Raw genomic sequence first — 60948 nt, 5'->3', positions numbered from 1 at the left:
ACAACATAAAAACATTTATTTTATGTATCAACTGGGCATCAACTCCAGTTCTAAAGTGTAAGTGTATCTAAAAGTGCTCTAACCCAAACCAAACACACTTGAAAAAGCTTAATCATGGTGTTCAGAGTTAATTGCAAATTACAAATGAAAATCTTTGACAGACGCAGATAGTAAAATAAGCTCTCATTTATATATTCAAGATATCTGAAATATCTTGAGACTTCGACATGGACTGCAGGAAAAATTAGCTCAGATTAATTGATTAATTGTTCAGTTATGATGTTCTAAGCAAAAAAAAAAAAAAAAAGTAATAAAAAAATGTATATTCAAATATATATAAATATAATGTATATTCAAATTTTGTCAAAGCAAAACAGTTAAAAAACATTTTCATTAAATCATATCTTCAGATATATATTTTTTGGAATATTTGACAAATGTTGATATTAAAAGTTTACAGTTTGTACCTGAATCTTTGTTGTTTTTCATAGTGTGATTTTTGAGGAATTGTATTGAAACCAATGCGGGTCAATTTGACCCGGACCATAAGGGGAGTGCACAGAATTCCAACATAACACAAGGGTTTTTAATAGAAAGAGAGTTATATAATAATTTTGCTAATGAAGTTGCTAAACAACATGACAAGGACACAGACACTACAGTTGTATTAATACAATAACACACATACATTAATACACTAGGAAAGCTTCTAAAAAACATAGATTGTCTTTAAATATTTCTTCAGAATTTTACCACGCCCCGCCTTCGGGTGTCGCGTGGGCGACAGGACGATAGTGTTGGATGTCTCGCCCGATAACCATTCCCTCACTCCCCCCTTCCACCGCAGCCGGTGGAGTCCCCCCTGGAGCGTGCTGGTCCATCCGTAATAGTTGGACCAGCCGTTTCACCCGGGGCTCCCCCAGTGGACAGGATGCAGATTGCAGCACCGGAGGGTGAGCTGGCCTCTGGAGATGGACTCCACTGCATTGTCTTCTTCTGGGAGTGTAACGTTGCTTGAGCCGGATTCAGAACTGTCAGCTATGCTGATTTGGGCAGTCGGGCTCGAGTGGAACCCTCCACCATGTCCCGCTTAGTCTCGGTTGGATGATTGGTATCTCAGGCAGTGCTGGTTCTCCGCTCGCCGCCCCAGTGCCCTTCTTTCCCGAAGTGCATGGAGAGCTTTCTAGGTCGTGGATGGCACCTTTTACTGCCGAAAACTGCCTGAGTGGTTCTTCCCCCCTTGCTACCCTTGAGGCAGGAGCGGGGAAGGGTTATGAGGCTATCTCTCCAGTGGAGTGGTCTTTTGCTACAACACGTGCACCTGTGTCCAACGGCCGCTGCTTCTGGGGGATCCTTGTCTCCCCTCGCAGGCCTGTAAGTTCGCGTCAGGTTTGACCATCAGAGCTTATAGAGCTTGCGGACAAGCCGCCTCATCCTTGCATGGCATGGCATAGTTGTCGTCCCCCTGCGGCCGCCTCCGCTCCCGTCGGACCATCGCAGCAGCCTCCACCCAGGTCTCGATGTGGAGCTGGCCGTAGGAGGGCTGCCCAGCCTGTTCCTGGCCCTGCCAAGCCAGGTGGTAAGAGACAGCGGAAATGTTGAACCTGGATGGGCCACCCAGGAATGGAGAAGTTGCTCTTGGAGTGGCCACCGATCCACTCCCTCCAGCCGGTGGAGGGCCGGTTGGAGTTTTTTTGTTTTGTGTGGGTCTGTAAAAACGGGGCCAGCGGTACCCATATTCTCAGAAAAAGAGCAAACTTCTCTATTCCTGGGTCCCAAGAGGGCCAGTCTGGCGGTGTGTGACCCTACATAGCCTTACACCCCTCAGCCCCCTCTTGGTCGCCAGCTGGCAGCTTGGTGCGGTTTGAGGACCCGGTCATCCGCCTTTTCACTTATCCACTGCCGTCCAGTGGAGACAGGTAAGTGTTGCACTGCACACTCACATCACTGTCCTCCAACTCACTGCCCCACCTCGGGTACGTCTGTGGTCTTCTGGGCCTGGTTTGTAGAAGCAGAAAGAGCTTCCCAACCTGTCCTGACCAGACAATGACCATCAGACTTGGCTATGCGATTCATTATCGCTTGGCACCACTCAAGTTCAGTGATAATTATCACATTAGGTGTTGAGCAGAGATGCTCCTGAAAGTTCAGTGATATTCATCACACCTAGTGTTGAGCAGTGCTCCTGTCTTGTGTGCACATGTTGCTGTCCTACTGGCGAAGGATGCGATATAGCTGCTCCCTCCAGCCAGTATGAAGGCCAGTTTTATAAACTGTCACTTGAAACGGGCCCTTTCTACGAAAGCCTCTGTCCAAGTTGCTACACAGAGTGGCATTTTTCAGAATGCCCTGCCCCCAAGCTTGGTCTGCAGCGTTTGACCTGAAAGACATGTAATTTAGATCTCTAGCCTTCCGCACCACAGGCCATCCTGCGTGTTGCGTTTGAGCGTTTGAAGTATCAGTAGAGAGTCCTACCCTTTTGAGTGCTCCATAGCCAGTTGGGTCCTCAGGTCAACTGGGAGAGAGTAATCTCGCCCACAGGCTGAGTATCTCTTTTCCGGTATGGAGATGGACTCGTTCTAACATGCCTCTTCAAGAAGAGGGTGTGTCCGGTTGGTGCTATACAGAAGTGAGAAAGGGTCCAACTGAAAGTGAACTGAAATAGACTTTTCAGAGGCTCCTGGGGAATATGGCAGATGCAGCCGCATGGCTTCCTCCATATGAAGACTGCTTTAGCACTGGCTTAAGGTCGAGTCGCGAGGTGACGTTTCTCCGGACCAACCGCTCCTAGAACGAGGTCCACTAACACCGACTGAGGGGCCATGTACAAAGGGCATGCTTTAACGGAGGCCTAGACGACCACCGACTCTATTGGTATGCATTGGTATTGGTAGAGCACCCCCTAAGAGGAAATGTTGCTTTCGCTGAATGGAAGTGGTACCTATTCGTTGAGTGAGTCTTCTCTCCTCTCCGTGAGGAGATCCTGAAAGCGTTTTCATTTCAGAGCTCTCTTTCCTGCAAGATGGGTTGGAGTGAGGGCTGTATCCTCCACCCTCAAAATGATGTTACCTCTATTTTTCTTTGACGTACATCATTTGACGCAGTAGCTGGGAAGCACGTCCTGATCGCCAGGTTCCTGAGGGAGCAAGGTAACTAAAAGCCTTGCAGCCCTCTTTATCCTCTTGGGCCTTATCTCTGGTGCTACTGCACTGCAGAGACAGCCCCTGAACCACTGAAGGCAGTGAGTTAAAATTTCTGTTTTTAAAGAAACAGTTCTCCTGCTCGCATAGTCTATACTAGAGGGTAAGGACTTGCTCACTTTCGATCAAAGAGTTGTGCCTGGAATTTGGGCTGGCTAACTCTCACTAGCTGAGACCCCGGCCTGGATGTGTGCCCAAGGTTCCTACCTCTCCCTAAAAGGTGGGACCAGGTGGTGAACCTGCAAGCACTGCCCCGGAGGAGGCAGACCCAGCCCTGGCTTCTCTGTCCATCCGCTGCATTGCAGTTATATGTGCACAGAATGCAAGCCTTAGGACCTCAGACGAGCTTTTGTCTGTTAAGGAAATTAGCAGAAAGGGAAGGATGTTTCCAAGCGACATTGGCCCACTGATAAAGGTGGTTGCCTTCATCTTGATGTTAAATCCCGAGAATGCACATGTCCACTTACGTGGTGAGCTCCTCTGAAGTGAGTGGTACTCCCGCCTAGGCGTTGACACAGTGTCCTTCGCTGACAGATATTCTAGAGTTGGGCGCTGGGCGACACCTATGTTCGAACCGCTGCTTCTCGTGGGCTCCCTTCTCATGAAGCCAGTTTCACTTGAGCCTGGTTCAAAGTGTCGGCTTTCTGCGCCATTCCCCTCAAGACTGGATATGTGCGTAATTTTTGCTCCAGTTGAGTTCCCTTTAACCGAACCCTGTCAAGTTCCTCCATACCCTCCGGCGATGGATGCGGCGGAGCATCCGAAGCCAGTCCTACCACTCGTATGCACTAGTGGAACTTGTGCTAGGCTGGGTCCATATGTTGCTATCCCTACAGTGATCCCATATGTGTATTTTTCCACGATATGACTCCCTACGCCGAGCCCTTGTCTTCCCTTGGCAGAGTTTTCTGCCGTCACTGTCCGGTGAGTAGCAGCCTGTTACAGGCTGGAGCCTCCCCAGTGACATTCCATATGTTGTACTGCCCATCAATTCGCCCAGTCCATATGTGTATTCGCCACATGAATCTCCTTGTGAGCAGGATGTGGCTTCCGCAGCGTCCCTTCCTTCAATGTACAGGGACACCTTTCCCAGTGGTCCTGTAGGAACAGCAGTGACTAAAGCCCTGTCCCTTCTCCGCCTTAATTCGCGGGGGGATTAGGGGGTTTCTGTCTAGGCACTGGAATGTGGCAGTACTAGTGACGCTTTCAATAGATCCCCATTCAGTCGACATTGACTACATCTGATGTTTTCGACTGAAAGGGAACGTCCTGGTTGTGTATGCAACCCACCGTTCCCTGAAGGAGGGAATGGAGGACGTAGTCCCCTCGCCACTATTGCTGAACCACCGCTGACTACGGGGGCCACTCGGTTCCTCAGCAAAAAAGCAACTGGTGTGTGCGTCCACTTCCATGTTTATACCCGCGCTGTGGGTGGAGTGTGTAATCACGTAAGCCAATGTTGAATTGGCTTGATTAAATAGTAGTACGAAGAAGACAGGCTCCCTAAGCGTGATCCCCATTCAGTCTATGTCGACTACGTCCTCCGTTCCCTCCTTCAGGGAACAGTGGGTTGCATACGCAACCAGGACATTTGCACATATACCAGGATCACCACATATACATTTAGAACCAGAAAGGTTTGGAACCAGGATCACCACATATACATTTGGAACCAGAAAGGCCCTTATACTGCTTTAGAATCATAGACTGTAAAAAAAGATGGATGACGCCCCTTCGCTCTCTTCCATTGGTGATAAGTGAAGCCGCCAGTGTCCGAATATGGCGCTGACATCTTGGGACCTGAGTCTGCGCAGTAGCAATCTTGGGACCTGAGTCTGCACAGTAGCGATCTTGGGACCTGCATCTGCACTGTAGTGATCTCGGGACCTGAGTCTGCGCAGGACCTGAGTCTGCGCAGTAGCGATCTCGGGACCTGAGTCTGCACTGTAGCGATCTCGGGAACTGAGTCTGCGCAGTAGCGATCGTATGAAAAAAACAAAAATGACATCTGTGGCAAAGGGGGCCTGGTTCAATGGAGTCTGCAATGGGAGAATGAGTCAGGAGATGAGCGGTGAGTAAGTGGGTGAAGTACGAAATGAGTAACACCTGTTTCTGATTGCAGTAATTGGCGTGGAGAGGCAGTATAAAAGCACACTGGTCATCAGAGATGAGAGAGAGATCATGATGAACTCACATTTGTGTGTCTGTCTATCAGCTGGAGCTGGAAAAGACACAGACTGTCATTTTCTGGCTCCAGCTGATAGACAGACACACGTGAGTTCGCCGTGATCTCTCTATTGTCTCCGATAACCAGTGTGCTTTTATACCACAGACCATTTTATACCTTGCCACAGAATCAGATGTCTTTATTCACAAAAAAATAAATCTCCTAACACACATTCATGAGAGCACCATGAGCATGCGTGTTGTGTTGACGTGAGAGCAGACGTTCTCACCCGGAAACACTGCACTGTTTAAAACCAGGGGAAGAGGAATGCTGTATGCAAGCTTTGTTTATTAAATTATACATTTATGTTGCTTTAGGTCTTGGCTTGTTTTCTAAAATTGGTGATTCCAGGATGGGTGAGAACATCTGGTCTTGCGTCAACACAACACGCATGCGTATGCGTCATGGTGCTCTCGTGAACGTGAGTTGGGAGATTTTTTTTTTTTGTGAATAAAGAATTTTTTTTTCACAATGCATTTGCATCACTTCACAAAATTGAGGTTAAACCACTGGAGTCACATGGACATGGTCAATAGTTTAACTTCCTTTCTGGGCCTTGAAAAAAAAAAAAAAAGTAAAATAAAATAAAAGTGATAGTTGTGTAGCTGTCAATAGAGGGACCGAAATCTCGCACACAAAAAAAAAATATATATTTCCTGTTCTCTTGATAAAAGAGTGCAGGCCACCTCTCCCGAACCTCTACAATCGTTGGTTGCTCTTGGACCACTTCTTTTCTCCTGAGGTAAAATGCTAGTTTAATTTTTTCACTTATGGCTACTATGTTCCTTCTTGCCTTTTTTGTTCGTTCCACCAACAAAGTCTTTGGTGATGCAGCTGGTAGTGCTTCAGAAGGACATCTCCTCTTGAACTGCTGAATTTGCAGTTATTATACTGCATTAAGTCCTTGGATCATCCTGGAAAATAGAAAATTATCAGTTACCTTAAATTGTTAGAATCACAACCTTATATTAATTAAAATTAATATAAAAAATAAAGTTAAAATTCAATGCATTTAAGAACCATATTCTACACTTTTAGAACAAATGTTATCTTTATGTCCCCATATTTAAAAGCATATGATGTACAAAGAAATCGCTATGAATATTTATTTTTAAGAATTATCTGTTCTATACACACAATATAGCCTATACACGGATACATATGCGTGTGATAAATTTTAACGATGAAACTGCACATAGAAACAGCAATTATACATTTACATAATAGGTGGTCTATCCATACATTGTGTATGTGAGGCTTACACATTTACACATTAAACATTTACACATTACACGTTCTACCTCACCGGTTAAATGTTTCTCGTATCTCTCCACGGTCTTCTTTCTCTCTCACAAACGCGCGGAACAGATAAGTAACGCAATCTAACAGCGCCACCTTGAAACAAAAAGTGGGATAATATAACGAATTTGCGCTGGGATCCTAAACACAAAATTGAAAAGATTGAAATAAATGATCTAATTTACGATGATATGTGTTTAGAGAACTTTAAGGAGCTAACATTAATCTTTTTCTGACCAGTGAAATATTAGGCCACAAGTCGTTTTTTGTGGTTTTTGCTCAAACGTAAAATATTTTTGTTGATGGCATCAGTGCTTCAATGATATGTCTTTTGATGTATGATTATAATTACACTAACATATGAGTTAAGACTTAACATAGCTAAAACTATACATGTCCTCTGTTTAACATTTTTTGTTTTTAACCTTACACAATAATTATGTCTAAGGCCTCATTCGCGCCGCAGGAATTTTTTACGCGCGTAACGTGTCTTTGCATTGACTTAACATTGAAATCACTCGTGCCTGACGTGCTATTCGCATCCGGTGTGAACGCACCATAATAACACACCGCCATCTCAGGAATATGAAAATCATTGCATACATGATATTAAAAGTAATATTAATACTCGCCTACAGCCATATGGCAGATCCTCGAAGAATCATGATGTGCGAACTCCAACATGGCAGAGATAAGATGAGGAGCTAAAGCAAGTACATAATGGAGAAGGAAACCCTGTGCATTTGGCGTGATGTTCTTGCTCGCATGTACAAACTATTTAGATCTTACATGTTAGTTTAACATAAAAAAGTTTGTCCAGAAAACTTTGTTTAACATGTAGCTGTGACATTTTGGTGACGTGTATTTTTATGTAGATTCACAGTTATTCACAATTCCTAATCTATGTTTTCAAAAAGCACAGTATGCTGGACAAATGGTAATTTCAATTTTTACAGTGTAGTTATCATAAAAATAAACTTTGTCGAGTTTTCCTATAGAGTTTAACAGGCTTTTATCATGTATCCTGACTCAAATAATGTGTTTCTAACAGCAAACACTCAGAATAAAGTGAGATGCTCTGCTGATGATCCTGAATGGCTTGTTGAATGAGTGTTGATAGTCTGAGGCTCATCAATATTAACAGATCTGCTGAAAACACTCTTTATTTCATGACAATAGTTCCTGTTTTCACCTCATTTATTATGCTGATGTCTTCAGATCTCCTGTAAATTGACACTTAAAGCTCATTTCATTGGTGTCAGACTGAGGGTAATTGTTGGTTACTATGTAGGCTACATTTATTCTTTAGTCTTTATGCGTTGAACTGTTTTTCTTACCATTATTTATATTTGGAATAATTTAATTACATTATTTATATTCTATAAATAAGTATAAAAACAAACTCAGTAACTGATATATTTTTTTTAGTATGGACAGATCAGCTCTTCCCACTAAAATGTACCATAATTGAAGCCCCTCCCGTGTCAATCACATCATCAGGGAAGCTCCTCCCACTGTAATTCCCCAATAAATGCTGTAAATTCCCATCAGCTACAAGTGAAGACGAGCATCAGAGCATCAGGAAGAGCTGAAATCTGCAAAGACTGAGTTTATTAAAGAGGACAGTGAGAACATGAGTGATCCAGAACCCTGCAGAATGAAACACACTGAAGATACTGAAGAACAAAGAGGTTGGTGTTTATTCTTCATTCATTCATGATGCTGAATAACATTCATGTTAGAAACATTCAAGCACTTCATCACATTTAGATAAACAGTTAAACTATGAAATGGGTACAAAAGTTTTATTTTTGGCTTTCAAAAAATGGTCAGTAAAGCGAGGTTTGAGAAATGTTCATATTTATTGTCAACATCAGGTCAAACAAAATAATTTGAGCTTTTATTTAATTTAATATATATCTGGTTCACAAGTTTTTCAAAATCAACTAAGTATAAGGGTTGAGTGACACATGTAGGACACAGATAATTCTCAAAAATAGTTCATTTAAAACTAGTTAAAGCTGCGGTCAGTCTAGATTATTTTATAGCACGTCTACTTTAATGTCTCTGCGGTGTCTTTTACAAAGATAAATTCAATGTAGAAAATATAACAATAAATCCAAAATATAATAGTAATATACAATCTGCTCCACTGGACTGTAAAAAGCTTGTGTTCTTGTAATTAAATTAAGAGGCATACGTTTCTGTGGCAAGCAGAGTGAGAATTGAGTTCGCCAAACTCGAACTGGAACACAGGGGAACTCGCTTTATTTAACTTTATTTAATTAATCTATTAAAAAAATCAGCAAAATCTTAATATTTTATAGCAGTTTTCTACTTTAATGTTCTTTCTCTTAATTTTTTTATTTATTTTGATGAATAACAATATTTTTGTTTCACTTCAGACCAGATGGAAGTGAAGGAGGAGAGTGAAGAACTGAGTGAAGTGAAGGAGGAGAGCGAAGAACTGAGTGAAGTGAAGGAGGAGAGTGAAGAACTGAGTGAAGTGAAGGAGGAGAGAGAAGAACTGAGTGAAGTGAAGGAGGAACATCATGTCAAACCTGGAGAAAAACCTTTGAGTCGCTCAAAGACTAAACAGACATTTTTAAAGAAAAGAAGAGCCAAGAAATCTTTCACCTGCACTCAGTGTGGAAAGAGTTTCACAACCAAACAAAGTCTTGAGATTCACATTAGAATTCACACTGGAGAGAAGCCGTTCACATGTGATCATTGCGGGACGAGCTTTACACAAAAACAACATCTTAATACTCACATGAGGATCCACACTGGAGAGAAGCCTTGCGCATGCGATCAATGCGGGAAGAGTTTCGCACGAAAACAACATCTGACCAAACACAAGAGAATCCACTCTGGAGAAAAGTCACATATGTGTGTTCAGTGTGGAAACAGTTTCACAACCAAACAAAGTCTTGAGATTCACATTAGAATTCACACTGGAGAGAAGCCGTTCTCATGTGATCAATGCGGGACGAGTTTCACACAAAAACAATATCTTAATGTTCACATGAGGATCCACACTGGAGAGAAGCCATTCACGTGTGATCAGTGTGGAAAAACATTTCATTGTGGATCAACCCTGAAGAGACACCTGAGAGTTCATACGAAGGAGAAGCCGCATTCATGTTCTGTGTGTGGAAAGAGTTTTTTAATGCTGTGCAATTTAAAAGCACATGAGAAAATTCACACTGGTGTGAGAGAGTACATGTGCTTTGAGTGTGAGTCGACTTTTATTACAGCGGGCAGTTTAAAACTGCACCAGATTATTCACACTGGAGAACAACCTTACAAGTGTTCACACTGTGACAAGAGATTCAGTCGATCAGGACATCTGAAAGCACATGAGAGGATCCACAGCAGAGAGAAGCCGCACACGTGTGATCAGTGTGGAAAGAGTTTCTCTTTTAAAACTCACCTGAAGCGACACATGAAGATCCATACAGTGGAGAAACCACATCACCATGATCCATGTGGAGAGAGGTTCCTTCAGTTTTCTTCTTTACTCACTCAGTGATTTATAACACAAACATCTTCGTGACATTAAAATAGATCATAATCGTGCACAGCAGTTGTTGACCAGATTTGATGAGATTAAAGTGACTATTGAACTCCTCAGTGATCTTGAATTTGAGCTTCACTTTTCATTTCACATTTGTCTCTCATTTGAAATCTCACTTGATTTAATGCTTCTTTTAGATCTGATGGACGTGAACAAGAAAGGAAAAGCAGAAGCCAAAAAAAACTGTCTCCTATACATATAAATCAAGTCTGAAGATTCACATGAGAGTTCACACTGGGAAGAAGCGGCTCTGGCTTTCGCTCTGAAATCACTTCTGCTTCTCACTCTGAAGAAAGACCATTTAACTGTGATCAGTGCGGTAAACAGTTTTATTGGGCGTCAGTCCTGAAGATTCACACAAAGGAGAAGATTAATTAGTAATATTACAGCAGAAAAGACACGGTGGTGTGTGTTTCAGTGCTGAAGTTCTTTACTACAGAAGATGAACTGAAAGAGTGCCAGAAAATTCACACTGGAAAATAAAAACATTTGAAGGCAAAAGTTCAGGAGCTGAAGAAGAGGCCATAACACTTTTAAGAGAGACATGAATCTGATATTCATTTTTAACTCGTTCTTCATTGTTTTTCATCAGAACAAACATTGTTTCTCAACCACTTCTACTCTTCAATGGAAATGCAAGATACATTTTCATATATCTTTGAAACTGGACAGTTTTCTTCTCTTTTTCTCTTGAGATGCTTTGGCTCTTATAAGTCAGTAAAGAGAGAGATTTGTCTCATTCTCCTTCACTTTTACTTAATGTTTGTATTTGCTTAAAGTAATGATTTTACCAACACCACATTGTTATTGTATGTTTTTATTTTCTGATGATTCTGCTTGAATCAGGAATAATTTTATTAATAATTTCATTAAGTCATGAAGTAGCCTGATATGATTTTCTTTTTGAGCTTTCAATGTTTTAATTTTCTCAAAATAGCTTTTAAATGCTTAAATTATATTTCACCCACACATGACTGACACTGAATGAGACTGCTGTGTGTCTACATTATTATCCGTTTCACCCTTTTCTAGTTTGTTCTAGTCCAGTGGTTCTCAAAGTGTGGTACTCCGTCTAGTGGTACGCAGCGGAATCACTGAATTTCGCACGTAAGATCAAACCGGTGTGATCTTTTACTGTCTATTGTGTGATCAGTCTTGGCTGGTCCCTGGAGCGTACTATACGATTACACCGGTGTGAGTAGAACAGTCATTGCATCACTTGATCAACTGCTAAATTCAAATGCGCTTTCGCAGTTGGCTGGCGCTGAGCCAGAGCGCCACTCAGGCGCTGTCAAATATCACAATTATTCAGTGTTTTTAACCACATAATATTTATTTTAGGTTTCAGACATTTAAATTCACCCAAGTACTAAAAAAACACAATACATTTAGAATTTGTAAAATACACACTGATGTCTATGGAAGCGGAAATAATAATAATAATTTCCATTATAATTAGACGACACGTTGTATTCATATCAGATTGTGTAAGTTACACATTGTGTAAGTAACTTTAAAGTTAACTCTATTCTTCTCCCAGTTCACCGGCCACTTGCTTTCATGTATTTCGGGAGAAGTGGATGAATTCACGTGCTGTAAATCCAACAGATCCAATTCTCTGAACAGTGGCACAAACTAACATGACGGCGCTAAACTAACGCTATCGTTATAAAGGTGTTTAAACAACATAACACTTCCACTTGCATATATTTGACAATCGGAATATCAAATATTTCATGCCATAGCTAACAAATTTGTAAATATTTTGAATTAAAAAATGAAATAAAAGCAGATCATTAGTCATTCAGCGCTATTGTGGCTGCGGTGTGTCACGTGACAAGCAATGACGCGTTACCATGGAAACAATAAAGTGATCAGTTCTAAATAATGATCGCCTTAAAAAACTCACAGGGGTCAGCCAGAATATTTTAAATGTACGTTTAAAAGGGTTAAATATGAATACACAGCCTGATTTTTTTTAAATTAAGAACAGTACTTTTTTTTACTTAATATTTTAAGTACAGTAGGCTACAGTTTTTATTTCACTTTTACAGCACACTGCAGTATTAATGTTCAAACTGTGTTTTTACAATGTTTAAAGTGGTTGACAATAATAAATATTCTTATTAGAAATTAAGCTGCCTCATTTTTGAGCTGTATCTGAATAGTTAGGCCTACTATGCTACTGTATTTTCATATTGGTCATTATGGTGGTACTTGGAGAGCCAAATATTTTCTGAGGTGGTACTTGGTGTAAAAAGTTTGAGAACCACTGTTCTAGTCAGTTTGATGTTTCATTCACACCATGAGGCTTCATGAAGTCGGAAAAATCACACTGTAAAACAAAAAGTTGAGTAAACAAAAAAATAAAGCAACCAGCTTCAAAGCATTTTTGAGTTTACTCAACTTCAGTGGTCGAAGTTGTCCATCCATTCATCACCTTCCGCTTATACGGGCCTGGTCGCGGGGGCAGCAGTCTAAGCAGAGACGCCCAGACTTCCCTCTCCCTAGACATTTCCTCCAGCTCTTCCGGGGGAATACCGAGGTGTTCCCAGGCACCAGCCGGGAGGCATAATCCCTCCAGCGTGTCCTAGGGCTTCCCCGGGGTCTCCTCCCGGTGGGATGCGCCCGGAACACCTCCCCGGGAATGTGTCCAGGAGGCATCCGGAACAGATGCCCGAGGCACCTCAGCTGACCCCTCTCGATGTGGAGGAGCAGTGGCTCTACTCTGAGCTCCTCCCGAGTGGCCGAGCTCCTTACCCTATCTCTAAGGGAGTGCCCAGCCACCCTGTGGAGAAAGCTTATTTTGGCCGCCTGTATCCGGGATCTTGTCCTTTCGATCATGACCCACAGCTCATGACCATAGGTGAGAGTAGGAACGTAGATCGACGGGTAAATCGAGAGCTTCTCCTTGCAGCTCAGCTCCTTCTTCAACACGACCGACCGGTACAGCGACTGCATTACTGCAGAAGCTGCACCGATCCATCTGTCAATCTCCCGTTCCATCCTTCCCTCACTCGTGAACAAGACCCCAAGATACTTGAACCCCTCCACTTGAGGCAGAAACTCTCCACCAACCTGAAGTGGGCAAACCACCCTTTTCCGACTGAGGACCATGGCCTCGGACTTGGAGGTGCTGATTCTCATCCCAGCCGCTTCACACTCGGCTGCAAATCGTCCCAGTGCATGCTGAAGGTCCTGGTCTGAAGGGGCCAGCACGACAACATCATCCACAAAGAGCAGAGATAAAAACATGTGGTCCCCAAACCGGACCCTTTCCGGCCCCTGGCTGCGCCTCGAAATTCTGTCCATAAAAATTATGAACAGAACCGGCGACAAAGGGCAGCCCTGCCAGAGTCCAACGTACACTGGGAATAAGTCTGACTTACTGCCGGCAATGCAAACCAAGCTCCTGCTCCAGTTGTACAGGGACCCGGACCCAATACTCCCAGAGCACCCTTCACAGGACGCCACAAGGGACACAGTCGAATGCCTTCTCCAAATCCACAAAGCACATGTGGATTGGTTGGGCAAACTCCCATGAGCCCTTCAGCACCCTGTAGAGGGTGTAAAGTTGGTCCAGTGTTCCACGGCCAGGACGAAAACCACACTGTTCCTCCTGAATCCGAGGTTCGACTATCGGCTGAATTCTCCTTTCCAGTCCCCTGGCATAGACTTTCCCAGGGAGGCTGAGGAGTGTGATCCCCCTGTAGTGGGAACACACCCTCCAGTCCCCCTTCTTGAAAAGATAATTGTTTAAAGTTCACTAAACTTATTTGATTACCTAAACTATACCTGATTAAGTAAACTATACTAAACTCAGTTTATCTAACTACCAGTCCAACTCAAAGAAACAAGTAAGCACAACTACAGAGGTTCTGAAGTTCAGTAAACACAAAAAAGCTTTGCAGCTGGTTGCTTTATTTTTTAAGTTGATTTTCAACTACTTCAAATATCTCACCCAGATACATGTATAGCCTTCACATTAAGAAACCATACTGTAAATACAACACAATACAAAATACATTCCCATCATTATAGAAATTATTTACTGACAATTCTGCAAAACAGCACATTTTATGTCTGCGTGAGGTATAAGAAGGTGATGAAGTTCTATTCCACTCTTCATGATTTATATATAAATTATATATAAAAAGTATACTAAGTATAATTGAAGTTGTTCCACTTTAGCAGCAAACACTCAGAATAAAGTGAGATGATCTGCTGATGACCCTGAATGGCTTGTTGAATGAGTGTTGATAGTCTGAGGCTCATCAATATTAACAGATCTGCTGAAAACACTCTTTATTTCATCACAATAGTTCCTGTTTTCACCTCATTTATTATGCTGATGTCTTCAGATCTCCTGTAAATTGACACTTAAAGCTAATTTCATTGGTGTCAGCAGACTGAGGGGATTTGATGATTACTATATGAATGTTTATTTCTGTATTTTATGCTTTTATAAAATTTTCTTACAGGGCTTTACTACTTTTCTAGATATCTGCCATTATTTAATCGAAGAAACAGAATAATGTTAGTATTAGAAATGCAAATTGATTTATGATAGACAGACAGATATAAATGTTTAAATGTGCAAATTAGTATATGGTTAAATACAAAAGGGGTTTATATAGCAAAAACAACAAATACAATCTCTCTCTCTCTCTTTATTTTCAGTCATATTTAGAACAAGAATCATTTGATGACATATTCAAACACTGTATATTAGGATCATAGTGCAGCCCCACAATACTCATTCATTTTCATTTTAAGTCTTTGTACTTATTCTTCTCCCACTATCCTTCAAACCACTTTTTTTGTCAGCAAGAAGCTTTTAATCATTTAAAAAATAATGAAATTAAGTATTATCTCTTATTCTTGAACTCTTGGTCTCTTCAGAAAAAAAGTCTAAAAAATAATTATGTTGTTTCATTGTTACGCTGAATGATGATCCAACATTATTTCACCTATATTCTGACATTTTGTCTCCAAAAAAGTTATTTTAAACATTACACTTGCATTTACTGGGTTTTCTATATATACACAATAACTTTTGTAAATTTAATATCAATCTGACACTAAAATTAAACATCTGTTCTTTGACCCTATTAAAACAAACTCAGTAACTGACATTTTTTTGATTTTGGCAGATAAGCTCCTCCCACAACAATTGCATCACCAGTGAAGCCCCTCCTACACTAGTCACATGGTCAGTGAAGCTCCTCCCACTGCAATTATCCAATAAATGCTGTAAATTCCCATCAGCTACAAGTGAAGACGAGCATCAGAGCATCAGGAAGAGCTGAAATCTGCAAAGACTGAGTTTATTAAAGAGGACAGTGAGAACATGAGTGATCCAGAACCCTGCAGAATGAAACACACTGAAGATCCTGAAGAACAAAGAGGTTGGTGTTTATTCTTCATTCATTCATGATGCTGAAGAACATTCATGTTAGAAACATTCAAGCACTTCATCACATTTAGATAAACAGTTCAACTATGAAATGGTACAGATTTTCAACAAATGTTCAGTAGAGGGAGGTTTGAGAAACTTTTATATTGATTGTCAACATCAAATCAAGTATAATTTTAGCTGTGGTTTATATTTGGTTTGCAAGTTTTTGCAACCATGTTACATAAATGTTGTACAATTCTCAATATAGTTTACACTTTTTTTATTATATTTTTCAAGCAATAAACAGTAAAATGTATCAAGTAAATTACATTTCCAGAATGACTGACAGGGTTGTAAGTGTAACTTAAGCAATATCTTAAGTTGTATTTATAATGATATAAGTTCTACAGTTATAGAGATCATTCTTCTTACAGTAACTTTGGTAACAGGGTTGATGTATACAGTCAACGCTACAGTTTGTGTAAAAACTGAGACAATGGACTGAGATTTTTTTTCTTGTCCTCCCATCATGCATTAGAAAGAGTCCAGATGATGTCACTTCCTGAGTGTTTCACAATTTTAGAAATGCTCTGTTTTTAAAAGAGGAAAATCATGTCAGAAGTAACAGTTTAAGGCTGAAATAACATCAGATACTTTGATCTTCTTAAATACGGACAACACAAACACACACAGCTTCTGTTTCACAGCCCACAGCCGAAGATGCAGGAAAGCTTTTTCCCTCTGGTCCTTCCTTCTCATTTGTTCCTTCTCCCACTTCAGTCCTTTTACCCATTCTCCCCTTCACTCAGTTCACTCAGAGTGATCATAGCAGAGTATAATGTTTGCTGTCAATGTTAGTGAATTAACAGTCATGTTTGGTATCATTTGAAATGTCTCAGTGCGACTGGTACAATGCTCTCATTTCCAGAGAAACAGAACAAAATGAAATAGAAGAGAGTTTAGAGATGTTTTTTTTTCCTTTTCCATCCAAATGACCTCACCCAGCAAGCAATAGCCGTCATTTCAACGTCTCGGTTAAATATAGACCCGATATAGTCCGGCTATGTGTAACCCACTTTTAGCCCAAATAACATTTAATCTGGATAAATGTATTTTTTTCCAAAATAACTTGTGAGATGTATGATATTCCATCATGTAAGCAAAGTCAACTGTGATTACAAGTTGTTTGGTTTGCTTTATTTTACATGTTATATGTGTAGGCTGTGCGTAGCCACGATTTAGCTCGTATTCAGACTCGGCTATTGTAGCCCACTTTTAGTCAAAACTGATTAGTTGTAGTTTTTTTGCCAGGCAGTGCATGAAATGGTTGATATTTCATCACGTTCGCATTGGTAATGATATCTACAAGGTTCAATGTGCCATTTCACGACATGGTCGATCTGTAGTCACTATTTAGCTCCGAATTGGACGGGCTATATGCGGTCTGCTTTAGCCCACCTGACGAAATCAAAGCAATCTGGTCTACGTACGGCTTGGCTATAGCCCTGATTCAGACCAGCGAGCTAGTATAAGAATATTAGTCTTAAAAATATTTTCGCTCACACAGCTTCCCAGCCAGCACAGCCATGTGGGGCCCAAATGGGTTTGACCTGGGCTATCTAACTGGGACCCAGCCAGTTTTGTCCTCGGTTTCCATGTTGGCCCCACATGGGTTTGCCCAGATGAAATGAACACTGCTTAGTGTGCACACTACAGGCTGTTTAATGTAACACTGAATCAGTGTTGGAGGTAATGAGATAATTAAGTGATTGAATAATGATTAACCTGCTGTTAACAAGCAGAATCACTGAAGGAAAGAGAAACACAAGAACTAGGCCTACTTCCAGCCACTGCCTTGGATGAAATCAACTGAAGATAAAATACATTACATCTCTCAAGATCTGATTAAACAACTCCACAAACAGCATTACCAGCTTCATGTATTACTAACCAGACTGACTTTATTTCTGTCAGACGTCTACAGAAGTTCTTATTGAGAATTAACAGAGGTTTAGATGTTGATTACTTATTTGAAAGTAATAGTTTGATTTGATGTTACCATTGTGGCGATCAGTGTGTGCTTTAGTCAGGCTCTTGACTTTTTAAACATTAGTTTTTCTCAGGCAGCTGTGTCTGCTTGTTATGGTGAGAGAAAATATAATCAGATGCTGTAAGCTGATTGATGATAAGAATATAGTCATCGTCATGTAGTGGCTTAACTCACTGATATTATGTGTGAGGTTTATACAGGTAGTATGTCATTCATTTTGTTTTATTGTTGTGATTCTACAGCAAGAGATCCAGCACAGTTTAATCAGAACATCAAATGATTTTTAAAACCCCATTTACACGTTAGACTACCGAAAGTTCTACTTGCACACAGACATCAAGAATCAGCATATGAATCTCAACAATGGTGACATGCATTGACATGCCAGAATGCATTGCACCATGAAGCATGTCACCATTGTTGAGATTCATATGCTGATTCTTGATATCTGTGTGCAAGTAAATCTTACAGGAGCCCAAAATATGTAAATGGTGTGTTAAAAATCATTTGACGTTCTGATTAAATTCTATTATTCTCTTGCTGTAGAATCACAACAATAAAACAAAATGAATGACATACTACCTGTATAAACCTCACACATAATCAATGAGCTAAGCCACTACATGATGATTATACTCTTATCATCAATCAGCTTACAGCATCTGATTATATTTTCTCTTGCTGTTCTCGCCATAACAAACAGACACAGCTGCCTGAGAAAAACTAATGTTAAAAAGTCAAGAGCCTGACTAAAGCACACACTGATCGCCACAATGGTAACATCAAATCAAACTATTACTTTCAAATAAGTAATCAACATCTAAACCTCTGTTAATTCTCAATAAGAACTTCTGTAGACGTCTGACAGAAATAAAGTCAGTCTAGTTACTAATAAGTGAAGCTGGTAATGCTGTTTGTGAAGTTGTTTAATCAGATCTTGAGAGATGTAATGTATTTTATCTTCAGTTGATTTCATCGAAGGTTGTGGCTGGAAGTAGGCCTAGTTCTTGTGTTTCTCTTTCCTTCAGTGATTCTGCTTGTTAACAGCAGGTTAATCATTATTCAATCACTTAATTATCTCATTACCTCCAACACTGATTCAGTGTTACATTAAACAGCCTGTACTGTGCACACTAAGCAGTGTTCACTTCATCTGGGCAAACCCATGTGGGGCCTACATGGAAACCGAGGACAAAACTGGCTGGGTCCCAGTTAGATAGCCCAGGTCAAACCCATTTGGGCCCCACATGGCTGTGTTGGCTGGGTTAATAGTTGCTGTCACACATAAACATAGGCTATAACATATACACAATCTACGATATGACTGTCTATCATTTCAAATTAAATCAAATGCAATGGCATTTCTCATCCGCTAGATGGCACAATCGAAACACTACTGAGACATGACTACTGGGACTACTGGCATTGCGCGACTAGATCACTTTAGCCAGATCTCGCGATACACATTTCCTCCATTTTCAATTTTATTTTACACGAGGCTGCTGTCAGAGAGCAACGGGCGAGCAACACTCTGAAAACCTTCAAATTTCTACTTCGATCTTGTAAGTATGCGTGTTATTTTTGTTATGTTCATTGTTTAAATTAGTTAGTTGTTATAATGTGTAGAAACCGTGACATTTTAACATTACCATTGCAGAGTACTATGTTTCTCCAACAAGTTAATGTTACCTGCACGTGTTATTGCAACTGTGTGCCCTTAATCTAAAATGTATCTAAATTCAAGGTGGTAAGCATGAAACTATGAATATTATCATTACTAATTTTTATTATTATTAAAGATACCAATATATTTTTGTTTTTAGATTAGAGTAAGAAATAATAGTTTTTGATTTAATGCAAATTTTCAAAGTACTTTACATAAAACTTAACAGCAACATAGTGCAACATGAAAAGAAATTATAAAAGAATATTTTTTTCCTTTCCAATTAATAAAAGGTAGTGGCAAACAGTAAAGTTTTTCAACTTGATTTAAAAGAATTAAAATATGCAGCATACATTCAGTTTTCAGTGAATTTGTTTCAGATATGGTGCATAAAAACTGAATGCTGCTTCTCCATGTTTTGTTTTGACTTATAATTTTGACTTATAAATTTGATATAAAAGTAGCTGGCTACTGTCCCAGATGACCTGAGAGGTCTGCTCTGGATGGTTCATAATGCATCAGAAGATTAGAAATTTACTTTGGCCTTAAAATGTTAATTAATTTAATAACCAGCTGTAGTATTTTGATATGAATTCTTTGACAGACAGATAGCCAGTGTAAAAACCTCAGAACTGGAGTGATGTAATCCGCTTTATTTGATTTAAAGACACTGTTTATTGCAAATTATCCAGCAATCAGTCAACAAAGTACAGCAATTGAATATACAGAACACTTGTCACTGACTACCATTAAATGTCTTGTTACCAACATTCTTCAAAATATATATTTTTTGTGTGTGTTCAACAGAAGAAAGCCATACAGGTTTGGAACCAAGTGAAAGTGAGTAAATGCTTACATGATTTTTTTTTAAAGTGAACTACCCCTATAAGTGTCTTTTTATGTTCATTAGAGTTATATGAGTAAGTGATAAAGAATGATTTATAGGGATAGTTCACTTTGAAATTAAATTTTGGTATGTTTTAGCTTACCTTAAGGGAATCCAAGATGTAGGTGTCTTTGTTTCTGAAGTAGTTTAAATTTTGATATTTTTAAGTCAAACTGTTCTTGTCTGTCAGTCAGTCATATAATGCAGGTCTATATGGTCACTACCTGAAAGAGCACGATTGTTGTCACGATTTGTTATGATTTCTCTTACATTATGAGCGCGCTTTTTGACGTGCCTACATTTGTAATTAAAAAATTTTGGTCAGCAGTAAAAATTATCTAACGAACAGTTCTGTTTAAAAATCCGTACTGAAATCGAACCGAAAGCCTCGTACAGAATGGTTCAATACGTGTATCGTTACACCCCGAAAATATATGTATGTGTGTATATATATATATATATATATATATATATATATATATATATATATATATAATTAGTGCATCACCATTATGCAGGCAAAAATTTTCAATTATTGATATTAATTTATTAATAATATTGATATAAATTATTGTCTATATTGATCTAAATTATATAGTCTCAATCTATATTCCGTTAACTCTATATTGGCCAGCGCTAGTGTGCATCCTAGCAAAAGTGAATGACTGTAATTAGTTAACAATGATTGTCAACAATGCTTTTCTTGAGCAATAATTTTTTTCTTTTTCTCATTTGGCAGACGCAGTGATGACCAACTTTCCTTTGGCGACTGAATGGGAAATAAAAGATGCAATTTCTGGTCATTTTAAACAAGCACCAGGGAGAGCAGGGGGTGGTGGTTATGGATATAAAGCTAACAATTAATTCTTAAAAATTGTTTTACATATTTTCCAATATTTTATTTGTTCATTTTTATGTTTGAATGTTGTCTAAGTTGTTAATATAATTGTTCTAAATAAATCCCTTTATAATCAATTAGTTTGGATGGATTTTCATTTATGAGAACCTGTTATATTTGAGTGAAAAGAATCCTTATGCCTCATTTTGTTGTCTATTACATGTATATGTAGTGTAATTGATGACTAGTCTATTTTTGGGCTATGGTTAGACGTCTATTAGACGTATAAATATAGTCATTCAATAGCTGTCTAATTGTCTATTCTTGGGCTATGGTTAGACGTCTATTTGACGTATATATGTAGTCATTCAATAGCTGTCTATTCTTGGGCTATGTTTAGACGTCTATTAGATTTTCACTGACAGCCCAAAATTAGCCTTGTTTTAGCCTAGACGTCTGGGCTGTGTTTTGACGGCTATTAGACGTCTATTAGACGCAAAATTGCTTGCTGGGCATGTTCCTCAACAAGGTGTGAACTCCCCCAGTCTGTGATCCCAATCAATTCAAACTGTGCTTTATGTGTCTTTCAGATGTCAGGTATTTACGGCTTGCACTATTTGGGTAGAATAAATATAATTTTGATTTTTAGAAGAAACTGCAGCGCTTTTTCACACACACACACGGCAGAACATACACACTTCATATTTTATTAGCAGTCTTTTTGAGCTTTAATATTCACAGTCACTAGTCCGTATCTATATCCGATTATGGTAACACTTTATTTTGATAGTCCGTTTGTTGAGACTTTACTAGTTAGTAGCCATTCAGTAGCTTGTCAACAGTGCATCAGTTGACATTCAACAACACTGTTTCAACAGACAAGTAACATACGTTCAACTGACTGCCTATAGACTATAAGGTACAATTCAAGTGTTAATCTACAGATTTTACATAAAAGTGCCTGTTGACTGTCAATATTATTTTGCAACAGGTTATTAACCAATTGTCGACTAACTTCGATTGTCAACTAACTTTCTGTAGATTGAGTACCAACAACTCAAGATCAATCTGTCAGTTAAATGTCAACAGTCATGTCAGCATATGAAGTATATGATACTGTATATCCTACTGAAGGGGTCTCATGTGCATCAAATTAATGATTATTTTAGCTGATTTAAAACTGCTTTTAAAAAATTGTTAACCATTTGTAGATAATCTGTTGATAGTCAACTAAAGATTAGATCTGTTGCTTGTCAACAAATAAATTGTTTATGATCAGTAGACTTGTTACGCACTGCTCCGAGACACGAAGGTAGAGATCCAAATGCAGCTTTAATGAGGGGTAATCCAAAGACGAAATCCAATAAACAGGCAATGGTAGAAACACAGGTAAGCAGTCCAAACAAACAAATAAACAAACCAACAAAACAGGCAGGGACCAGAGGCAAGAGAGTAATCCAGGGAACAAGGCAAGATATCCAAAAAACCAAGAAACAAGAAAACCAGGGAAAAACGCTCAGAGATGCAGTGTAACACAAACAAAACTTCGCAGTGTGTGAATGAGTGAACATGGTATAAATAGGTTGAGACTAACAGGGTGATGAGACACAGGTGAAGAGACACAGGTGAATGCAATCAGAGATGATGAGTCCGGGCAGTGAGTTATGGGAAATGTAGTTAGTGAGTGAATAGGAGAGTCTGGTGTGGAGTGCCCTCTGGTGGTTCTCAAGGGCACTCCAGCTGGTGACCGTTACATAGCCCCCCCTTTAAGGAGCGGATTCCAGACGCTCAAAATTCTCCAGGAGGGAGGTGGAGCGGAGGCGGACCTGGGGGCGGGATGGCGGGCCAGGCCCGTGCAGCGGAAGAGGACCTGAAGACTCCGGCAGGGCGGAAGGCCAGGGCGGAGCAGGCTCTGCAGGCGACCAGGGCGGAGCAGGCTGTGCAGGCGACCAGGGCGGAGCAGGCTGTGCAGGCGACCAGGGCGGAGCAGGCTGTGCAGGCGACCAGGGCGGAGCAGGCTGTGCAGGCGACCAGGGCGGAGCAGGCTGTGCAGGCGACCAGGGCGGAGCAGGCTGTGCAGGCGACCAGGGTGGAGACGAGCCTTCAGGCGGCCAGGGAGGAGACGACCTTCCAGGCGACCATGGCACAGGAACAGACACCGGCTCAGGAACAGGAACAGACACAGGGACAGGAACAGACACTGGCTCAGGACCAGACACCAGCTCAGCGGAGACCATCTTGTCCGGAGACACTGGTTCGGCGGTGGCCAACTTGTCCGAAGGCACAGGCGTGGTTTCGGCCATCTTGTCCGAAGACACAGGCATGGTTTCGGCCATCTTGTCCGAAGACACAGGCGTGGAGTCGGCCATCTTGTCCGAAGACACAGGCGTGGAGTCGGCCATCTTGTCCGAAGACACAGGCGTGGAGTCGGCCATCTTGTCCGAAGACACAGGCGTGGAGTCGGCCATCTTGTCCGAAGACACAGGCGTGGAGTCGGCCATCTTGTCCGAAGACACAGGCGTGGAGTCGGCCATCTTGTCCGAAGACACCGGCGTAGAAAGAGGAAGAGGAACCGATTCAGGCTCAGGCTCAGGATCAGATTCAGGCTCAGGATTAGATTCAGGCTCAGGAACAGATTCAGTCTCGGCTGGACGAGACTCTGGATGGGCGGACGTGACGTGAAGCTCTGGCTCTGACTCGGCAGGACTGACGTGAAGCTCTGGCTCTGGCTCGGCAGGACTGACGTGAAGCTCTGGCTCTGGCTCGGCAGGACTGACGTGAAGCTCTGGCTCTGGCTCGGCAGGACTGACGTGAAGCTCTGGCTCTGGCTCGGCAGGACTGACGTGAAGCTCTGGCTCTGGCTCGGCAGGACTGACGTGAAGCTCTGGCTCGGCATAAGTGACGTGAACAGTCTCTGGATCAGGATCAGCACGCTCTGAGCTTGACGGGACCAGCAGCGAGGGCTTTGAGCTGGGTAGGACCAGCGGCGAAGAGGACTCTGAGCTGGTTAGGACCAGCGATGAAGAGGGCTTTGAACTGGACAGGACCAGCGATGAAGAAGGCTCTGAACTGGACGGAACCAGCGGCAAAGAGGGCTCTGAGCTGGGCAGGACCAGCGGCGAAGAGGGCTCTGAGCTGGACGGAACCAGCGATGAAGAGGGCTCTGTGCTGGACGGGACCAGCAGTGAAGAAGGCTCTGTGCTGGACGGGACCAGTGGTGAAGAGGGCTCTGTGCTGGACGAGACCAGTGGTGAAGGCTCTAGCTTGGCGGGCATGTCGCTTGCTGTCTCAGGCGCGGCGGGCATGACGCTCTCAGTCTCAGGGGCGGCGGGCATGACGCATACTGCCTTGGCTTCGGCAGATCTTGCGTGAAGTGCGGGCTCGGCTGGACTGGCGTGAAGTGCGGGCTCGGCTGGACTGGCGTGAAGTGCGGGCTCGGCTGGACTGGCGTGAAGTGCAGACGGTGACATGGCGTGCCACGGAAGGAAGCTCTCCAGACATCTGGAGAGTGCCTCTCTCCAATCCAGACCAGAGAGATCGGGGAGCTCCCTTGGGTCGACCTCCTTAGCCCCCAGCCGGTAGCACAACTTAATTGCCTCGTCACCTAGAGAGCAAGAGGCAGCGAGAGGAACAAACCCCCAGGTGTACTGGAACAGATCGAGGCTATCCAGGGCCAAGGCCGCGATCTGTTCAGCGAACTCCCGGCTCATGCTGGGAAGATCAGGAGAGATCCGTACTGCTGGATTGCTGGAGGTCATAGCTGCTGGATCTGGGTGTGGCGAAGTTTTCTGTTACGCACTGCTCCGAGACACGAAGGTAGAGATCCAAATGCAGCTTTAATGAGGGGTAATCCAAAGACGAAATCCAATAAACAGGCAATGGTAGAAACACAGGTAAGCAGTCCAAACAAACAAATAAACAAACCAACAAAACAGGCAGGGACCAGAGGCAAGAGAGTAATCCAGGGAACAAGGCAAGATATCCAAAAAACCAAGAAACAAGAAAACCAGGGAAAAACGCTCAGAGATGCAGTGTAACACAAACAAAACTTCGCAGTGTGTGAATGAGTGAACATGGTATAAATAGGTTGAGACTAACAGGGTGATGAGACACAGGTGAAGAGACACAGGTGAATGCAATCAGAGATGATGAGTCCGGGCAGTGAGTTATGGGAAATGTAGTTAGTGAGTGAATAGGAGAGTCTGGTGTGGAGTGCCCTCTGGTGGTTCTCAAGGGCACTCCAGCTGGTGACCGTTACAAGACTATTAATAGACATTATCCACTAAGTGTTAGCAGATACATTTTAGGACTATCTAATTAAAGTGAAAAACAGTTTATATCAGTAGAAAGTCTATAACCTATCAACAGATTGAAAACATACTTTTTTTGTACGTTTGGATAGATGCTGAAACGTATGATACAGACATGTCTGCAACGTAGAATTATTACAAATTCACAGCTACAAAACGTTTACGAATCTTAAAAGATATTTGTATCATTTCCCTTATACTGTTTTATAGATAAATGTAAGTTCCCTTAACCCTACTCCCAAACCTAAATATAAATTACTCATTTTATACAGAATATAAAAAGAATAAAACACTTCATGGACAGAGATGTGTAGGGAAATGCCAGTTTTATTAATAGCATTAAAATATATTTTGAGCCACTAACATTAATCCTACTCCTGCCCCTAAACCTACCCATAACCATTTCTTAAAACTATGCAGGCTAAAATTATGAAGAAAAACAACAGATGTGTAATCATAATAATTTATTGCGAAAATGTAAATCTGTACCAAAAGTCGCTCAAATGACGATGTGTTGCAGTCCTCTCTGGCAGTATGTAATAGTTTTGTATAAGGGACAGAGCAGAATTTAAGTTATTAATCCATGAAAATGTTAACCCAGCTTCCCTCTGCGTGAAGACGGCGCGCGTGCTTCTACATTTCAATGTTGAACTTGTTTCAACTGAAACACGGCATGCTGCAATCTGTGACGAAGCAGGCGAGAGCCAATGCGAGTTTGATATCACTGCCGTAGAACATGTCGTAACGCTTCTTGAGGGCGCAATTTTTGAATTTAAATTCATCTCGAGCGCGGGATTTGACATTTACGGTCGCTGCTGAGAATGGAGATGGAGTTCGCTGGATGTGTATGAAGGGCTGAATTTGGATCTGTTTCTTGCTTGCGTATGGATTATAAAGATTTGGATTACATCTAACGTTACGTTAGCTAATAAAAAATATGTATTTTGTTAATTTATATTGTGTTTTGGTGTATTATGGTTCTATAGGAGAAAACGCCTTTTGTGTCTCACCGTAACGTTACGTTAAATAAACTAAATGTTACAAAATGGTTAAACGATTAAAGGTATTGTTAAACTATAATCTTTTAAATCTTTATAATGGTTTAAACTATAGTCTTGTCTGTTAATCCTCCGAAGTGAGTTTGCAGCAGGAACAGAGATTATTTCTTAAATGAGTAACTGTTATAACGTTAAACTGCATTTAATAAATGCGATTTTCTGTAAAACTTACTGTCATGAAAGGCTAAATGTATTAATTAATAATTATTGTTATTTGTTGTTTATAACTTTGGATCTTGGCCTCGGCATTTGAAATGATGTAGACTATTGAGAGTTTTCTCAATTGGAATGGTCAATATATTTTTTTTTCACATAATCAGATGGTTCAGATGTGATTGTGATGTCCTAGTAAATAATGGGTTGTATTATTTTTTTATTTATTTAATAAAAGTGTTGTTTTTCCTCTGATGTGCTGGCCATAGTGTTTGTTCTACTTCAGTCAGGTTAGGTATGCAATCTGTTGATAGGTTATAGACTTTCTACTGATATCAACTGTCTTTCACTTTAATTAGATAGTTCTAAAAGATATCTAACACTTAGTGGATAATGTCTAGTAATAGTCAACTGATCATAAACAATATATTAATCTGTTGATAGGTTATAGACTTTCTACTGATATAAACTCTTTTTCACTTTAATTAGATAGTCCTAAAATATATCTACTAACGCTTAGTTGTGAATGTCTATTAATAGTCTACTGATCATAAACAATTTATTTGATGACAAGCAACAAATAAGCAACTACATGTAATCTTTAGTTGACTATCAACAGATTATCTACAAATGGTTAAACATTTTTAAAAACAGTTTTAAATCAGCTAAAATAATTATTAATTTGATGCACATGAGACCCCTTGAGTAGGATATACAGTATCATATACTTCATATGCTGATATGACTGTTGACATTTAACTGACAGATTGATCTTGAGTTGTTGGTACTCAATCTACAGAAAGTTAGTTGACAATTGAAAGTTAGTCGCCAATTGGTTAATAACCTGTTGCAAAATAATATTGACAGTCAACAGGCACTTTTATGTAAAATCTGTAGATTAACACTTGAATTGTACCTTATAGTCTATAGGCAGTCAGTTGAACGTATGCTACTTGTCTGTTGAAACAGTGTTGTTGAATGTCAACTGATGCACTGTTGACAAGCTACTGAATGGTTACTAATAACTAGTATAGTCTCAACGAACGGACTATCAAAATAAAGTGTTACCCTGATTATTTGTACAGACCTACTTTTGATTTATTCATCCCACAATTCTGTGACGTTCTGTTTTATACAGTAAGTTCCATTAGTGACTGGATTCTGTGATTCTGCATCTCGGGAATCAAATGCTCTACATGGTATTTGCAGTATTAAAGAGAGTTAGTTTTTGTGTTATTTATTGTTGTGTTATAAAGTTGTTACTATTAGTGTAAGAAGGATATGTATTTAATAGCGGCCCGCTCTCTACACACTCTACATAGCGCTCTTCATGGCCATTGAATAGAGTCTGCAACTGTTTCAGCAACGCACCGGTATGAGTTTATGAAAAATACATATCGTCTCGAAACTGAAACCGGTTTACCACCCAGTATTAGTCAAAACCTCAGACTAATAATCAGACTTATGAGTTTGTGACTGTGAGATCAGCATTATTGGCCGGGGTGAAACTCTAAGTGACACTGGAATCCAAATGAACCAGTAAAATATAATGTAAAGAGTTTAATAGAATAATCAAATGTCTATTTAAACTATGATATAAATTACTAATAATGAATTGGCGTTCCAACTTGAACTGGAATGCAGCGAAACTTGTGTTTCTGGTGTCCCACGTTCACATGCGAATGAATGGGAGTCATTGGAATTAAAAGTCTAGTGTGACTGGACTGTAATAATGAAATAGTTTTAAGTAAAATAAATTACATTTTACATTAGATAATTGTGTAATTGATCAAATATATTTAATAGTTCTTGCTACAGAAACATGGGATTTGTGTCTATAATGGTTTAAAAATAATTATACCATGGTCTGGGTAAATACTCGATTCTGATTGGCTGCAGGGTGTCCATTAAAAAGTGATAGAGGACACCTAGTAAATAAACTGTCAGGCATAACCAGGGAAACCAAGTTATTGTTTGTAAAAACTTTAGATTTCGATTGTAAAACTAATTAAAATATCAACTAATGTTTTAAAAATGTGTTATTTGGCAAGTGACCATGGTATAACCGGGTTAATGCCCTTCGAGGTGTCCATTGGCAGGTATTAATGGAGTTCGGCGTGATTAGTGCCTCTGCTGCGCGTCGGATGGTTCACGCCTCGCTGTCGTCCATTAAAACCTGCCAATGGACTCCTCGTCGGGCATTAACCCTTACTTATTATCAATGTACCTCATTAATGGAAAGTACTTTTTGTTATTACATCAGAGCTCTTTTTATGTGCTTTCACTTCATATTCCTCTCTTTGAATTATTTCTGTTGTACTGAAAATGAAATAACTTTTTCTCTTTGATTTCAGACCTGATGGAAGTGAAGGAAGAGAGTGAAGAACTGAGTGAAGTGAAGGAGGAGAGTGAAGAACTGAGTGAAGTGAAGGAGGAGAGAGAAGAACTGAGTGAAGTGAAGGAGGAGAGTGAAGAACTGAGTGAAGTGAAGGAGGAGAGAGAACAACTGAGTGAAGTGAAGGAGGAGAGTGAAGAACTGAGTGAAGTGAAGGAGGAGAGTGAAGAACTGAGTGAAGTGAAGGAGGAGAGTGAAGAACTGAGTGAAGTGAAGGAGGAGAGTGAAGAACTGAGTGAAGTGGAGGAGGAACATCATGTCAAACCTGAAGAAAAACCTTTGAGTCGCTCAAAGACTAAAAATTATTTTTTAAAGAAAAGAAGAGCCAAGAAATCTTTCACCTGCACTCAGTGTGGAAAGAGTTTCACATGCAAACAAAGTCTTCAGCATCACATGAGAGTTCACACTGGAGAAAAGCCGTTTAAGTGTGATCAATGTGGAAAGAGATTCAGATGCAAACAAAATCTTCAGATTCACATGAGAGTTCATACAGGCGAGAGACCGCACACGTGTGATCAGTGTGGAAAGAGCTTTAAACAAAAAGTACATCTTGATGTCCACATGAAGTTCCACACTGGAGAAAAGTCATATGCATGCAATCAGTGTGGAAAGAGTTTCACAACCAAAGTCTTGAGTGCCACATGAGATTACACACTGGAGCAAAGTCGTATGCATGTGATAAGTGCAAAAAGAGTTACTCAGAAAAACAGACTCTTGATCTCCACATGAGAATTCACACTGGAGAAAAAACATTCATGTGTGATCAGTGTGAAAAGAGATTCTCAAAGAAAAAATATCTTAAGCTTCACATGAGAGTTCACACCGGAGAGAGACCGGTCACGTGTGATCAGTGTGGAAAAAGCTTCACACATAAAAATAGCCTTAAGAGACACATGAAGATCCACACTGGAGAAAAGCCGTACGCATGTGATCATTGTGGAAAAAGTTTCGCACACTCATCATCCCTTAATCTTCACATGAGGATCCACATCGGAGAGAAGTCATTCACATGTGATCAATGTGGAAAAACATTTCTTAGGGCATCACACCTGAAGAAACACCTGATAGTTCATATGAAGGAGAAGCCACATTCATGTTCTGTGTGTGGAAAGAGTTTTTCACTGCTGTCATATTTACATGCACATCAGAAAATTCATACTGGTGTGAGAGAGTACGTGTGCTTTGAGTGTGAGAAGACTTTTATTACAGCGGACAGTTTAAAACTGCACCAGAGGATTCACACTGGAGAAAAACCTTACAAGTGTTCACACTGTGACAAGAGATTCAGTCAGTCAGGACATCTGAATACACATGAGGGGATCCACACTGGAGAAAAACCTTACAAGTGTTCACACTGTGACAAGAGATTCAGTCGGTCAGCATCTCTGAAAAGACATGAGAGGATCCACATCAGAGAGAAGCCGCACATGTGTGATCAGTGTGGAACAACTTTCTCTTTTAAAAGTCACCTGAAGCGACACATGAAGATCCATACAGTGGAGAAACCATGATCCATGTTCTTTACTTACTCAAATGGAAAACAATCACAGTCTGAGATCACAGTAAGTAGTTCATCTTTATGTGCTGAGCATTAAAGTCTCTCCTGTCTAAGTTAGTTTCCCAACAGCCATGATGAGCAACAGGACATCTTGGTGGTTGCTTGCATGCTGCTTCACATTTTTCACATTATTATGAGATATTGAGTTATAATTATGAGAAAGTATCTCATTACGAAAAATTCTCATTACAAGAAAGTATCTCATTATTATTAGAACATTTCTTATTATGTGATGTTTAGTCCTTATTATGAGAAAGCATCTCGTTATTATGCAATGTTGTTATTACGAGGAAGTTTCTAATTATTATGAGATATTAAGTCATCATTTTGAAAAGCTATCTCATTATTACAAAAAAATCATTATGAGATATCATGTCATTACTAGAAAGTTTCTCATTCCGAGATGTACATCATTATTGTCACCATTATGTTCTGTTATTAGACTTTTGTTTGAAACAGTTTGTTTTCATTTCTCACTTGTGTTTCCCTGTAGGGCTGGGGCGGTTACCGCATTACCACATGATGCCTACCGCGGGTCTGAGCTCGTCACCGTCATCACCGCAAAAAAAAAAAAAAAAAAAGCATTGGCCTGCACATGTTGTGCACGTTGTGTCTAATTACATTGATTCTAATGACATGGATTGTGTCTAATGACATTGTGTCTTACATAAGTTTTGTTTAGAAAACCTTGAATCCATCAAAAGATGGAGCACATCCGACCTTTCGCGAGTTGGGGAGCGCAATGTTCCATGACACATAATAACATTCCATTCGTATTGACTATTAGGCCTATATGCAAGAGTACCTACAGACATCCCAAGTCTCCCAGAAGTTCCGGGAGTCTCCCGCATATTAATAGCGGCTCCATGATGCCCGCAAATTAGTTAAAATCTCCCGGAATCTAGAGCGAGCGAGCAAGAGTGCGCATGCGAGACAGAGACTGTGTTCCAAACCGTGTAGCGCGCGCACGGCAGAGAGGGAGAGGGAGAGGGAGCGATTGAGAGCATCCTGATTGGCCCGTTTCGGTAAGTCAACCAATCAGTTGTCAGTGTGGGTGGGCTTTTATCTCTTCTTCTCTGACTGCGCGCGCGCCTCCCCAAGTGGACGAGGCGGCATTTTATGCTTGACGCGCTCGCCGTATACTATTCTTTGAAACGACAGCGGGCGACTCGTCCTCTAAACCATCAGGAATCAGCAGTGAGAAGAAGTAATAAGGTACACTCGTGAATGTTTATTTTAGAACAACACTTTAGTACACCAAACTACAAAATAATCGTGTAAGCAGTAAACCTCAACGGAGACCCAGTGATGTTGGCCTGTTCCTGGTTACTTTTACATATCCAACATTATTAATTAACAGGGGCGTAGCACAAGATCCCGGGCCCTATGCAGGCAGTCCTGATGGGCCCCCATGTTCTTCAAGATAAATGGGAAATGGTTTTCCTTCTATATCTTTAGGTGGCTTTTTGTTTGTTTTCTCTGTGCCTTTACTTGTCAGCCTGCGTACTATGGTGTCTCTCTGATCATTTGTTAATTTATCTGGCCATAGTCCTGGATCCTCTGGCAAAAACTGGTCTGAATTGCTCCGCCTACTTTCCTGTTCCTCATCTCTCATTTCCACACTGTGCTCAGAGCAACACTCATGCTCCCTGCTCTCTTCACTTCCACCATCATCCTCAATCACATCTTCTCCATCATCTTTCTCTACATGAAGGATACATATTAACCTCTTATCCTAATTATAACCTAATATAATAAAACACACTATGATGTTAGTGTTACTTAACACCTTTCAGTCAAAATGGCTAAACATGGTTTGCTTTCATTTTGAACTAAATTAGCTCACCTTGTCTCAAATCCAAAGATGAGGATGAAGGGTCTGTTGCTACTCCTCCACTCCCTGATGTGACAGTTTCTGAAACTGAGGACCATGTGTTTCACAATGTTAAGATCTGCTTCTACTAAATCTGAGGAAAAATATAATGTTGACATGATATCTAGCAACCGATGAGCTACCAAGCTACCTATGACACTGATTAGCCTAGTATGGATACTTTTAGATATTATAGCCAATTCATTTAAAATTAAACATGTTTCAAATTAGGCTATTATAATGGTGTGTTGTATGCAAACAGCATTGATAGTGTACAGTTTATTTGTTTAGCCTTTACCTCAGATTACATGTATAACCAAATGGTAATCTGAAAGTGTATGTTCTGCTCTTTCAATGGGTTGTCTCAGTTCATTTTAACACTAGCAATCGTGGAGATATTCAAGCAGTTTAGCACTATAGATTTAGCCTGGCTAACGTCAGACCAAGTCTCATTTGAGACTTGGTCTGGGAACCACGTGTACATTTTCTCATATTTGAGGCGTGGTTTACGAATGCCCAGAGCCGTTTATTGGGCGCTATGAATGTCTATCAAATGCGCCTGTACGTAGCTCATAGCCAATCGCTTCAATTATACCATATGACGTATGTAGAGTGACAGAAATTCGACGAGGAAAAAGACGATGGGTCAAAGATTTATTTGTACACGATGGCGTTTAGCGAATATTACCGTTTGTGCAAGATAAACATGAGGGTAGAAGGTAACGTCGAGTCTGATGCCATGTTGGATCCATAGATATAAACAAACTGCTTCGGTGTCGTCATCGTCTTGCTGCTCCCTCCCCGTTCTGTGATTGGTTCCCTTTTTCAGGGGAAAATCTGGTCCATGGTGTCCAGACTGCCTAGCAGCGTGAATAAAACTGCGCTGCGAGCAAGGCAGTATGGGGAAACCCAGGCTACTATAGATTACCAATTTTTTCCCTTTATTTTGTTTTCTTTCCTTCTCCTGTCTTTCCTTTCTTTTTTGGTGGCCTGATTTAGCTTTCTTTAAGAAAGACATTTCTACCGCAGACGTTTGTGCTCCACCAGATACTCAACTAACTAACATACACAAAATGCGTGCAGATGGACTAAACCATTTGGCGCATTAGCAAGGGGTGTAGTCACTCAATCAACCAAGTTATTCAGCCAATACACTAACTTTACATTTCATCTGACTTTCATTAAGAAATTTAATTGGGAAATAAAAATATCCAGTAAAATAAAATATATTCCCAGACTTTTCAAGGGCCCTCTCTCCCCTTGGGGTTAATTAATATTATATATTAACGATTATAGCAGTTTTTATAGAAATGACCATGAATTGCAAAGTGTCCTCAGTCAAACTTTAAAAAGCTTTTGGTCCCAAGGAGAAAAAAATGTATGTGTATACTATATGTGTTCAAAAACTGTTTGCTACTGGTCCATTAATTAGTTGTGCAATACTCTACTATTTCTACTATAAAAAATAAATAATTTCTACTAAAAACTCCTAACATTAAAATGTTTCCCCGGACGAAGCAAAACATGTAACGTTAGAGTTAGGCACATGTAGATAGCGTTAAGCACTTTGTTACTTACATACTTTCATCATTATTTTGGGCGAACAAATAGATTAATAAATCAGAGCTAACATATAAAAGACAAATAAAAGAACAGAAAAATACTTTAAAAACTAAACTCAATATTATAATTCGTGAATTCACACAGCCTCAAGAGTTTTGACCCGCTCCCCGAGCACTTCCCGCCAACATCATTTCAAATATGTAGCGCTACGAACACGGTACAAGAGGCATTTATTTGAAAGTTATTTTATACTCATATGCCCATGGTCTAAACTGAATACATTTCTAGAAAATAAATGAGTAAAGGCAACATCTTGTATAAAAGATATTCAGTAACGTAGCTTGCCGCTAACCTGTAACTTTATGGCCAATCGCAAACGGTCGAGTAAATTAAAAAATTTGATTAATTACGACTCAAGTATATACTCTTAGTATTCATGTTCACAAACAACGTTAACTCTAAAACACACATTCACATGTTGAATTATCGAGTATATTAATTAAAAAAAAAATTCATCCAAGTGAGGAGAGAATATGATGGTTGAGCAGAAAGTTCAAAACTCTTGTGTGTTGTGACGTCAGAAAAGCGTCTGAATGAAATGAATGAAGCTGACCAAAAATCAACATTGATTCAACATTTGTCTTTTACAACACTGAAAATCGTTGAAATATCAAAATTGATCCAATATTATTTAGGATTTAATTTTCAACCTCAACCAAAATGATGATTCTGATGGAATTTCAACACTGAATCAATGTCACGTTGCTATCTGGGTGTTGTGCAGAGTCTGCAGACAAACAAACGTTGTTACATTTCATCTGATTGCATTTTCAGTAATATATTTGTAGACAAATTATATCAAAGAACCCAGAATTTCTGAGGAAATAAAATACATTTCATAAGACTCTATTATCTTATAATTATCTTAAATAATATAAAAAAAAGAATAATAAAAATAAGGTACGGTTTTATGAATTCAGTTGAGTAGACATGTTTGTTCAAATGGGAGATGTGCAGCTTTATTTTTCCTTTCTTATTTTTTCACAAGGTAGACTCGTACATCCATAAAAAGTTTTTTTTTTTTCATAAAAAAAAAATTGTTTTAATAAACCATATGTTCAACAAAAAAAACCTAGCTGTTTTCATTAATTTAAGGGTCATTGTAGCTGATGATAATAATGATAATAATAATAATAATAATAATAATAATTGTTTAACCCTTTAGAACCTGAAGCTAAAATAGGTGTTTTTCACATATTTAGATTTTTCGACTGTAAAATTCTATCTTTATGTGCAAGGTGTCATCTTTTTCAGAGAAAAATTAGCTTTCAACAAATTACAGTTATTGACCATTACTGTGTGTGGTGAGTTTGTAAATAGAATTTAAATAGACAAAAATTGAAAAAGCGAGAATAAATTTACTGATTTTTATTTAGAAAAAATACTTTACAACACTTTAAAGTTGAAAAATGAACTATAATACATATAAACAAGTCTTTTTTGTGACATTGGGTTGCACAGTATTCATTCAGGACACTTTATTTCATACACGCACACATAAACAAATGCATGCATACACAGGCACACATGCACACACCACATGCTAAAATGAAAGAGTAACGGCCATCCCCCTCCCAAGTTCATTAAAAATCATCCCAATCCCCTCTTCTGCTGTCAAAGTATTTCGCCAAGTATTGTTGGCTTCGGCGGCGGATCAGCGGAATTGAGCATTAAGGCTTGCATTGTGAACGTAACCTAATTGTGGTGAACTTTGAATCATCATGCGGATTTCTTTTTACCATCTGTATTATTATGGTGGTTGTCAGTATATTACAGAGGTATATAACAGATTTTAGTACTTTAGTGAAATGGACTAATAGTGTTTTATCAGTTAATGAAATATTTTTTTGTTGTATATATATATTTTTTTACCATAAATTTAACTGCAATCACAGCTGACGTTTCTTTTTTTTCCGTAAATTTCTAATTTTTTTTTTTATTTTTTTTTTTTTAACAGTGTAGGTTACTTTAACTTTAGGACCTACAGTAAGGTGCAGATCCAAAACGTCCCAAACTGTTTGTTGACAGATTGTTATCCTCATGAAAATAATGCATTACTTTAATTAAATTAGATAATTATAAAGCATTTTAATTGTGACACTTAATAATAACTTTTGTTTTTGCATTGTATTAAGTAATCGCGGAATTGCACAAAACTAGAGGAACTGATATATAAACTGATATATACATATTGAACTGATATATATATATATATTGTTCACATTTACATTTATCCATTTAGCAGGCACTTTTATCCAAAGCGACTTACAAATGATAACAATAGAAGCAGTTAAACTAACAGTAGGACAACGATATGCAAGTGCTATGACCCTTCTCAGTTTAATCTAATAACACTAACTTTCACTGTGCATGCAAATATGTTTGGCAATTGTTTAAACTTCATACAGGCCTGGACAAATCAACAATTCTTCCTTGAAAATTTCCATCTGCGTGTCAAAAATTCCAGGAGTATCAACTACAGACACAAGAGTTACTGTCCTCTCGTTCTGCTCTCTCCTTGCTCTCAGTCAGTCTCATTGCTTCAAGTCTATCTAGTTCAGCCCAGCTCTGAGTTTTTGTTTCTGCTCTGATTCTCTCCTCTGTCTCTTGTTTAAATCTCTGAGCATCTTGATACATCTGATTACTGAAGTGTCCTCCTCCATTCTGCTCTATCATTGTGTCAATCTTCTGCAGTAGATCATTCACCTGCTCTCTGTTATTCACATCTCTATTGTTGAAGACATGATATCTGCCTCCACACTGATCAACTAGATGACTTAAAGCAGGATACCTCTTAATGATTCTATCTATTGGACAACTTAGCTGATCTCCATAAGTGAAGAGAATGATGGAGTATTTTAACACTTCTTCACCAAATGTCATCTCAATCATCTCAATGATCTGCTGCTCTTGTTCGGTGAATCTCTCATCTACTCTGAAAACAATGAGAAAAGCTTGCGGTCCAGAACTGGATAAATAAACACTTCTCTGTATCTCCATCATTAATTCTTTAGAGTTCATCCGTGTGTCAGATAATCCAGGAGTATCAACTACAGATACAGATCTGCCTGAAACAGTGGCGTGACCCTCTGAACATTCAGTTGTTACTGCAATTCTTCTCCTCATAGATATAAACTCTCTCTGTCCCAGTATTGTGTTTCCAGCTGCACTCTTCCCAACACCAGTTTTGCCCAGAAGAACAATCCGTCTGGATGAGAGACTGTTTGACAGGAGTATCCTGGATTTTTACGGGAACTCTTTTTGACACTGTAGGAAAGAAAAAAAAACAGATCACAAACACTTATTTTATCTAAACATACTAAATTACTAGTACAGTAAAAACTGTTTCTAGTAAAAACTACTAAATATCAATTCTGTATCCAGAAAAAAACGACAAAGCTGTGAAAACAGCTGTTTTTGCTCTTTGTATGAGAACCGGAGAGATCGCGACCACCACTGTTCACGCCGTCACACCAAACCCATTTGCAGAGGCTTCTTGCAGAGACTCGTAGACACTCTTGTAATCTTGGCAGGAGACAGGAACAGTTTACACCGTCTGGATCCAAAGCAAAAGACAAAAGATGCGATGCACCTGCTGCTCATTATATGCTCGCGCCTCAATGCACAGCTGCTGGTGCAATTATCGCATGCCAAAGAGCATTGGCTCATTTAGTTACACTTGAAGTAGATTGGCTTTCAAGCGAGATCTCCAGTTCATCAGAATCACCTCTGGCGTATGCCGAGAGTGACCTGCGAAGGGGAACTATTACTTTCAATCAATATAACACTATACCATTTGGAATGCAGGGACGACGGTCACCACGAGAAAAAAACGTGCTGTGTATTTTGAACTCTTTGAGTTGCCGAAGTTTGATGTAGTTCTCAAGCAGTGATGGGTAATGTAGTCTTTCAGTGAGCGCTGGCTACCGCCACACAAAACCGTGTATGAACAAGCATTACAGTAAACAACACAAAGAAGAACATTCCCGTCTGTGTGTCTTTTGTGATAAGGCGATATAATAACACACCCCGACCTGACTCAACAAACCAATCTGTGGAAATGAGTCCGACAGGGTCATAAAATGCATATGAAAGTGTCCGCCCAGCCTATATGGAAGTTAAATTAGTAAATTTGGATATTATATGCATATGCACGGCAAAATCCCCAGAGTTAAATTAACATTTCTCAGAGCACATATGGTCCCACTCTAAAGAGAGTTAAAGTAACACTGAAGCAGTGTTGAGGTTAATGAGGTAATTAAGAGATGCATTAGTGATGAACACCTGCTGTTAATAAGCAGAATCACTGAAGAAAAGAGAAACAAAAGAACTACAACTGACTTTCAGCCACAGCCATATGCCGAGTTCACACTGCACGATTTTAGCCCCGATTTTCACTTGCTGACAGGTTTTGCGGAATGACTGACTGTTACGGTCCCTAACATAAATGTCTAGGAGTCAAGGGACACATAACATAATAGATGGACAACGACTAGCGTGTTTTTTAAATAAAGTATTTATTACAACACAAACATTATTTTAATCTTTAAATGTCTTCTTTATATATATAAATTAACCAAATTAATAACTTTTTTACCACAAAAATGAACCATCACTGAACTTACTTAAGCTGGACTGTGATGCTATTTTCTTCTGGAAACAAACTTTGTTGCATTATTTTCCTGTTATCTCTGTAAAGCTGCTTTGAAACAATCTGTATTGTAAAAAGCACTATATAAATAAAGGTGACTTGACTTTCTTCAGGAAAAAACAATCAAGGAAGCCATATGTCTAAGATCACCTCCTTGTGGCAATTATATAAGACGCAAAGGGAAAAAACCTACATCAGATACTTAAAAACGTAACAACTAAAAATATAAACAACCTTTTATCATAAATTATTCTGATAAAAGTGTCTTCCAAAATTATGTTGTAAATATATATTTTTTTTCATCATGTACTAATTTGCATACTCTTTTTAAGCTACACAGTCGTGGGATCCACTTGTTTAAGGCGAGACACTACAGGTGAATAGGGTACATTTTTTAACTAGCAGATATCACCATGAAACTTTCCCAGTTGATTACCTACATTAAGATGAGAAAAAAATGTATTACAAGTTTTCTGTAATTTAATGTTCAAATATGCAAATTTGGCAATATCTAATTAAATATGTGCTAATTTGCATATATTAAAAAAATCAAGTATTTGATAAAGCAAGGTTAAAAAATATTTTTCACATATTAGATGGGAAAAAAATACAGAGGGATTTATGGATATCTACTTTTGTTATCCTGTAAATCAGAATATACTGTAAATACTGCCTTAAAAAAAATGATTTTCGCCATGTTTTTTTAAATAAAATGTTATATAAATCAGGCTAGGAATAATATATTTACAAATCAGTCTGTAAATGTCTTCATAATATAACTAGGTACAAGACTGGAAAGTTTGGTGTATATAGGTGCTACTGAAGTGGAGATTTCGGACTTGGAGAATGAGAGAAAAGTCATTTTTAGAAAACAGGCTTTAAAGATTTATCATCAGCCAATGAGATTGCGCATTCAGCCCTTTTACTTTCACGATTGGCTGCTGATAAAAAGGAAATGACCATATTTGGATCCGACAGCATTGTACAGGAGAGAGAGAGCTTTCCAGCGGCACATGTGATGACAGGGAGCAGACAGTGATCGCGGAGCAGCCGAAGGATTAAGAACGCCAACTTTTGTTGAATTTATGAGAAATCTACAGACGCGAACAGACAAAGTGTAATAAAATAAAGACCTAAATGTGTATTTCAGACTTTATTTCACCACAAGTCTGAAAGAAGACATGTTATTGAAGACAAATATCCCAAAATCTCAAAACTGACCAGTAAAAAAAACCGATGTGTTTGCCTGCCGTGTCTCGCCTTAAGCAGCAATGGAGGCAAAACAGATCCGAGAGAAATATCAAAAAGGAGAATAAACAAAAAAGAAAGGAAAGAAAAGTATGTGTAGGAGCTAAAATATACTAAAATAGTTAACCAGGACGATGATCTCTAAATCTAGCTCTCGCTCTGTTTTCCCTTTTTAAATGCTGAATACAGACTATTGCCTCCTGCTGGTATGGGAGACTTGTGTCCTTTTACACAGGTGAAGAACGTACATGCTAGTTGGCCATTGGCTGTAATTTGTGCATTGTGGTCAAGCACAACTTTTTTGCCCTAAACCAGGTTTCATCATGTTAGTTTGGTGTGTCCCTGCCCAAAACACTTTAAACAGCATCTTCAAACCCCTGGACAAAACTCTAGTTGAAACTTTTCACCTTAAATTGTGCAAAAACATTGTGAAAATTCATAGAAAACAATTTAACCAGTTTCCATGGAAATTAAAAATAATTATAAATTGCCACTATTCCTAAACATTTCTGGCCAGTTGATAATACCAATATCAAAATTGACTGCTGGCGGTAGATCATGTGATAAAAATATTTTATGTAATGGGTATTTTCAACATTATGTACAGAGAAACGCATACTAAGGATGCTCAGGTCAAAGGCCATATTAACCATAACTCATTTGGATAAATATTAGGTAGGCTACACAAGATAGGCATTCATTTTTCTCAAGAAAAAAACAACTCACCTAATGCTGTAAACATACAGAGATCCCTATCAGCTGGCAGTATTATTTAAGGTTAAAAATAACTAATTTATATTATTAGATAGTATTATATATTAAATATAATATGCGTTTTTTTTTTATTATAATAACAACTTTATTAAATGATATAAGTAAAAAAAAAATATATATATATATGTAATATAGTTGTTACGAAACGGCTCCGAGACTCGAAGGTGAAGATCCAAATGCAGTTTATTTACAGAGTAGTCGTACAGGCAGGGTCATCAACAGAGAACAGATCAAAGGAGGAAACACAGAGAATATCCAAATAACAGGCAGAGGTCAGGGCAGGCAGCAATAATCAGAGTCCAATAAACAATCCGAGTCAGGCCAGGCAGAGAAACGTTCAGGAAACGGTGAAACAGTCCAAGGTCAGCAAAACAAGAATCAAACACGGGCAAATAACGCTCAGAAATGTAGTAACAGTAAAACAAGACTTCGCAGTGAGGGTGAGAATGTGTGAGACATAAATAGTCCATAGAATGAGGATCAGGTGTGACTGTAATCAGGAACAGTGCAGGTGAATAATGCAGTGCAGGTGTATGAAGTAATCAGTCCAGGTAGATGCAGGATGGGAAATGTAGTCTGTGAGGAAGTGATCCTAGTCTATTGTGGAGCGCCCTCTGGTGGCTCTCGAGGGCACTCCAGCTGGTTATCGTTACATAGCCCCTCCCCAAAGAGCGGCTTCCAGACGCTCCAAAACTGTCCAGGTGGGAGGTGGCCCGGAGGCGGATCCGGGGGCGGAATGGAGGGCCAGGTCCGTGGAGCGGAAGAGGACCTTGAGACTGCGGTAATACGGGAGGCCAGGACGGAGCAGGCAGTGCAGGCGACCAGGGCGGAGCAGGCTGTGCAGGCGACCAGGGCGGAGACGACCCTTCAGGCGGCCAGGGCGGAGACGACCCTTCAGGCGGCCAGGGCGGAGACGACCCTTCAGGCGGCCAGGGAGGAGACGACCCTTCAGGCGGCCAGGGAGGCGACCATGGCACAGGAACAGACACCGGCTCAGGGACAGGAACAGACACCGGCTCAGGAACAGACACCGGCTCAGCGGCGGCCATCTTGTCCGAAGACACTGGCTCAGCGGAGACCATCTTGTCCTGAGACACTGGCTCGGCGGCAACCATCTTCTCCTGAGACACCGGCTCGGCGGAGACCATCTTGTCCTGAGACACTGGCTCGGCGGTGACCATCTTGTCCTGAGACACAGGCGTGGTTTCGGCCATCTTGTCCGAAGACACAGGCGTGGAGTCGGCCATCTTGTCCGAAGACACAGGCGTGGATTCGGCCATCTTGTCCGAAGACACAGGCGCAGAAAGAGGAAGAGGAACAGATTCAGGCTCAGTATCAGGATCAGATTCGGGCTCAGGAACAGATTCAGTCTCGGCGGGACGAGACTCTTGACGGGCGGACGTGACGTGAAGCTCAGTCTCTGGATCGGCAGAAGTGACGTGAAGCTCAGTCTCTGGGTCGGCAGAAGTGACGTGAAGCTCAGTCTCTGGGTCGGCAGAAGTGACGTGAAGCTCAGTCTCTGGATCAGGATCAGCGCGCTCTGAGCTTGACGGGACCAGCGGCGGCGAGGGCTTTGAGCTGGGTAGGACCAGCGGTGAAGAGGACTCTGAGCTGGACAGGACCAGTGATGAAGAGGGCTCTGAGCTGGACAGGACCAGCGATGAAGAGGGCTCTGAGCTGGACAGGACCAGCGATGAAGAGGGCTCTGAGCTGGGCAGGACCAGCGGCGAAGAGGGCTCTGAGCTGGACGGAACCAGCGATGAAGAGGGCTCTGTGCTGGACGGGACCAGCGGTGAAGAAGGCTCTGTCTTGGCGGGCATGTCGCTTGCTGTCTCAGGCGCGGCGAGCATGACGCTCTCAGTCTCAGGGGCGGCGGGCATGACGCATACTGCCTTGGCTTCGGCAGATTTGGCGTGAAGTGCGGGCTCGGCTGGACTGGCGTGAAGTGCAGGCTCGGCTGGACTGGCGTGAAGTGCAGGCTCGGCTGGACTGGCGTGAAGCTCTGGCTCTGGCTCGGCAGGACTGACGTGAAGCTCTGGCTCTGGCTCGGCAGGACTGACGTGAAGCTCTGGCTCTGGCTCGGCAGGACTGACGTGAAGCTCTGGCTCGGCAGGACTGACGTGAAGCTCTGGCTCTGGCTCTGGCTCGGCAGGACTGACGTGAAGCTCTGGCTCAGGGGATGCTGTGAGATTGTGGAACACCTCATCCACAAAGCCCACAGTAAACGACGAACCGCTTATCCGAAGAGCGAGGTCGACATATTGTATAAAAGTCCATTGAGGAGTGTTGTCAGGCATGAGGTACTCTAACATGTCCTCAAGCCCATAGCGGAACATGTCTTTTAAGACCGCATCGTTGAGGTCCACCCCATGGCAGAGCTCACAAAACTCCTCCACATAGTTCTCAATCGGGCGGTCACCTTGGCTGAGGCGGAAGAGACGGATTACTGGGTCCATGGTTTGCATCGCTGCTGGATCTATGTGCGGCGAAGTCTTCTGTTACGAAACGGCTCCGAGACTCGAAGGTGAAGATCCAAATGCAGTTTATTTACAGAGTAGTCGTACAGGCAGGGTCATCAACAGAGAACAGATCAAAGGAGGAAACACAGAGAATATCCAAATAACAGGCAGAGGTCAGGGCAGGCAGCAATAATCAGAGTCCAATAAACAATCCGAGTCAGGCCAGGCAGAGAAACGTTCAGGAAACGGTGAAACAGTCCAAGGTCAGCAAAACAAGAATCAAACACGGGCAAATAACACTCAGAAATGTAGTAACAGTAAAACAAGACTTCGCAGTGAGGGTGAGAATGTGTGAGACATAAATAGTCCATAGAATGAGGATCAGGTGTGACTGTAATCAGGAACAGTGCAGGTGAATAATGCAGTGCAGGTGTATGAAGTAATCAGTCCAGGTAGATGCAGGATGGGAAATGTAGTCTGTGAGGAAGTGATCCTAGTCTATTGTGGAGCGCCCTCTGGTGGCTCTCGAGGGCACTCCAGCTGGTTATCGTTACAATAGTACACATATTTAGCTAAATACTCTCTATAGCTCTTTTTTTTTCAAGCCAACTCGTGCTATAGCCCATATTATGGTCATTAAATGGCTTTCCTGGTAAATGGTAAATGTTATGTGACATAATTGTTCTCCAGGTGTTTTATTGACCCCATTCGTGTTTATTTACTATTAGCTAGTAGAGATGGGTTCACGTGCCGCTAGGGATCTGTCACGTCACATTTACAAGCGCCAAAACGGTATTTATTGTTTGAATTTCGTAATAAAATTGACAGAATCTGAGAGCTGAGATTTTTTTATATCATAAGTAACCTGCTCTGTCCAGTCTGTCGGTCTCCATGTCCTCTTTGCTTCGCGATTTTTCTGTGCGTGAGAAAATGGATGTGTGGCGTGAGAGTGTGTGAAAAGTGTCAATTGCGTGAGTCTCACGGTGAATGAGTGAGAGTTGGCAGCTCTGACTTAACCAAAAAGTGCTTAACACAGTAGAACTAACAGTCATATGACTAGCTCAGATCATAACAAACCAATCACCAGAACAAATCACAGTGAAGAAGACTTGAGTGACATTGATTTTTACTCAACTGTATGATATAAATGTACATGTATCTTTCTATTCAGGAGATTCACTTGGTTGTTGTGACCAGTGATCTCACGATCGTGAATAAAACTTCATTTCTACAAAGAGCAGCTTGGGAGTCGTGTCAGGTATTTGCTGCGCAGCTGAGAAACAGATCCTATGCTCAAAAGAAAACAGCAGAACATCAAAGTGGGATTGAGGTAGTGATAGTAGCTTCATCGACGGGACGCCGTCACCTTACTTCAGGGAAGTATTGTATTGTATTGTATTGTATTTTTAACAACTGCAAGTTGTTTAAATTGTCCATGGTAAAGAAGTCAGATTAAGTAGGTTGTATTCAATTGAAGAATTTCCACAACAATCATTTTCCTATTTAGCACCAAAACTCTGGAACAGTCTCTTCCTAACATTGTCCGGGAAGCAGACACACTCTGTCAGTTCAAAGCTAGACTAAAAACACATCTCTTTGTTAGAATCTGTTATAATGGTGTCATGTTAGCGGCCCCTGAGTTAATAACTAATGATCTTTGCGACGGAAGTGAATCAATCAAGACTAATTTCAGCTGGACAATGACTTTATTCTAGAGCTGCTATAAAGCCAAACAATCTTTGTTACTTTGATTTCCTATTATCACTGTAAAACTGCTTTGAAACAATCCATATTGTTTAAAGTGCTATATAAATGAAGGTGACTTGACTTGACTAACACAAATTAAAGATTACTTACACAGAATTAGGGCTCCAAACTGTGACCAACCTCTAAAACTATATCACACTTTTCTGTTAGATGGACTTACTTTTGAGCCGATCATCATCTGAATCTTCACTCACTGTAAAACAACACAATAAAACACACATTTAGTGAATCTGCTGAACATTATGGCTTGCACTATTACAGAAATAATATCAACAACCCTAAAGTTGAAGACAAGTCTCTCCATGTGCATTTCATTCACTTTCTCTCCATTTTACTTCTGCACTAACATTATCATTTATGAATGTCCTCATATATCACATACTAACATACAAGACAAACAGAAAACCAAACAAAAACATTTAAAATCAAACACTGACCAACACTGAAATGCTCATTTATAACCCTAAAACATCAGTGAACTAACTGATAAATGTTTCACAGTAAAGAGTCAAATCATTTAATGGACTTATGTTGGGGCGATTAAAATCTGGACTACTTCTTCTGCCTATCACACACACACACACACACACACACACACACACACTGTTAGAGTAAACATGCACATAAAAAACAACAACATTGTTTTTCACTTAAGGATAAAAATAGAACATGACAGAAAATAGCACAAATATCCCCAAATCTGTTAACAGCTGCAGAACTCTTGATCTTCTATTATGTGCCTGTTTGTGTTTGCATTTATTTATTAGTGTTTTTTAGTGCATGGTTTTGATCGTATTTTTAATGAATATTTAAGAAGAAAAGAGTAACATGATTGTCAGAATCATAATGAACATATTAGATGTAAAGTCTACTCAAGGTTTAATCTTTTTAATACAAGGCCTGAATTATTTCTGTGAGCTTTGTGGCAGCGATATAACGAACACACTGTAGGCCTATCAGTCCGTGGGACTCTCAGTTCATAAACGCCCCTTGAAATGTATAATTCACAAACAAATCATTGCTTAAGTAGGAAGAAATTTGATTATGATATATCATAGACGCGTTTAGCATGTTAATATACATGTTTTGTTGTTTACTTAAACCTTACCAGCACTCTTCGCCATTTTGTGTTCAACGCAGACACGGACAGAATGAAAACCGAAAGTGACAAAGTGAGTCACACGTGATGATGGAACGAGCATGAAACTCACATGCGCCCCCTTGTGGAGGCTGTAAAACACATCGATAGATTATACAGCTCACAAAAAAAAAAAAGAGCTTAATAACGTTACTAACATAAAATTACTATTAAGTAATGAACAAGTACAAATGTTTTCAGGAAAGAGAGTGAAAACTAATGTAGCCTGTTAGACCTATTAGTGTAAAAATGGCCTCTAAGTATATAGAGTTTTGGCAATGGTTGTGTCTAAGTGAAAGATTCACGAAGCTTGAAAGATATAGTCATTTAATGCATTAATACAATATTGAATAAGACAGAAATTTGCAGTAATACCATATTGAAATATATTGCAAATCTGAAAAAGGAAATACTATCAAAATACTTAGATGTAGCTGAACACCTACACAGGTATTCATCTTTCAGTTTCATTATCATTTACACAAAAGGGGAAACTTGTGTCAATAATTAAGTGTGATTAAAACACCTGGGTAGGGTTGCACCAGCCATTCATTAGTTCTTACTTAAATTAGAATGTAAAGTGCACACTAGTGGCTTAGTAACTAGTAGTAACTAACTCTGTAGATCATTCCGTTGCAGCAGTTGTTCATAAGGCAGAATGCAGCTAGTACCATAAGTCATAAGCTTTCTGTAAAGTAATGAGTAGTCGCATAATATTTATCTTCAATGATCAGACTTCAAATACGTGAGCAGAACTTGTTTAAATGCTGTTAATTTTTTATTTTAACCTTCATTCCAACTTCTTTTGCCTCACGTACCTAATGGTAAGAATAATTAAGTTTCCATTAAAAATGATACTACTTAATCGTGAATAGCATTAGCCTATAGGTAGGCTATATAGGTAGAATAAAAGTAGTGTTGATAATGTTATTAAGAAAAATAAGTTTTGCATTGAGTAAAAAACATAATAATACTCAATCCCACATCCAAATAGTGTGTTCTATTTCTACTACTACAATAACTGCTTTCAGTTGGTTTTGCTAGTTATTTGGTTTGCTATTTTTTGGTTTTGTTGGTTTCACCATGATGCGGAAACAATGCTATTGAGATTCAGATGTGCTAATAAAGTTGTGTAGACAATTTGTTCCAATATAAAGGCTGTGTGTTGTTGCAGTTTCCTAGAACAAAATTTAGGTCACAGAACTATAGCACAAGACATTCTAATAATAATAAATAAATAAAATAATAATAATAATACATAGAAATTAATTGTTCTAACTCAACTTTGAATGCTGTGTTTCGCTACTGGTTCCTAGAAGAACAATTTTATGTTTGTTTTATTCACAAAACTATAGCACGTGTTATTGAAATGAAACAATTGCGGAAAATCTCGCAAAGCCTCCTAAAGAGTGTGCAGGATGGTGGAGGACATGGTGGTGGAAAAAATTTGGGATGAGAGAAAAAAAATATTTTTCACATATTTTGCGTTCCCACACAAAAGCTCGGACACACACTTCCTATTTAATGTCCCGCTGGCAGTGTTTCAGAGTGTTACGTTAACAATGCACGGTTCATAGTGTTTGAACTTGGACTCAAATATAAAGAAATGCGGTCAGTAACTCCATGAGTTCAGTGAAGTTGGCAATATATTCACAGATTCGAACTCATGAGCTAAACATTGTTAAAACACAAATGGCACGCCTATTTACAATCATAGTAAAGTAGACAACAAGCTACAACCCAATTTTCCTCAAAACAAGCTTTATAATATAAATTGATCTCTATGAGCAGGCGGCTGAGAGAGTCTGAAGGCACCGTCTGCAAAGTGCAAAACCCAAACAACGTTCTACAAAAATAGTCATTAACGTCAATGTTAAACACTATAGTGTCACCAAATTCAGTTTACACGTCAATGGTCTCCCACTGGTCATGCTACAACACTTAGTTTGATAAAATGTGCTTTTATGAAAAATATTCAATAACTTCACTGTAACACACCAAATCCAGTTCACACATCACTGCTCTAATGCTGGTTATACAACACTTAGTTTGGCATGTATACCATGTATACTCTGTAAATCTTATCTGGTATAATTCTGAAGGAGATTTTGTGTAGCATTAAATTTTATCTATGTTTTTTTTCTTTTTTGTTTTCTGAGAGTATTACAGACATTTTCTGGTGCCCCTGCTCCCAGTTTTTTTTTTTTTTTTTTTTACAATGCATGTTAATTCCCATTGACTTAAATTGTATTTTTGTCCATAACATAAATCATAAATCAGTGAAGATTATTATCATTGACAGAATGGATAAAGTGTTTTGAGCAAACTCTCTTATGACGGTTTCTCTGATGTTTCAAATGTTTCTCTGATTCTGTCTGCTGTTTTCTTGCAATAGACTTGTGTTTCTCATTTCTGTATTCAGTGTTTCAGGCTGGTTTGATCAGAAAGCATTAGTTCCTGTGTTTGGTGTGAGGTAAAGTGAGTTTGATCAGTGCTGTGCTTAATACGCCCTTACGGAACAAAAATATATGGGGTTTTACTGCAAAATATAATGCAATATATTACATAAAACATTTCCATATATGGGAAACTGCTTATATTTTTCAATATACTGCAATATATGCATTGCCCATTTATGGCTATATATTAATGAATATAAATTTATACATGAAGACAAAAATAGCATTACATGTAATATTCACAAAGTTTTATCCTTTATTATGTAAATATATTGCACATACATGTTCCCATATAAAAGTGAATGTGTGTTCATGCACACACACACATATATAGGCTATATATATATATATATATATATATATATATATATATATATATATAAAGACAAGAGTGACACAAGAGGACTTATCTGCAACTATGCAGGATGGCATGGTGCAAGCTAAGCATAAAAGTCACAAGACTGTGTTTTCCTCAGTTCCTCTGGAAAAACCCAAAGTGGCCTAAACAGGAACAATGAATGTGGTTTAGGGTATATATATGGGATTAATATCCTGCCATGATTCAAAACTGAAAATAAAGTCCTGAAAGGTTGAAACTAAGTGTTCGAAAACTCAAAATCTTACAAAAAAAAAAAGTTTTGCAAGATCGAAAAATAAGATTTGCAAGCTTGCAAAATGTAATATATATATATATATATATATATATATATATATATATATATCTTTTGCAAACAATTTTTCAGAGTTTCAAATTTGTCAGTGTTCTCCCACTCTATTAGTTTGTTTTCCAGGTTTGAAACCTTGTAAATGGTGATCTAAAAACTGGTGTGCGAATGTGTGAATTTTTTTTTTGAAACTCTGAAAACAGAGTTTTGCAGGCTTGCAAAGTGGTAAAAAAAATAAAATCTCTGCAAACATAATTTTGTTTTTGAGTTTTCCTTCTAGAAGTGCAACACTCTTTTTTACGGTGTTGTGCAATCATTTTTTCAGAGTTTCGAATTTGTCACTGTTCTCCCAGTGTATAGTTTGTTTTCCAGATTTGAAACCTTGTAAATGGTGATCTGAAAACTGGTGTGCGAATAGGTGAAAAAACGTTTTGAAACTCTGAAAACTGAGGTTCGAAAGGGCGAAACTTATTACATTACATTTGCACTCCTATTGCAGACTATTTTTTCAGAGCTGAGTTTATAACACCCACTTTGCGGAAATACGGCCACACAGTTGCGAGCTTGTGACTCAAGTGATTTGTGGCAGCGTTGTCACGCAGCTCTGCTCTGAAACTCTGAAACTCAGACTGAGCGAAAATGAAGCTTCGCAACCTCGCAACTTAAAAAAAAAGCCTGGAGGGAGGGCCTTCTGCTCTTGGCCAATGCTTTGCTGTCTGCTGACGTACAGTCCAATCACAAGTCGTATTTACTGGAAAGGTGGGATTGACCGACTGCTCCGCCAATGACGAAAGCGCACAGGATACGCAAACAGGATGCACGGCTCTCTGGCCACAAGGGCGATCGGGGACCATGTCAACGCGCACTGTTTGTCCGCGTTAACGCGGCAATTTTTTACGTGTTTCTTTTGTACGTGTAGACACGCACATTCTGGTCGTGTTAAGGAGTTGGTTATGGTCGCGTTACTTTAGTACGTGTAGACTCACAGTTTTACCATGTTAAGACGACCAATTTGAACTTGTTTCTCAACGCGCACATTATAGCCATGTTCTAACTTGTAATATTTTATATAGGCCTATATATAAAAAAAATTTCAAGTGTGTTCATTTTTTGCATGTTCATCTCTAGAGAGAGCGAATTCTCTCACAGCAAAAACTCCAGTGTTAAATTAACTCTCTTAGGAGTTTATTTGACTCCACACTCAAGAGTGTTAAATTAACACTGAAGCAGTGTTAATGGTAATGAGATAATTAAGTGATTAATTGAGTGATGATTGACCAATATTGAAGACACCTGATGTTAACAACCAGAATCGCTGAGGGAGAATTCAGCATTATGGTGATCAGTGCTTGTTTTAGTTGGGCTCTTGACCCTTAAACTGTTAACATTAGATTTAGTTTGGCTGCTGTACCTGAGTTATTACAGCCAGATGAACAAAGAGAAAAATGTGATCAGGTGGTGTTGGTTGTTTTGACATAATCATAATTTGACCTGAATCACTGAACTCATTTAGAGTCTAATCTCTGACTTAAATGTATATTGTTGATTACAGCATCACTGTGATTTTACAGCAAAAGATCCAGAATTTTCTAAATAATCAAAAGGATTTCTTAAAAGTTGTTCTGATAAAAACAAAAAATATATTTATTTTAGGCACACACAGACATCAAGAATCAGTGTATGACTCTCAACAATGGTGACAAAAATAATATTCAATTAGAAAAAGGATATTACTAAGAAAATTCAGATCATAATTTATTCATACCACAATGCATGATGGGAGTAATGAATGAGTTTTGATTGGTGGCACCCAGAATGCACTGCAACATGCTTTTTTTATTGTCACCATTGTTGAGATTCACAGGCTGATTATTGATGTCAGTGTGTCTAAATAAAATAATTATTCAGTCTCATTCAATTATTATAAGTCTTTTGATCAGCTTTAAAGAAAGATTTTGGAATATACTGAAAATGCTGAAAATTGTTTGCTATAGAATCACAGGGCTGCTGTAATCAACAACCGACACCACCTATTCACCTTTTCTCTTTGTTCATCTGGCAGTTATAACTCAGTTACAACAGCCAAATTAAATCTAATGTTAATAGTTAAAGGGTCAAGAGTCCAACTAAAACAAACACTGACCACCAAAAAAATTGATTTTCTGCTTGTTAACATCAGGTGTCTTCAATAATGCTCAATCATCACTCAGTGAATCACTTAATTAGCTCATTAACTTTAACACTCTTGAGCAGGGTTCACCAATCTCGGTCCTGGAGGGCCGCTGTCCTGCAGAGTTTAGCTCCAACCTTAATTAAACACACCTGAACCAGCTAATCAAGGTCTCACTAGGCATACTAGAAACTTTCAAACAGGTGTGTTGGAGCTGGTTGGAGCTAAACTCTGCAGGACAGCGGCCCTCCAGGACCGAGATTGGTGAACCCTGCTCTTGAGTGTTAATTTAACACTCATATTTTAACACTTTAACACTCTTCAGTCTGGAGCCAAATAAACAGAGTTCATTTAACACTGGAGTTTTTGCTGTGTAGATCCTTATTTTTGCTGTTTTTTGCTTATTTTTGCTGTTATTTTATAACCGGAGAAGCTCAAGACAAGAATAAGTTATTTTTTATCAGATTGCTTGCTTGAACTGCTTAGAAGTAAGTTACTCTTTGTACATCCATTCTCAGGGACTGCCCCGGGAATGGATAAGCTGAAGAATCATAATCTGTAACCTTTTGATATTTTGCTAAAAAGTTTTTGATTATTGTGTAACCTAGTATATTTCTCTTTTTTGTTTAAATAAACTTTTATTTTATAAAGACAAGTATTCTTTACGTCATACTTCAGCTGTACAAAGAAAGTTCAATAGCAATAGAGTATGCTCTTGTATATCTTCACCTGACCAGGACAACAAAGATCCAGGAAGCTTTCACCAGAGGATAAGCATGAAAGATCTTTTGAGTCAATGACTGTTATTGTTGAATATGGAGTCAAGGGACATACCTTAGATTTAACTGGTATAATAAACTAGCCAGTGTAGTAAACCACAATATACACAACTATCTTGAAAATATAAAACAACTTATAATGTAAATAGTTAAATAATATAAGAAATATATTACATTATATATTTCTCTGTAAATGAATGTTTATGTTGCATGAGTAAATATGTCTGCAATATATTGCATGTGAAGTACCATATCTGATCACACATCTATATATTTCTTTCTATATATATCAATACATGAAAAGCATCAATTCCTTATGTATATTCAAATATTCTGTTAAACCATTTAATATATTGATAATTCATATATAGGAAATATATTTCCGTTCCTTAAGGGCGGTGCCTGCTCTAACAGGCAACAGCAGTGAGGAGAAACACGAGAAGAACCGAAAGTAAAACTAAATTCAGCAGCTTGGGGCTTTCCTGACAAAAGCCACGTTGCATATAAATAGTTTGATTTATTAATGTTCTTTACTGTATTTGTTTTCTAAGAATCTTTATATTGAGGTTGTAAACTGTCGATATTCTGAGTGGCATTCACTAAAGATGGCAGAGGGACCTTCATCATCTACAGGTCAGAATTTCTTCACACTCACAGCAGCTGTCAACATGTCATTCTGTATTTGAACAAATAGTGCCAAAGCTAAATATATGTTTCTCTCTGATATGTTATCTGCATGTGTCTTAGATTTTTTGGGACAAGTTTGTGTTGTCAGTCAGGGACATTTTTAGAATGGCAGAGGCTATAGCTGGGGAAACGTGTTATTCATTCTAATGAGGAAATGGGGACACATATCCAAAACTTAGCTGTTTTTCAGTGAAAACATGCTGACAAACTGTTGTATGAATTTTTTTTCATTTTTTTTTTTTCACTTCAATTGAAGCATTGAAGCACCAGAACTATTTTTATGTTCACCTGCACACTGGAAGAAAAAAAAAGGCAAATGAAAATGCATATTTTTTTTCCAACTGGGGGTATGGTATCATTTCCAACCACATCTATAAACCTTGGTCTTGGTTATATTATGACAATCATCATTTGAACTTGATCACTGAACTCATTAAGACCCTTATTTCTGACGTAGATTTATGTTGTTGATTACAGCATAACTGTGATTCTGCATAAATATCCAGAATTTTAGATATAATACAAAGGATTTCTTAAAAGTTGTTTTAAAAAAAAAAAAAAAAAAAACTTTCTTTTAGGCACACACAGACGTCAAGATTCAGTCTATGCATCTCAACAATGGTGACGAGCAGAATATTCAATTAGGAAAAGTAAATTACATAGACAATTCAGATCATAATTTATTCATACCGCAATGCATGATGGGAGCCATTAATGAGTTGTGATTGGTGGCAGCCACTGCAACATGCTTTATTATTGTCACCATTGTTGAGATTCACAGGCTGATTATTGATGTCTGTGTTTCTATATAAATTCATTTGAAAGTCTTTTGATCAGAACAATGTTTATTAAATATTTTGGATTATATGAAAAATACTGATAATCATATGCTGTAGAATCACAGAGTTGCTGTAATTCACAAGTTAAACCAAACCATCTCAATAAGTTTCATTTTGTGGATCACAACATGATTATGTCAAAACATAACCAACACCATCAGATCACATTGTCTCTTTGTTCATCTGACTGTTATAATTCAATAACAGCAGACAAGCAAAATTTAAAGTAAACATATAAGGGTCAAGAGCCCAACTAAAGCAAACACCCATCACCATAATGGTAACTTAAAATTTGTGATTTTCTCCTTCAGTGATTCTGCTTGTTAACATCAGGTGTCTTCAATAATAGTCAATCATCACTCAATTAATCACTTAATTATCTCATTAACTTTAACAATCTTAAGTTGAGTTGAGTTGGAAAAAATAAAAATTTTGGTTTGACATTAAATCAAAATTCATGGTTTTAACTAAATCATAAATACAATTTGAGAAAATCTAAAAAAAGTTAATCCAAAGTATAATTTTTTTTCAGTGTGGGAGCATTGAAATATAATTATTCCTCCCGTTTCATTAACTCATCACTGTGTTTCCTTAGGGCCTCTAGAATCAATCAAAGTTTTTACATTTTACGTCTATGTATATTGTGTAGATAGTACCGGTCAACTGTCCTGTTTATGTAACACTTCAATCAGCAAAAAGGATATATAAATCAAATTTATTATGAAACAAAAGGGGGGAAAACTACAGTTTAGTCCTGTTCTGTGTCTCCCCTGTGCTTCTTGTCTTATTTATTGCATTCATTAAATTGAGCGTTAGCTTCTGGTAAGCCTGAAGCAAGTCGATCAGGGCATGCAGGAAGTATGGCAGGCAAACACATCGTCTCGAGGAACCAGGGAACCATCAAGGAACCAGGGTTACATACGTAACCTGAGACGTTCCCTTTCAAGGGAACTCGAGCTGCGTTTGAGATGCTGTGGGAACCCCATACCCACTACGCCATAATAACAAATGCTCATTCTGTGTGAAGTCCTTGCGCACACTAGAAAGCAAGTAACCTAGCCCCAGGAGTGGAGAGGTCTAAGTCATAAAATCTGACAAATGTATGTGGTGAGGACCAGCCTGCCGCATTACAAATGTCCTGAAGGGAAACTCCTGAAATTAAAGCCTTAGAGGCAGCCATACTCCTCGTAGGATGGGCCCGAACAGCCAAGGTTGAAGGCTGTCCGGCCGCTTCGTAAGCAAGTGAGACTTTATCCTGATCTGGGGTATTAAACGGTGGAGGAAAAAAGGCCTGCCGCACTATTGGGGTCTAAGTCATAAAATCTGACAAATGTATGTGGTGAGGACCAGCCAGTTTCTCTGTTGGACCGTTTCTCTGTTGGATTATCTCCTTCTACCAAGGTATACGTGGTGGCCATATCGGCTTACCACACCCCTCTGGGGGGTACTTCTCTTGGGAGAGATCCTCTTATTACTCGTTTTCTCCGTAGCACATTGAGATTGAGACCTGCACTGCACTCTAGAGCACCGGCTTGGGATTTGGACATTGTACTTGAGGGTCTGGCTTTGGCTCCCTTCGAGCCCATTGAAGAGGTTTCAGAAAAGTTCCTTACTCTATAAACTTTATTTCTTCTTGCTATTTCTTCTATAAAGAGAATTGGAGATTTGCAAGCCCTGTCGGTTGCTCCTTCATGCCTGGAATTTGCACCTGGTATGGTGAAGGCATTTCTTCACCCTAGGCCGGGTTACATTCCTAAGGTCCCTACTAATTTTGCGGGCCCAATAGTGCTGCAGGCCTTTTTTCCTCCACCGTTTAATACCCCAGATACATGGAAGTACGCATCCTTCAAGTCTATTCTGACAAACCAGTCCTAGGACTGAATCTGTGACACAATCTGTTTGAGTGTAAGCATCCTGAACTTGAGTTTCTGAACTCTGCTGTTTAAATGACGCAGATCTAGAATAGGACGCAACCCCCCATCCTTTATCGGAACAATGAAGTAACGGCTGTAAAACCCTGACTCTCTGCTGGGAGGAGAGACCCTTTCTATAGCCCCTTTTTGTAGAAGCGTCAGTACTTCCTGCTCCATTACCAGAGCCTGCCTGGGGTCCACCACTGTGGGAAGGACCCCTTGAAATCTGGGTGGACGAGAACCGAACAGAATTCTGTAACCCTTTTCTATTATATGCAGGACCCACTGAGAAATATTTGGCAGTAGTTTCCACGCTGCCAGAAATTGTACTAAGGGAACCAGTCTCTCGAGACTGGCCTCTGGATTTGGTTGAACAGTCACTTCGGTGCCCTGAAGCGGCGAACCGGCAGGGAACAACTGAGCTGACTATTCTACAACCCTCCTCGGAGGATCATATGGGGACGCTGACACCTCGGTGCCCTGAAACGGCAAACCGGCAGGGAACAACCGAAGTGGCAGCGCTGCGACTCTCCCCAGAGGGCGCAGAGGAGGAATGATTTCTCGAAACCGTCCCTCCCTGGAGGGGACCACCCTCAGAAGCCTGACAGCCTTGGCGTCAGGACTTCTTCTTAGTCCAACCTCTCTTAGTGACAACAGTCCTCAGATCTTGCCTACCCCTAACAGGCTTAGACTGCGACCGGCACCCAGGTTCCCCAGATTGTGGAGGAACCCGAGTGGCGACGCTCTGTTTCTGTTGCACTCTGTGCTGCTGTGAGGAGCTCGTAGACCGTCAAGACTGTTCAATTTTTATACTCCGCCCAGCAGTCTCGGGGACATTGAACCGGCGAGGAAGAAACCTCTGGAACGCTGCAGATTGCTTTTTTGACTCTTGAAACCTATCGATGACACAATTTATAGCGTCTGTAAGCGCACTGGGTAGTACATTAACATTAATAATTATATGTAGGGAATTTTAATAATTAATCAGGAATATGATTAATACTGTATATATATATATTGCATATTACAGTTACATTAAATTATCGAAATTGAAAATAGATCAATTGTATATATGAATAATCAATCACAACGAATTGTAATTCCTCATTTAAATATCAATAGTCTATTTCAGATCATTATATGAGATAACCTTTAATGGAATTTAATGTAATTATCAAACAGTTGTTTGTCCCGCAAACGGCCGTAAGACTAACTTATCAACTTCTCACCAAAGTTATCACTTCTTATAATTTCAGGAAGAACAGTTTCTGGCCGTTAAACTATTCTCCTGTCCTTATAAAATTTAGGTTACTGAAAAGTAACAAATCAGCTTTGTAGCTTAAGATCAAACATTTCATTGACTTTGTTATTAAGCATTTTAGACAGAAACAATCAAGCATATAATGGTTTTAATAATTTAACTAATTACTACATCGAACTAAGGAATACAAATTCTACAATTTACACGAGTATGCATATAACAATACAAACAGTAAAACCATACAAGACAGAACGGGTAACAGATGAGAGAGAGAGAGGATGAAAGAGTGAGCGAGAGAGAATGAGAATCTGCGATCCGAGAGAGATCACAGAATGGCGAAACTCACAGACAATGTAACCTTTGAGAGAGACAACAAGAAATCACATCAATCAAAACAAAAATCAATACTTGCGTATGGTTCTTTTGTATTTGCTGAGGAAAGAAAACGTGTGTGTCGTTCTTTTAGAACTGGGCTGTTCTCTCGTGGCTTCTGGGTCTCGAGGAGGCTCGCAGGAAGATTTAAAGGTTCACCGACGTGAAGTTACCAACGAAACAATTCAGAGTTCATCTCCCTCGTGGAGGGAGAGACGAGTATGAAAATAAAACTTAGTAAACAAAAGAAAAAACGAAGATGAGAACTCCCTAAAGAGCCATGTGCTCGGGTCATTCCTTAAGCGCAGCGTGCGTGTGTTTCCTTAAGAGCAGCGTGTGTGTGGAGCAGCGTGCGTGTGTTCCCTTAAGAAAGAGGAGCTGAGCCGCGGGAATTTCAACAGAGTTCTTTCTTTGAGTTGAAGTTGCCGGCTACATTCGCTTCACTGAACGTAGGGAGAGTCCGAGATTTTTCTTTGTCTTGTTAGACACGCCCACTTGAATGAGTCATGAGGAGATGCGATTTGAGCCGTTCGGCTTCCAGAAATATGAAAAGTGTAAAACAATGTACATTACTGCATTCTGCTATCGGAATTCGACTCTTTGCGAGAATTTCAAAGATATCACACACGTCATATGAAGATTATAGGAGTACTAAGTTACATAAGATATGTATATTACAAGCATTTTAAAGTTCGTTTCTTCAAACAAACGTCATACACGAAGTGAATATAAACTGGGAAACACACAGGAGTATATGAAATATGACATGCTTATATTCTAAGTTTAATGTTCAAAGTTCGTGTATGTGTGTGCGTTAATGTGTGTGTCGGAATGTCTCTTGCAGAGGAACTGGATGAGCTGCTGAAGCTTGGTGGTCAAACTTTATGACCTGCAGTGAGATCGGGTTACGGGATGCGATTCCACTGGGAGAAACATTCTTCAAAAATACATTTCAGAGCCAAACACTAGAAGATCATAACTATATGATCAAAACAAAACTAACCAAACATGCATGCATACAGGAAGGTCAGATACAAGTCTGAGTTACATACAAAGGACGTTTGTGTGTGTGTGTGTGTGTGTGTTTGGGCTGTCTAAAGAAAGTTTCGCTATCTCTCTCTGGCTGAGAGAAAGGGGGTTTGGAATTCCTTGAAACTTTGCAAAGCTAGGGGAGGTGGTGTCGTGTTGTTCTGGTTATCCTCCAAGGTGCAATAAAGTGTCGCGAAAGACCATTTGTTGCAGACTAGCTGGAGCCAACACAAATGATTTGCATTCGGGGGTTCAGAGTGTGAAAGCAAGAAGGAATGTGCATTTGTGTTCAGATTCCACGAGCCATGATTCATTAATTCAGGACCAAATGAAATTAATGATCTGCTCATCCGCTACACGTCGCTGAAAAAAGCGGGGCATCCAGAAGAACAGACCTATCTCTGTCTTTTATATCTGATAAATTAAGCCATAAATGATGCTCCGTGGCCACCAGGGCTGCCATAGAACGGCCCACAGATTTGGCCGTCTCCTTGGTGGCCCAGAGAGATAGATCTGTTGCGTGACGCAATTCTCGAATTGTGTTAGCGCTAACTTCCTCACAATCGTCCATGTCCCTCAGCAGGTCAGCCTGGTATGCTTGAAGTATGGACATAGTGTGTAAGCATGCCTGACCTGCTACCGAATACGCTTTACCCACCAGCGAAGATGTAGACTTTAAAGGCTTGGTGGGTAACATCGGGGCTTTCAATGATGACGCTGACTCGGGGGAGAGATAGCTTGCAAGCGTCTCTTCCGCCTGAGGCATTGTCATATAACCATGATGTGATATTCCCAAAACACTACTATAGTTAGATGTCTGCAGGTTATATACTCTGAAAGATGCCAGTTTATTCCACGATCTAGACACGAGATTGGGAAAAAACGGGAGTCCCCGACGAGGAGGTCGTGATCTAGATGGTAAAAATCGTTCATCTTGTAAACTCTTTTTTGTATCACTATCACATTCATTGGTTGGCCAGTCAATATTTAATTTAGCTACAGCACGGGAAAGAACCTCCATAAGCTCCTCATCACCAGAGGTATGAGCTGGCGAAGACTCATAATCCCCTGTATCAATACTTACGACATCCAGTTCTTCAGAAATGAAAGCTTTAGCATAAGTTCTGCTGGGAAGACTCAATTGTTACGTCACTTTACCTTCTCATCTAGCCAATCATATTCTAATACTCGTGGTATAAAAGATTGGTATTTACACACATTTGAGTTCGCAGATGCTGACACTTCCATTCACCTCCATCCTCCCCACCACCTCCAAGACGGATCCTTCCCTCCATTCTCCCCACCACCACCACCAGGATGGTCCCTTCCCATACCTCACAGGGGGTCGGCTGCGTCCCTGCCTTCATCTTCAGGCAGGATATGCAGAGTCCGAACCCTCGGATTGTGAGCTACGGACAGGGCCTATGCCAAAGAACTTTATTGCTTGCTGGGCTGTTAATAAATGTATAATTGTTACAGTATATATTCTCCCGAGTCTTTCTGGTAGAACTGGATAGCCGCAGCATTGGTGCCTCAACCTGGGGAGGAGAAACCGCAGAGCGGGCTCCTTCCTGGGCAGAGGCACTGGATCCAGCAGGTAAGGGCTGAGATAGGGCGGGGCCCGTCTCAAACCCCGCTGCCAGATCCATCTGCGAACCCCAAGATGTGAGCCGCCGCTGTGCCTCGGCAGCAGCGGGACCCGCACCTCGGGGAACGTGAACCAAACCATCCTACTCAAAGAACGCCCGGCTGGAGCGGAGCATCCTCATGGACAGCTTCTCACAATGCTCACAGTCAGCCCCCTCGAGGATTGACCGGGCATGCTCCACTCCCATACAAGCAACACAAAGCTGATGTGTGTCCCCACCTGTGATGTAACGTGGGCAGGGAACAACACAACGCTTGAAATCTGCTTGCTCACCATGATATATATATATATATATATATATATATATATATATATATATTGCAACTTGACAGACAACAATAAATGTGACAAGGACAGGGGTGCTTTATAGTTTCCTGGTCGATGACGTCACCCGCTAATGACGTCTCGTCTTTCCATTGGACTGATTATACACGTGCTTCACAACGCAATCACGCAGGGCATTTCCACAGCGTCTCAAACGCAGCTCAAGTTCCCTTGAAAGGGAACTTAGACATTTTTGTTCTTTTCTTACTCTTGAATGTCATATTCCATGTTTTTATTTCAGAGATGTCAGACATCAGCTCTCGTCCAGATGATCCAGTGATCCGGATCCTTCTGATGGGCAGAATGAGGTCTGGGAAAAGCTCTTCAGGAAACACTATACTGGGAAAAACAAGGTTTAAAGAGCATGAGTCTGAAGTCTGTGAGGGTAAAACACAGATCGGAGAGAAGCAGGTGTGTGTGATTGATTGTCCAGATCTACTGGATCCAGATCTGAATAAAGAGAAGCTGGAGAAGATGAAGGATCAGCTGGTCTCTCGATGTTCAGAAGGTCTCAGTGCAGTTCTGCTCACCGTTCCTCTAGAGGAACCTGTGGAAAATGAGGAAGAGATCCTGGATTTTATTAAACATTCATTTGGTCCTGAAGTTCAGAAGTACATCATGATACTGTTCACACATGGAGATGAACAGGGCAATAAT

The 60948-nt window shown here is 39.9% G+C and overlaps 3 protein-coding genes and 1 long non-coding RNA gene across 4 annotated transcripts in view; 3 read left to right on the top strand and 1 right to left on the bottom strand.

The window, feature by feature from the left end:
* Window positions 1–8280: 8280 nt before the first annotated feature.
* LOC311081883 (uncharacterized protein) lies at window positions 8281–31135 on the top strand (the record flags this gene model as incomplete). Its single annotated transcript, XM_084112578.1, has 3 exons — window positions 8281–8417; window positions 29014–29312; window positions 31106–31135. Exons 1-3 carry the CDS (start codon window positions 8360–8362, stop codon window positions 31133–31135), a joined length of 387 nt encoding a protein of 128 aa, XP_083968704.1. The 5' UTR covers window positions 8281–8359.
* LOC311067974 lies at window positions 19177–21158 on the top strand. Its single transcript, XR_014603317.1, has 3 exons — window positions 19177–19313; window positions 20222–20254; window positions 21040–21158. It is a non-coding gene; the product is annotated as an uncharacterized lncRNA (long non-coding RNA).
* Window positions 31136–35461: 4326 nt separating the features above from the next.
* On the bottom strand, window positions 35462–43237 carry LOC311081873 (GTPase IMAP family member 9-like; the record flags this gene model as incomplete). The annotated part of the gene is made up of 2 exons (XM_084112573.1): window positions 35462–37354; window positions 42941–43237. The coding sequence occupies 2 exons, from the start codon at window positions 43235–43237 to the stop codon at window positions 36581–36583; spliced, it is 1071 nt and encodes a 356-aa protein (XP_083968699.1). The 3' UTR covers window positions 35462–36580.
* A 9418-nt stretch (window positions 43238–52655) lies between these two features.
* Window positions 52656–60948, top strand: part of LOC311092110 (uncharacterized protein) — an 11496-nt gene continuing 3203 nt past the window's right edge. Inside the window, exons 1-2 of the mRNA XM_084128440.1 lie at window positions 52656–52851; window positions 60533–60948. The exon at window positions 60533–60948 is cut by the window's right edge and continues 220 nt beyond it. Of these exons, the coding sequence (XP_083984566.1) occupies window positions 52824–52851; window positions 60533–60948 (444 nt within the window). The 5' untranslated portion in view covers window positions 52656–52823. The remainder of the gene's footprint in view (window positions 52852–60532) is intronic.

This window comes from Abramis brama, assembly GCF_963993115.1.
Source record: "Abramis brama genome assembly, chromosome: 1".
In the NCBI taxonomy this organism is placed as follows: domain Eukaryota; kingdom Metazoa; phylum Chordata; class Actinopteri; order Cypriniformes; family Leuciscidae; genus Abramis; species Abramis brama.
This window is presented reverse-complemented; position numbering and strand designations above follow the sequence as displayed.